The 72,089-nt window shown below is 41.7% G+C and overlaps 1 protein-coding gene across 9 annotated transcripts; it reads left to right on the top strand.

Annotated features, from left to right (window-relative positions):
• Nucleotides 1-12,044: 12,044 nt before the first annotated feature.
• Nucleotides 12,045-63,761, top strand: INTS6L (integrator complex subunit 6 like). 9 transcript variants are annotated; one of them, XM_060087126.1, is made up of 19 exons: nt 12,045-12,218; nt 12,422-12,507; nt 12,648-12,725; nt 34,980-35,129; nt 35,948-36,037; nt 36,255-36,438; nt 36,698-36,826; nt 39,223-39,386; nt 41,865-42,017; nt 45,597-45,729; nt 50,910-51,004; nt 51,970-52,080; nt 54,293-54,511; nt 55,550-55,673; nt 57,024-57,166; nt 58,810-59,044; nt 60,776-61,150; nt 62,023-62,116; nt 62,829-63,658. In XM_060087126.1, exons 2-19 carry the CDS (start codon nt 12,436-12,438, stop codon nt 62,929-62,931), a joined length of 2,652 nt encoding a protein of 883 aa, XP_059943109.1. In that variant the 5' UTR covers nt 12,045-12,218; nt 12,422-12,435; the 3' UTR covers nt 62,932-63,658. The 9 variants fall into 9 exon arrangements, with proteins under 9 accessions (XP_059943109.1, XP_059943116.1, XP_059943115.1 ...); XM_060087133.1 differs by lacking the exon at nt 51,970-52,080 and having other exon boundaries at nt 12,045-12,507; nt 58,810-58,912; nt 62,829-62,865; nt 63,545-63,761; XM_060087132.1 differs by lacking the exon at nt 51,970-52,080 and having other exon boundaries at nt 12,045-12,507; nt 62,829-62,865; nt 63,545-63,761.
• Nucleotides 63,762-72,089: the final 8,328 nt, after the last annotated feature.

Genomic DNA, 72,089 nt, shown 5'->3' with positions numbered 1-72,089 from the left:
GTTCTATGATCCCAGTAAATGCTAGAGAGTGTGTGGAAAAAAGGGAACACTCTTGCACTGCTGGTGGGAATGTGAATTGGTACAGCCACTATGGAGAACAGTATGGAGGTTCCTTAAAAAACTACAAATAGAACTACCATATGACCCAGCAATCCCACTACTGGGCATATACCCTGAGAAAACCATAATTCAGAAAGAGTCATGTACCAAATGTTCATTGCAGCTCTATTTACAACAGCCAGGAGATGGAAGCAACCTAAGTGTCCATCATCGGATGAATGGATAAAGAAGATGTGGCACATATATTCAATGGAATATTACTCAGCCATAAAAAGAAACAAAATTGAGTTATTTGTAGTGAGGTGGATGGACCTAGAGTCTGTCATACAGAGTGAAGTAAGTCAGAAAGAGAAAGACAAATACCATATGCTAACACATATATATGGAATCTAAGAAAAAAAATGTCATGAAGAACCTATGGCTAAGATGGGAATAAAGACACAGATCTACTACAGAATGGCCTTAAGGATATGGGGAGGGGGAAGGGTAAGCTGTGACAAAGTGAGAGAGTGGCATGGACATATACACACTACCAAATGTAAAATAGATAGCTAGTGGGAAGCGGCCACATATCACAGGGAGATCAGCTCAGTACTTTGTGACCACCTAGAGGGGTGGGATAGGGAGGATGGGAGGGAGGGAGATGCAAGAGGGAAGAGATATGGGGACATATGTATATGTATAACTGATTGACCTTGTTATAAAGCAGAAACTAACACACCATTGTAAAGCAATTATACTCCAATAAAGATGTTAAAAAACACACACACACACACACACACAAAACACATATCAACAGGTCAGATTAAATATTTACAACAGAATTAAGAGTTATACTGTATAAAAAGCACATAGAAAGTATTAAGAAATATTGAAAATTCAATAGGAAAATGGATAAAGGATATGAGTCAATTCATAGAAAGGGAAATATAAGTGGCTCATAAAATTCTGAAAAAACTATTCAACTGCGCCAATTAAATAAATACAAATTTAAACAACAATGCAGAAGTACATTTTATTATTAGCTTTTCAAAAATTAAAAATGATTAATAGTAGCCTGTTTTGGCTGGAGTGTGGGAAAATGGGCATCGACACAGTGTTATGAGGGTGAAAATCGACACAACCACATGAGAAGGACAGTTTAGCACTCCCTGTCAATCTGTAATTGTCCACACCTTATGATCCAGCGGCTGCATTTTCTAGGACTCTAATCTACGGAAATGGCACAAGTCCATAAAGATATTTGCACAACAATACTCATTGCAGCACTATTTGATAGCAAAATGTAGAAACAACCAAATGTTTTTCAATAGGGAAATGGTTAAATAAATTATGGTGCAATACTGTGCAACTTTTAAAATGAAGTAGAGCTGCATTGTGCTGTCATGAAAAGATAACCAGGAAGTAATGTTGGGAAAAAACAAAATTGTAGAACGAGATGTGTGCTGTGACCCTATTTTTATAAACAATGTTTTTTAAATGTATCTATCATGTATGTGTATATAACACGTAGCATGTTCTTTCTCTCTCTCTCTCTCACATGCACGCACACACACACACACACATGCCTAGAATACACACAAACACTCACATTTACCTAGAAAAATGTCTGGAATGTAACATAGCAAATGTTAACAGTAATTACCTCTGGTGAGTGAAACATTCACTTTTTTGCACACGTCTGTATGGTAACAAACCTGAATTTGTTACAATGAACAAGCAAAGCATTATTTCTGTAAACATACATATAGAGAGAATATATATATATTTAGAATATATATATGCATACATATATTCCAGATGAAATTATAGAATTCATCTAGAACGTATGTTTTTGTGAAAGTTGACAGTTTTAGAGCAGGGGTATGAAAATGATGAGGGCTGGGCTTTAGTTTAATCTGGAGAGAGACAGTACTGAGGAAAAGGATAGATGGCAGAGACACTGTAGAAAGGAAATCTATAGGACCTGACAACTAATTATATGTAAGTGAGCAGACGAGGGTGAGTTAAAAATAGCTCTGTCACTGAAAGAACTTGGAGATACCATTAACCTGGGTAGGGAAGCTAGAGGAGCTGATTTTGAAGGGAAAATTGTAACTTCAGAGTCTAGAGAGATGTATTAGTTACCTATTTCTCCAAAACTTAGCGGCTTAAAATAACAATAATCATGCATTATCTCTATGGTTACTGTGGGTTGGGATTTCAGGCTAGACACAGTAGGGAAAACTTGTTTCTGTCCCATGATGTCTGCTGGGAGCTGGGATCATCTGATGGCTCTTTCACTCACATGTCTGACGATTGATGCTGGTGTCAGCTGGGGGCGTAGCTGGGACTGTCTGCCAGAATACCAACATGTTGCCTCTTCATGTGGCCTGGCTTCCTCACAACATGGTGGCTGAGTTCCAAGAATAATCATCCTGACAGAGAGAGAGAGAGAGAGAGAGAGAGAGAGAGAATTGATCCAGGTGAAAGCCATTGCCTTTTATGACCTTGCCTTGGACATCTCCCAGCATTTTTTAATATTTATTTATTTATTTATTTGGATGTGTCAGGTCTTAGCTGCAGCACATGGGTTCTTCATTGCTTCATGTGGGATCTTCATTGTGCCATAGGGAATCTTTAGTTGCAGCATGCAGGATCTTTAGTTGTGGCATGTGAGTTCTTAGTTGGGGCATGTGGGATCCAGTTCCCTGACCAGGGATTGAACCCAGGCCCCCTGCATTGGGAGTGTGGAGTCTTAGCCACTGGACCACCAGGGAAGTCCCTGGCCATCTCCGAGCGTTGCTTCCACTGCATGCCATTGGCCAGTGCAGTCACAGCCCCCATCCCCAGATTCAAAGGCAGGAAGCATAGACCCCCACCTCACAGTGGGAAGAATATTAGTAACATTATAAGAGCATGCAGGTGAGATAAATACATAGGTGTGGCCATCTTTGGACGATACAATCTCTCACACTCCATCATATCTTAAGGTGATTTAGACTATTAATGGCTCTAAGTAACAGATTATCACTTTCAGAGAGATTTGTATTTAGCTAAGGACCCCCCAGTAGTCCCCCATGGCTCAACCTAAATGAATAAGTCATTGAAGGTGAGGAGGCTACCTCATTAAAAGTGGGAAGCATGATTCGAGGAAGAGTATTTTATCTTATTTTTTTGAAAGACTTATTCTTTTTTTGTTTGTTTTTGTTTTTTAATATTTATTTATTTGGCTGCACCAAGTCTTAGTTACGGCCCCCGAGATCTTTAGTTGCAGCATGCAGGCTCTTAGTTGTGGCATGTGGGATCTAGTTCCCTGACCAGGGATCGAACCCATGCCCCCTGCATTGAGAGCGCAGAGTCTTAACCACTGGACCACCAGGGAAATCCCCGAGGGGGAGTATTTTAGTCTTTAATATAAAAGGCTTAATATAGAAAGACTTAACATAAAATTAAAAAGTCTCAGAGTCTTTAATATGGCACACAAGGTTGTCTATGATCCGGTTCTTGCCTAATTCTTAGATTTAATCTTCCAATTATTCCTTAACTCACACCTTAAATACAAAGTATGTCAAAATACCAGGTATGCCAAATTTCGAGAAGTTCATCAAACACACTATCCTAGGTCAGGTTCCCTGGAAGCAGAGCCTGGGACAAGGATCCAGGTCCTTGTAACTTACTGAAGGAGAGCTCTCAGGAAGAAGGACAAGAGAGAGAGAAGCAGGGTAGTGCAGGGAATGGAACTAAGCAAGAATGTGGCCTCATTTGGAGTCTAGCTTTGGCCAGATCCCTAAAGCTGTGAAGCACGAATGACACCACAAGGTGATCCCATTCTGAGGCAAGGGGGCTGTGTCATTGGCTGCAGGTTGGGGGAGGGGAGTTGGGCAGGCTGCCCACATGGCATGGAGCCTAACCTCTGGGCCCAGGCAGCTCTCCCTCCTGAGGGGAATTTTCCAGAGCAGGGGGAGCAGCAGTGAGCCTCCAGTAGCTTGTGTTCACAAAAGGGGGCGTGGGCTGGGCACCAGCAGGGGCCACCAGGCACAGTCACCTGTTTCAAGGCCTCAGAGCCTGGCTCATACTAGTCCTTTATCCTGGGATACAACTGCCTCTCCTTTTCTTCACTGATATCACCTCCTCCAGGACGCTTTCCCTGATGACTAGCCGGCTACAGCTTACCCTTCTGGGCTTGAATAAAACCCTGTTACAACTATCCCTCTAGCTCAGCATTTACCACATTGTATTGAAAGTATCTGCTTACATAACCAGCCTCCCTCAGTGGAGGAGAAGCTCAGATGCACAGGAACCACGTCCTGCTCATCTTTTAGCCCCAGGCACTTAGCAGAGTGCCAAGCAGAGCAGGCGGAAGTACATATCTGGGTAACTGAACACCAGGTAAGTGACTTCCTAGGTGATGGTGCAAGGCCCTCCAGCTCTGCTGTCAAGAGTTCTTCCATCCCCACATAGTGTGGGGGTGGGACAGGGAATGGAAAACCTGTCAATATATTTGGGACAGATTAAGTGATTTATGACAAATAAACTAGCTGTAGAGGTTCTTGCTACACCTAAGTACAAATACAGTCCTACCATTGTTACATTTTTAAAGGTATGCACTAACATGGTTTAAATGCTGTCAATTAAAAAAAAATAGCCTTAAGAAGGAGAGGGAAGAATTATGAAATCTATGCCTTAGCAGGAATAGAAAAGTTTCTCTTTTTTATGAGTGGAAATAGCTTGGTGTAAGGGCTGTTGAAGAGTTTTCTGCAACACTAATCCTCCCCAGAAGTTAAAAAAGAAACTAGAGGTATGTCATTGCCATGGGCTAACTAAGATGCAAAGGGCCTAAACCAAGGGAAAAGGAGTGAGATGAATTTGAGTTATACCTACAAGGTGAAAACTCCCCAGTACCTGATAGCCTGGTGGATGGGGGGAGGGGCAGAGGGCCCCAGATGGCTGTGGTTACTCCCCGTGTGTGATGTGGCCCCTGGAGCTCCACGGAAGGAGTGAGGATCCTCTTGCCTTGTGACTGAAGTCCCATACCACAGGGGACATGGGGCAGTGGCCTCAGGACAGTGAGACAGAAGGAGGGGAGCATCACAGAAGATATGAAAGGAAAAAAGGGAGATTCCAAGATCGCCACCCAGAGGCTCCTACCCCCTGACTGGTGACAAGAGGTTATCCAAGTGGCAAAACCCACTGGGGAGCTTGTCTGGGGGCTGCCCTGGGCCAAGTTTCATCATCAGCTCTTTTTATTTTTAGCCTACGCCACCTCTCAGAGTAACCAGGTCTATAAATGTCCATACTACTTGCTGTGCCTGGGCCCAGGGCAGAAGGGAGCAGCTAAAAAGCCTTGTGCTAGGTCTTGTACTGGAAAATTCGCTGCCCTCGGTTGGCAGATGGCTGAATCTCTGGTGCCCCAGGTTACCTCCTGGGCCACTGCCCTCCGTTCTCTGGGCATCCCACCATAGCCATCACCCCTCACCAGCTCTCCTCCAATCAGGCTCTCTGAGCACAGGCAAAATCAATAGGTGTCAGGAGGCAGATCACAGCAAAGCCAGGTCCCACACAATCCCGCAGGATGGGTTATCCAAGGCCAATCTGTCAGGGAATAAGAGGGCACTCTCCCAGGCCTGTGGTGCTGCCTGGAGCTGGTGGACTGCCTCCCACCCTCCTCTCCCTCTTCTGGCCCCTCTGCACCCTGCTGATGAGCTGCTCTCATGCTGGGCTCCTTCAAATGTGTTCAGGCTCTCAGGCACCCCGCACACCCCTCTCATTCTGGTATTGCTCCTGCAGAGTCGGGGAGGGAAGCTTGCGCTCCGGCATTGGGCGGCTGACCACCTGAGCAAGCTCAGTTTCCTCCCCTGGCAAAATGGGAAGAAAAATAATAGCCCTTACCTCGCAGGAAGGCTGCCCTGGTACATAGTGCTTAAGAAATGAAACACTCACGACTCTAGTGTATCGCCCCAAACTCTGTCATAGGGGGGCAGTTTCTCCCCACTCAGAGACTTACTTTTACTTTTTTTTTTTTTTTTTTTTTTGCGGTACGCGGGCCTCTCACTGTTGTGGCCTCTCCTGTTGCGGAGCACAGGTTCCAGACACGCAGGCTCAGCGGCCACGGCTCACGGGCCCAGCCGCTCTGCGGCATATGGGATCCTCCTGGACCGGGCCACAAACCTGTGTACCCTGCATCGGCAGGTGGACTCTCAACCACTGTGCCACCAGGGACCCTACTTTTACTTTTATACTTCACTCAGCCAGCTTGTGCCCTTGCATGCAGGGCACTGGGCTTTTTTTTTTTTTTTTTTTGCCACCGCACGGCATGTGGGATCCTTGTTCCCCAACCAGGGATGGAAGCCGTGTCCCCTGCACTGGAAATGCTGACTCAACCGCTGGATCACCAGGGAAGTCCCATTTGGGTCTATCTTGTTCACGGATGTATATCTGCCTCTTGGAAAAACTCCTGGCACATAGCAGATGTTTAATAAACATTTGTTGAATGAACCACCCGCCCCCGCTCCAAATATGCATCTCTTCCTTTGTCGCCTGTGTCAGCGAGTGGATCCACAGTTTCCACATTGCCGGATAAAATCCCAACTCCTCAGCAGGGCCTAGTAGGCCTTACATGACCTGATTCCTCTCACCCCCACAAGCTCATCTCTAGCCACCTCTCTCCTCATCCTACTCCCCCCCAACCCTGCTCCCCTACACTCTAGCAAAACAGAACTTTCTTTTTTCCATTGGTTTTTTTTCAATGTCTCTCACCATCTGACCACCCCACCATTGCCTGCCTAGAACATTCTCCCTCCTCGCCTGCCCCATTCCTTACCTCCACGAGCCCTCCTTCACCAGTCTACTTCCTACATTTCCTGCAAGTCATATCCTTCAGGAAACCTTCTCTGTATGTCCTCCTGACCTCTCCAGCCCTTCTAGAATATACGTTCTTTCCACTGCTCCCAGAGCACTATGCATTTCCTCTCTCATAACACTTAATAAAACATTGCATCTACACTTTTGATTATTTTCCCCACTAGAATGTAATGTATGAGGCCACAGACTATATTTATTCTTTTATTTAATGCTTACATAGAGATAACTCTGTGCTAAGCACTTCTGTAAACTCTATAAATATTAATTCATTTAATCCTCATAACAATCCTGTGAGGTACTATTGTTATTGCCATTATACAGATGATGAAGCTGAGGCAGAGTTAAGTAACTTGCCCAAGTTCACATAGCTAGTAAACGGCAGAGCTGGGATTTGAACCCCCAAATCCAAGTTCTTAACTGTTATAACGTGTTGTGTCCCTTGTTCACCAATATATTCTCATTGCCTGTCATATAGAAGGTCCACCCAAGGAATGTTTGAATAAAAGAAAGAATGGCTAAATGAATAAAGATTGTGGAAATAACACAGTCCTTTGTGGGACCAGTGGGAGGAAAAGCGGTAGCCACAGACTGAGACAGAGATTAACTTTAGCAGTCAGAGAAGTTGAAAGCAAATAGTCCAAGGGGTAAGGAAGCTTCCAGGACAAGTGGCAGGTGATGAAAGGCAAGGTGGCGGGGGCAGGAGAAGCTCAGAAAGGCAAGTGACAAATGGCTCTACAGTCGACAAAGGAAAATATAGAACAGACCATTGGATTTGGCCAGGAGCTGGCCCCTGGGACCTCAGAGTAGTTTCCAAAGAGTGCTAGGGAGAGAAACCAGATTGCATGGCCTTGAGTAGGGAGTAGATGGTGGAATTTGGAATTTGGGACGGGGTAGAGATCAGGTTAAGTAAGGTCTTTTTGTCAAGATGCGGTGGTTAGGGCCTGCTTAAAGGCAAGAGGTAATGAATCTTTGGCGAGTGAGAAATCAAACCAGCCCTCACCAAAGCAGAGAGTCTGCTGTGTGGTGGTGGACGGCCCCAAGGCCAGCCACATGAAATGGAAACATGCACAAAGCATGCTAACATTTGTTGTGAAGAGAATGAAGGCCAGGAGAGCAGTGCTTGATAGGAATTCTTTCCTGAGAGATGTCTGGTAACCTCAGACATGAGGTACAATAGAAAGGCCTGGAATGAGGGGCTATGGTGAAGTATTAAAGTGAATTGATTTAGAGGCTACGAGTGGAAGAAAAGCAAAAAAAAAAAAAAGAGTAGAGACATGAAGATAAAAGAGGAAACTATTTTCAAAAGTTCAGGAGTTCAAAAAAGCAGGAGAAAACCAAAAAGAAGACAGGGACATTGGTGTAGGTCATAGAGCTGTGGCGAAAAAAGGATTCTGTTAACTGGCCAGAGGTGGCAGCGAACGTGGGCCTGAAAGTTGGAAGCTGTAGGGGTTCTGCCCGGTGGGGGGGGGTCAGCTCCAGGGCTTGGTCTGAAGAGGCCTACTGGGCCCCAAATCCCAAAGACCCTGCATCCACAGGGACAGGGAGCTGCTGGGGTGGGGTGACAGGCAGGGCCGGGCACCCCGGGGAAAGGGGCACCTGGGAAGATGATGAAAGAAGGGCAGCCACAGCACATGCAACTGTTTCTTTTCAACAACCATTGATTGAGCTGGTACTTGGCACCAGGCATTGGTTATAGGCTCAGCCTGCTCTCCAGGAGTTTACGTTCCAACAGCAGCGAAGCCAAAGCACAAGTCAACCTATAACAAGGGGGGCAGCGCTGATATTCTGTAGCAGAGAAAGATGTAGAAAGGGCTCTGGGGGTCTTAGTGTTGGTGTGTGTCAAAGAAACGCAATAAAAATACCCACCCCAGCATAATGCAGGGTTTACTTTCCCCTAGGAAGTGAAGAAGAGAGGCTTCAGGCTAAGGGCTTAGAATTTGGTTTAATCTGAATAAACTCGTAAATCCGCCAGATGGTTATTTTTTTTATTGGGGTATAGTTGATTTACCATGCTGTGTTCGTTTCAGGTGTACAACAAAGTGAATCAGTCATACATATACATATATCTAGTCTTTTTTAGATTCTTTCCCCATATAGGCCATTATAGAGTATTGAGTTCCCTGTGCTATACAGTAGGTTCTTATTAGTTATCTATTTTATATATACTAGTGTGTATATGTCAATCCCAATCTCCCAATTTACCCCTCCCCCCCGGTTATTTTTTGTATATTGTCACTTTTGTAGTTTATAATGAAGACATGGATGTTGTCCCACTGGAGCACTGGGTGACTAAGACTATTTGTGCTTCCTTAGCATTTTTTGGAACACTGTTTCAATGGTATTCACCTTGGAGGGTTTTTTTTTTGGTAAATTTGTAATTTGTATTTGGGATACTTTGTAATTTTTAACATAACCTCTTTCCTGATTATAAAAGCAAAGCACACTCATTGTAAAAAGTTAGGGGAAAATTGTAAAGAAGATTTTTAAATGTCATCTTAAAATACTGTCTGTGAAGACATAGAGAACAGACTTGTGGTTGCCAAAGGGGGGAGGGGGGATGGGAGAGGGATGGACTGGGAGTTTGGGGTTAGTAGATGGAAACTATTACACATAGAATGGATAAACAACAAGGTCCTACTGTATAGCACAGGGAACTATATTCAGTATCCTGGGATAAGCCATTATGGAAAAGAGTAGGAAAATGAACATTTATATGTATAATTGAGTCACTTTGCTGTACAGCAGAAATGAACACAGCATTGTAAATCAACTATACTTCAAAGAAATAAACAAACAAACAAAGAAATAAATAAACACTGTGAACTGGGGCATATCACAGTCCATATACATTTATAATATATCATATACATAATACATAAATATTTATTTATATGTTTATAGTTAAATATCTTGATTATATTTATTATATAAATAAATATATATGTTTGTTTATATATATTTAAGTATATAAATAAGGACTGTGATATGCCCCAGTTCACACATATATGGTTGTGTATATATATAGCTCCTAATAGGAAATCTTGTATTTCTTCACCAAAGAATAGTCTAAACAAGCAATCAACTCCATGCATGTGATCCAGTGGGCTGAAAGTGCTATATTATGACTTGGAGTTGACTTCAACAAAAACTGTGAATGAGGCAAAGTTTGTTTCCAGGTAATAATCTCATCCCCACCTAATGCGAGGCAGAATTCTTAGATGGTCCCCATGATCTCCCCTGCATGATGTTATGTCCTGTGTAATCTTCTCTCCTTGAATGAGTGTGGGTAAGACCTGTGACTTGCTTTTAGTCAATAGAATATGGCGAAGGTGACGGATGGCACTCTCATGATTAAGTTACATCATATAAGGCTCCATCTTAGAAGACTGCAGTGAGTGATTTTCCTGCTGGCCCTGAAGAAGCAAACAATCATACTGTGAACAACCTATGGGAGGGAGGTAAGTGCAGGTGGACCCGAGGGTGGCCTCCACCAAGCAGACAGCCACAAGGAAATGAATTCTGCCAACATCCATTCAGGATTCAGCTTCACCTTGGAATCTGATTCTCTCCCAGTCACACCTCCAGATGAAAACACAGCCTGGCTGACACCTTGATTGCGGTCTTGTGAGACTGAGCAGAGAATCCAGCTACACCATGCCCAGACCCCTGACTCATGGCAACTGTGAGATAACAAATGTGTCTTTTTCATCCTTATTTCCCCATTAATTCCCACCAGCTGTATACCAGATGGGTCTGAATTGTGCTATGCATGTTAGTATCTCTGGCTGAATTTTTGTCCCCATCATTCCTTTCAATCCAGAATCCCTCCCTTCCTGCTAAGTGCCTCATCTAGGAAACCTTCTGAACTTCGAGACCACTGGAGCATGCTTCCACTGAATTTTTTTTTTTTGCCACACCACGCGGCTTGTGGGGTTTTAGTTCCCTGACCAGGGATCGAACCTGGGCCCTCGGCAGTGAGAGCATGGACTCCTAACCACTGGACCGCCAGGAAATTCCCCCATTGCACTTTTTATTTGCATCACTTGTTTGTCCCTGATTCATACATTGCTATATGGCCTCTTCTGAAATCTTATTTTTATGAAAATGTTATTGAATATGGATTTTATATATATTACAAGGAACATATCAAATGAAGTTGTAAACTCACTGAAGTTCAGGATTCCACGCTGTGCACAGCATACTGCTGGGAATACACACTTCCATATTTAAAATTCGAGTTACATGAAGCAGTCAGCCAAGCGTGGTTGGCCACTCATTGAGACTCTCCATAGAGCCAGACCTGAGAACATCCCTCAATGTTGTCATCTCCCTGAGATGCACTTTCCTTTACTGAAAGTTGAACATAATGCCACCTACCACAATTATTTCAAAGCCTAAATGAGACTAACGTGGGTGGCTGACACTTCATAGGTGCTCAATAAATGTGAGATGAATCAGAATCCAGGATGGCAAATGTTCCATGTGTAAAGGCTGCGCAGACACAACAGTCGGTGGAATTATCACAGGCAAGGCAATACTTCAAAGTGCTCAATGAAACTGAAGAAGCTTGTGCACACAAAAGGCCAGTTTAGGTAACTGTGTTTAAGTTTTAGTTTCCTTTCTCAGTAGATATACGCTGAATGCAAGGCCAGTGACCGACTTACAAACACTGATCAAGCGTGGGGAGCGATCTGAAGGAATGCAAGTAGGTCTTGCCAGGAAAGAAGTTTGCTGCTTCTGAAATGTTTTGGCCTTAGCCACTGGCAGGATTGATCGACTGCAGTTAGCAAAGCGTCTTCTGTACAGCCTGTCCAAGCATCTGTTTCTGTACCTCTGCACAACTGTTGCTCAAATTCACTCTTCCTTTCGAATTATCATCTTTGAAGAGCAAGAGAAAAGTCCATCCAAACCACCCTAAGTATCCTAACAGCTTCCAAGCCCTTTACAGGAGGGTCCTTAACATTTCCCCTTACCCCCTGCCTGGGTTCAAACTTCAACTCCCAGGGTTCGCCCAAGTCCCTCCCCTTGCCCTGTCATCTAATGAATATGCAAATAACATATAATTGGCAGCCAATGGCGTGGGTTCTGGTCACATGGTGCCCATGGTAGGTGAGCGGACAGAAGTTGTGTGTCGGTGAACAGAGACAGCTCTCAGTGTGGGGCGAGCGCTTCAGTGAGCTTGGACCGATGCTTGGGCAATAGTCCCTGCGGCGGCAGCGGCGGCGGCGGCAGTAGTGGTGGCAGAAGAGAGGAAGGGGGAGGGCCCCGAGGGCTACACACGCTCACACTTTCAAGTTCCCTTGGAGGGAGAAGAGGTGGGGCTGCAGAAAGAGGAGGCCAGGAGCAGTTCCATCTGTCCCATCCCGTCTCCCCCTCTTACTCTTGCTCCCTGCACCCTGGCTCTGCGAGAGTTGAGGGTTCGGGTGGCAGTACGCGGCAGTGAGGGCAAGAGGGCCAGGAGAGTGGGGACCGGAGCCAGGGGTGCGGGGGAAGATGCCCATCCTGCTGTTCCTCATAGACACGTCCGCCTCTATGAACCAGCGCACTGACCTGGGCACCTCCTATTTGGACATTGCCAAAGGCGCTGTGGAGTTATTCTTGAAGGTAAAGGGAGGGGAGGGGAGAGATGGGGAGAGTTCCCTAGGGATGGGGTGGTGGTGGATTTAGGTGCTTCTGTAACGTTGGTATCGCCCCCTCCTCCCCCCTTCCCTTCGCGGCCCCCTCCGTCATCCCTCGTCCCGCAGCTGCGCGCCCGGGACCCGGCCAGCCGCGGAGACAGGTACATGCTGGTCACCTACGACGAACCCCCGTACTGCATCAAGGTAAAGGGGCCATCCAGGGGGTGGGCCGGGCGGGAAGCGGGAGCCGGTCTGCCTGAGCAGCTGAGCCCCCCTGCCCCCGCCCGAGGCGGTCCTGCGTCGCCCGGCGGGGCGGGCGGGGCGAGGTGGGGGCGAGGGCGGGGGTGAGTGGAGCCTCTGCGGCTTCCGAGGAGCCGCGGCGCTGGGGGTCGGGGAGGGGGCCGGGGGAAGGGCGGCCCCGGGGAGAAAGCGCAGGAGAGCCGGGCCGGTGGCGGCGAAGAGCGCAGCCGCCTCGGAAGATGGCGGACATTTTGCTTTTGTATGAGCCGGAGAGGGAGACCGAGGGCGCTGCTGAGATGGAAAGGAGGGAGGGGAGGGAGGAGAGGGGAAGGAGGGCCCGAGACCCGGAGGGAGGCTGCGGGCGGGCCCGCCCCTTCAGGGCGCACCGCGCGCGGTGGAGGCCGAGGGGCCGGACGGAGCCGGCGACTCCGCCCCGAGGTGCTGCGGGTTCGCGCGCGGGTTTTCCTGGAGCCCTGGCTCCGCCCCCGGCCCCTCCTTACCCACCTCCTCCCTTCCTTCGCCGCTTCTCCTCCCCCTCTTCCTCCCGCTCCCCTCCCCTTCCTGCTGAGAGCGTGGCAGAGCCGGCCGCCGGCCTTCAAAGATTGGACTACTGCTTTTGCGCTTCTGTGGTCTCTAACCCACCCCCCCCCCCAATGGAAAATCAGTCCGCGGAGCCAGCCTCCCAACCCCCAGGCCCGGAGAAACTCTTTTCACTTCTCCGGCATCGGTCCGGTTAAGCCCGGCTCTGTTACCTTAGCTACTGTTAGTGTTTCATTGGCGATTCCACCCAAGCCGCGACAGGGTGGGGCGGGGAGATGCAGAGTCTGAACCCGCGGGGACAGAGCTTTTTAGGGACCTGGCCTACCTATTGACATCATAAATTAGGTTTGTGTTCGTCACGTAGGGATTTGTCCATGGAAAAGAAAGGAAGGAAGGGGAGGACTCTGAGCGCGGTTACAATAGTCAAATGCGATGACTCGATCCACAGGGATCTGACCTACAGGAGAGAAGTAGGGAGCACTTCACCTCCCTACCCTTGTCCTAATGGTGAGGAGATAAAGAACTGCTTTGCCTGCAGTGGCCCGATAAAATAGAACTCAGACTATTAAAACAACCTGCATAAGAGTCCTGCTTGCATATTGAACATTTTTAAATACATCACCATAATCCTTGATGTCTTTCGCTAGATACCCTCTTTTTCTCAGAATTCTCTTAACAGGGTCGGGGAGGCACTGGATGTGTTGTAATCCGTTTTAGCCGAGTGAGGTGTTTGAAAGAATGGAACCTACCAAACTGAATAGTTGGCTATAGAGAGCGTTCCTTCAGAAATAAAACCAGAGAGGCTTTACTTTTGTGACTCGTAGCTTCGGTTAACAGTTTGATTAGTAGGTTCCCCTGAAAACCGGTCTGGTTTTGATGCTTTGTTTTCCGTTTTTGATTTATCTATTTAGAAACATGGAGCAAGTAGACATCTTTAAGAATGCCATAAGCTTTTTAAACATGTCAGTTTCCTACAAGGGTGTGACCATTTTTTCCACATAGAAAAGCAGATGTTTGTCCATCCTAAGTATGAAAGTCTACACCCTTTGAGTACTAATACAGATAAGAACCCACCGTTTGTAGTGTGGCCATTTGAAATCCTCCTTAATTTGAAGTAGTTAAAAGGATAAACTACACGGCAGTGTGCCTTTTTTTGTCTTGAAAGGAATAACTTATTTAACACTTTCCTGAATGCCAAGACTCATAGTTTAAACATGATTTTTGATCTATAAAACTTTTAGGGCAATATTTACAGAATCTTTGGAAAAGAAAAAGTCTGGCCCCCTTCTTAACAACCATCATTACAGCTTTTTACCTAGCATTGTAACCATAGTGTACATATTACTTTGAGTTCTGCCTTTTCCACCTATTTTGTCCTATGAATTATTCCCGGTTGCCACATAGTCTTCATACTTAAAATTTTTAGTGGCTATGTAACGTATCCATGGTATTTTAGAGGCTCCAGATAGTTCTGTGAACAGAGGGGAAAAGTTGAATTTTGTTTTTAGTGGAAATTTCATCTGTCAGCTCTTTTTATCTTGCCATCTTCTACACTACATTTTTTCCTAAAGTAAAAAACTTTCTTCCAGGTTGACTTTGCTCTTTCTCTTCTTATGCAGGGCAGGTATGGGAAGATACTTGGTATGATACTTTCAATTGCTAATCATGAGTTATCTTCTTTAGTCTTTAGGCGTCTCTAAAGTTATTCAGGTTTTTTTCATTTTAATCTTACATGATAACTACATGTGCTAGGGAATGGTTAATGATCTTAACGATGTTCTTGTCATTTTGCTGTCTATACCTGAATTTCTAATGACATGCCATATTTTGGTAGCATTTTCTTTCTGTGAGTCCCTTTCAGTCACTCCCTGATGCCCACCCCCATCCCTCCCCTCAGCATGTGGTAACTATTTGTTCTTTTGCTTTTAGGATCTAGCCATTTTGGAAGGTCTGAAATTTTAGAACATTTGGTGAATTTTTCTTAAAATTTAGTCTAATCTTTCACTTGCTAATAGCTGGGAGCCATAAATGTCTGTTTTCTGTCACACCGATTATCAAATAGGTCTTTATTTGACTGTCAGCAGGCATCTTAGTTGCTACTTAAAACTGCACTCTATGCTAGGAGCCTGAGGTCCTTTCAGCAAAGTGATGTTAGATAGGGTTTTATTTGTTAACTTGTCTTTCTGCAGAATAATGTGAAGTGTATTTTTGAATTTCTCTACAGTTGGAGGGCCATTGTTTATCTCTTGTCAAAGTAACTGCCTACTTATTTCTCAGGTCTTGGTTATATCCAACTCTAAACACTGCAAAAGCGATTTTTTTTTTCCTAGTAGAAGATTCAGTTCTGCTGGTGGTGTAACAGGCGTGAGTTGTGCATTTGGTTGGAAGGTTTTTTTCCTAATAGGCGTGGAACTATTCCCAGTATATCCACTTACAGGCTCTGACAATAAATCTTGTTGTGAAAAGTTACTGTGACTGGAATTCTTCACTAAAGTATACTGTTGAGCATGTGAATATAATATTTCACCCAGGACTTAGTAGCTTCTTACTGCATACCCCTTAGGACATGGCTATGTGCTCTTTTAAAATTAGTCATACCTGTTACTTGCAGTCAGCTGGGCATGGACGGAATTAAGTCTGATTTGGGGAACCATATAAAAAGCACATGAAATGCAAGTATTTTGTGCTACATCTGTTTCAAGTGTTGCTTTGTAGACAGGTTTTATACGTAGTGTCACAAATGTTAACACTACATTTATACAATGGTATCTTTAGTGTACACAGCTGGGATGAAGCCTTTTAATATTTTTAAATTTCCAGTGTATCCTTATAAGACTACTACATGGTTTTAAGAAGTGGGGTGGGTTTTATTTTTTTCTTTTTCTTTTTTTGGTATAATAGTTCTTAATAGTTTTGGCTGAGGTTCTGCTGTCTTGTATGTTTTGTTTTGCTATGAGTCATAATTTCCTTTTATTCAGTGAATAGCAGAGGTAAGCTTGTCGCTACTACTAACTCTGAGCAAATTGAGGGCACCAAGAAGAAAGTGAGCCGTGAGACTGGAGTAGATAATAAGTATTCAAAATGGTTTGATGTTTGAAGCTACTTTCTTAAAGTGATTTCTTTTTTATTGAAGGAAATGCTTTTTTTCTAAACATAAAACTGAGTCATTTTTCTAGAAATAGCTGAAACACATGTATAAATCATGTACAGACTTTTTTTTTAATAAATAGGGAGAGTTGTTTCAAAGAAATATCCCAAGTCTGTAATTTGAAACAGAGAGCATTTGAAAAAGTGCAATTTTCCCTTGAGCGTTGCTTTTTCACATCCTGTAGCCAGCCTTGCTTACTGGTATCTGTGTGCCTTCGTTAAAATGTATCAGCAAAAGGCAGTATTTTGGCTTACAGATCTAAGAAGTAAACCTATGTTCTTTAAATGATCTGTGTTCCAAGCATTTAGTGGTATTTTTAACTAAGGCTTAACTTTTTCATATGCCCATGAGTATATTTTATGGGGCTTATTTGGAAAAGGAGTGACTTTTAGGGGAGCCCTTCATTGTGGTTGGAAGCTAAGGAAGTGGTTGTGGGTGAAACAGTGGCAACGTGGCCGGTGAGAACAACCGGAGGCAATGGAAGGTGCATTGAAAACTCAAAATGCCACAAAAGTGGGGCATTGACTTTTATAATTAGTTGTTCCTCCCCTGATCTTGCTTCCTTTTCATCTTCCTCATTGGCCATTTGAAGCGTGTGATGACAGTTATTTTGAAATGAAAAAGGGGGAAAGAAATCATCAACAAAATGAAAAGGCAACCTGCTGAATGGGAGAAAATCTTGTCAAATTATATACCTGATAAGGTGTTAACATCCAAAATATGTAAAGAACTCATATAACTCAGTAGCAAAAAAACTAAACAATCTGATTAAAAAATGGGCAGAGAATGTGAATAGACATTTTTCAAGGAAGATATACAGATGGACAGCAGGTACATGAAAAGATGCTTAACATCACTAATCATCAGGGAAATGTAAATAAAACCACAATAATATCACCACAGGCCTGTTAGAATAGCTATTAACAAAAACACAGGTAACAAGTGTTGGAAAGGATATGGAGAAAAGGGAACCCTCCTCCACTGTTGGTGGGAATGTAAATTGGTGCAGCCACTATGGAAAACAGTATGGAGGTTCCTCAAAAAATTAAAGATAGAACTAACGTATGATCCAGCAACTCCACTTCTGGGTACTTATCTGAAGAAAATGAAAGCATTAACTTGAAAAGATATATGTACCCCCGTGTTCATTGCAGCTTATTTATAATAACCAATGTATGAAAACAACCTAAATATCCACTGATGTATGAATAAAGAAAATGTGATATATACATACAATGGAATATTATTCAGCCATAAAAAAGGAAGGAAATCTTGCTATTTGTGCCAACACGGATGGACCTTGAGGGCATTATGTCAAGGGAAATAAGTCAGACAGAGAAAGACAAATACCACGTGATCTCACTTAAATGTGGAATCTAAAACAAAACAAAACAAAAACAAAAACAAAACAAGCTCATAGATACAGAGAACAGATTGGTGGTTGCCAGAGGCAGGGGGTGGAGGGTGGGCAAAGTGGGTGAAGGGTGGCAAAAGGTACAAACTTCCAGGTATAAAATAAATAAGTCATGGGATGTAATGTACAGCATGGTGACCATAGTTAACACTGCTGTGTTGTATATTTGAAAGCTGCTAAGAGAGTAGATCTTAAAAGTTCTCATAAGAAAAAAGAAAAAATGTTGTAATTTTGTGTGACAGTGGATATTAACTAGCTTTTCTGTGGTGATCATTTTGCACTATATACAAATATCAAATCATTATGTTGAACACCTGAAACGAATACAATGTTATATATCAATTAAACATACATGCATACATACATAAAAAGTACATGCTTCCAGACTTCTATCCAACCTGTGAATTAAATATAATTTACTGGAAAGAATTTTAAAAATGAGGTACCCTGCCTGATAGCTCTTTTTCTTTATATAAGAGTCGAAGGAGGAATTAGAACTTTAGTGAAAGCTTATACAGAGAACCCTCCATCGGTCATGTGTATACTACTACGTTTATCTGCACTTTGTTTGTTGTTTTGTTTTGCAGCGAATAAAATATTTCTGTTAAAAAAAAAAGAAAGAAAAGGGGAGATTTTGGGGTAGAAGACTAGATGCCTGGTCAAGGGAGTTAGTGCTACTTTCACATTAAGTACCAGCCGGGAGATGACTAGGGAGTGCTGAGACAATTATGGAGTCCTGTCTGTTCTGTATCCTAAACCTGTCTGTATCCATTCATTCTTATTTGCTCCTCCCTTGTTTCAACTTTCATCTGGACCATTGTTTCAGCAGCCACTCAGTTGGTCTCCCTCCTTCTGGTCTTGCTTGCCACTGATTCTTCACCCTCATCGCCACTAGATTGCTGATTCTTAAAGTAAATTCAAAAGTCATTCCCCTATTAAAAATTCTTCAGGGACTCCCCATTATATTTCAGAATAAAATCCAAACTCCTTAAGCTGGTTTTGCCAACAGTGTCTCCCCACACTCTTCAGAGTCACTTCTCCAGACTCACTCTGCCTCTTGCTTCTGTGCCATTGCATATGTTGTTCCCTCTGCCTGGGACACACTGGTTGGCCTAACATGCCTCACCTCTTCATTCAACGTTCTCAAAAGTCATCCTGCCCCTCTGCCCACCCCTACTCCAAATAGTGTAACAACTTCCACTATGATCCCTTAACCCTCTGTCTAGAACTTAACCCAGAAAATGCTTCTTGCTTCTTCCTGTAATCCCTTCCTCCCCTGAAGGCAGCCATTGGTCTGACTTTTACCACCATTGTGGTGATATGACCAAAATGGTGTTTCTGGCAGATAAGTCTGACATTGGATTGCTACTATAGCAATCTAGCCTTTCATATACCATATGTTCATTCAGCACCCTCTGTGGACTGTACTATACTATACTTGGGGCCGAAGGTGACACCAAGAAAGACTTGGCCCAAGGGGAAATAGGAATAGTAAAAGATACGGTCCTAGTCCTTGCAAGAGTCTTGAGAATAGTCATTGGAAAAAGGTGACTGGAGAATGTGGATTAAGATACGGGAGATGTCAAGAACGGTGGACTCTTAACCAACAGATTGCAGGTGAGGGAGGGAGAATTGACAGGACCCAGTGATGATTCAGTTTATCCAGTCAAGATTGCAACTAGTTAAGACTGGATCGCAAAAGGGCTTCGAAGCCTACGAGCTAGAGTTTGTACATTTCTCCTGGAATGAAGAGCTATGAGGTGGATTTGAAGACAAATAGGGTAAGGCTTGTTGTCTGTGTGCTTGCATGGTTATTATGCAGAAGCGTACGTTGAGGTGGGCTGGGGAGATGAGAAAATGAGAGGTGGGGGAGATCTAAAATATGTAGTTGAAATTGCCTAGTTTTGCATTAGTGCTGGCCACTTGAGAGCTTTTGACTTTGAGGTTAGGATGGGGGTAGGAAGGGTGGCAGAAGGGCAGGGCACACATAAGGAAACAGCAAATATTGTCCTTTTCAGTTTGCCTTTGCTTCAGAAATATAACTAGAACTGTTCAGAAGACAGGGTTCTCAGTTTCACGGAGTGTTCCAAAATGGCAGCTGTTCCACATCTCAGGGAGAAATGTGCTTTCCAGAGAAGGGCAGGATTGAAGGACCCTCTGAATGTGGGGAGGAGGGGACAGGGATGAAGAAGGGAAGCAACTAGCTTAATTTAAGTACTTAAATGAAAAACTCTTTGTAAACATGGCTGTCAGATCCCTTTTACCAAGAGTGTAGATGAGAGATCCAGGCAGTCTCTTTGTGTGCCTATTGGAAGGTTGGAACATGCTATCTCCTGGATACAGTGTTCTAAATGGTGATTAGGTTCCCAGACCTTCCTCCCCAGGAAAGCCTATTTAACCCTTAATGCCACTTAGCCATAGAACTATTGTGTTTGCTATTGTTTCTACTGGGAAATGGAGTTGGGTTTCCATGTGTTTTGTTAAAAACACATCCTTTCCCCCCCCTTCTTCCTCACAACTCCAGGTGGACTAGTAGTCCCAGAGAGGGGTGGGGACACTATAAGAGTTCCATCAAAGAGGGTGAAGGGGGGCTTCCCTGGTGGCGCAGTGGTTGAGAGTCCGCCTGCCGATGCAGGGGACGCGGGTTTGTGCCCCGGTCCGGGAAGATCCCACATGCCGCGGAGCGGCTGGACCCGTGAGCCATGGCTACTGAGCCTGCGCATCCGGAGCCTGTGCTCCGCAATGGGAGAGGCCACAGCAGTGAGAGGCCCGTGTACCGCAAAAAAAAAAAAAAAAAAAAAGAGGGTGAAGGGCTGAGGTGTCCGTGAGGGTAGGCATGGCTCTTCAAAATATACCAGTCATTCATGTCAGACTGGCTGTATTTGCGCCGTTCAGTACAGCATCCACTAGCCACGTGTGGTTATTGAGCCCTTGAATAGGTGGCTAGTTTGAATCAAGATGTGCTGTAAGTGTAAACTGAACATGGGATTTTGAAGATTTAGTACCAAAAGTATATAAAATATCTCATTAACAATTTTTATATTGACTACAAGTTTAGACAATACTTTTGATATATTAGATTAAATTAAATATATTATTAATCTCACTTGTTTCTATTTTTTTAATGTGGCTACATGAATATATAAAATTACATATGTGGCTTTCACTATGTTTCTATTGGACAACAGTGTTGGTCTCTATTTTTTCTTAACATACTTATGATGTTCATGTCCTAGAAATTGTTTCTGAAGGGGGATCCTCCCTCTCAAAGTTCTGATCTAAGTGAGCACCTCTATAATGGAGTCATTTGTGCATGAAAGGTTATCATACAGTTCAGAGTTGATGGGTTGATAACCCTTGGCCCTGGGGTAAAAATATGAAAGCATCCCATTCTTGTTTGTATTGAAACCCAGTTTGGTTGCTTAGACTTTTGGATACACTTGGTGATCCAACTGGTTGGGTTAGAAGTTTTTTTCCTGGGCTAAGTAGAAAAGAATATATATGTGAACTCCTAATGTAACTACGGTAATTCAGACTTCTGTTTGTAATATGTGGTCACCAGTGGCACAAAATGTTCCATGCTTTTAGTGCTATTAGAAATATGTAACATATCCCTTATTAGATTTACATAGCTACTTGGCCCAAGAATTCCCAGGAATAGTATTCATCAAGAGAAGGAGGATAAAGGATAAATTCTTTAGCTTGGCATAGTGTAAAACGTAAGAAACAAAGAGGGGTTTGTATCACTGCTCTTGTTGAAGGGTTTCTTGAGGTTCCCTAGCAAGGCCCTTGTCTTATATCATGGGAAGTCATCAGTAGCATTAAAAGAAGGGGGGAGGTCCAAGTGGGGCCATGGGCGGGCTCCCATGATCATTACTTTCTCTAAGCTCAGTCCTCCTAAGGGGGATTACAGGAGTTACAATGTTATTTTTTGTTACTGTAATGGCTCCCATTTAAGGAATAAATACCAATGTCTAATTCTGAGCCTGGGTGAGAGTACAGATATGTTGATGAATAGCATGTATATGATGTGGAACCATTTTGTAGCCCTAGTTTTAGATCCTCCTAAAACCTATCTTATAGTCAAAGGTGTTATCTGGCTTTTACAGATAGGATTCGACTTATATCTACTTCCTTATAATAATGAACAATAATATAATAGCTTTCTAATAATAGCATCTGACATTTATTGAATAATGCTTATGTACAGGGCAATGCGCCAATGAATGTACAGTGCTTATTTCATTTATCTTCCCAACCAGCCTAAATCACAGGTACTATTATTATTATTATTATTATTATTATTTTTATTATTTTTTTTTTTTGCGGTATGCGGGCCTCTCACTGTTGTGGCCTCCCCCGCTGCGGAGCACAGGCTCCGGACGCGCAGGCTCCGGACGCGCAGGCTCAGCGGCCATGGCTCACGGGCCCAGCCGCTCCGCGGCATATGGGATCCTCCCAGACCGGGGCACGAACCCGTATCCCCTGCATCGGCAGGCGGACTCTCAACCACTTGCGCCACCAGGGAGGCCCACAGGTACTATTATTATCCCCACTTAACAGATAAAGAAACTGGGGGCCAGAGAGGTTAAGTAACACAACTGAATAGTAACCCAGGTCTGTCTCTATTACAGTCTTAAGTAATGAGCCACTTCACTTTCCCTATCAATTATGGTAGAATATTCCTTTTAATAACTTCTCAGTGGTATTTTCTCATTATGGTATATGTCCTGGAATCATGTTTTTTAGACAGAATTGTCATGCTTTTATTTATAGTTGCTTTTGATATAACAGTGTTTGATACTAGAGCAAGCACTCGATGAATGAAAATGACTACTGCTAGTGTTACCATTTTTATTATTTCTCTGATTCTTTGTAGGTGAATATCATGGTGCATTTTTTGTGAACCACTGTCGTCTTTGATATCACAGTTATGCCCCTACTCAGGGAAAGAGATGGAGTTGTTGGGACTCTCAGTTGATGGAACTTGAGATAGTTGGGGAGTAGAGGTTGAGCACTGGGGCCTAGGCCGAGTAGGCCCTGTGGGAAGAACGGTAGGCTTGAAAAAGCAACAGGGTGGTTTTTGCCAATCTAATGGCCTCCAGAAACTGATATATCATGTTCACCCTGTCACTCTCCTGATAAATGTTTCTCTTATAGGGAAAAGAAGGGCAGTCAATGTACTCCACAGTAGCCATTTAGTTTCCTTTAATCCACAACCTGTGGGAGAGGCAGAAGCCAGTTTGTAAAAGGCCTGAGTATGCCATACTGCCTTCGCCGAGTTTTATCTCTCAGTCTGTGCCTGATCTAATGTTCCTCTCCTCATTTCAGCCAGATCTCCCATTCTCCTCAAGCCACACCCCTGCCATAGGCAGATAGCTTTTTCCTCCCTTCCTGCTTAGTTAGGTTGGTAAGAGATGAATTTCAGAGGATTGGTGGTGCTGCCAACTTAGCCACTGGGGTCTTAACGGGAGAAAAGTTACACAAAGGCTTTTGTGCCAGATGTTCGCAGAAAAAATAGAATTCTGTATCTTAAACCATATGTGCATGATTATCTTAATATATATGTGCCTGTATCTTCAACCATATGCACCTGCTCTTTCGTTAGTTATATCCTGCCCTGTTAAGTCGAATAGTTCACTAAACTTAGTGCTAAGAGCCAAACTCTGGACTTGAATGTTATTGAACAAGAGGCTCAAAACATTTGTTTGTGTGAGTAGGGAGTAGTGCTACTGAGGAAAGTAAATATAGCTTATTAAGGTCTTAGGATTTACTATATAGCTACTTGGGCTAATTTACTAATTTTATTCTTTTTGTCCTTGCCTATATTTGAAACTGTGAATGCTTCTTCCTTCCAGAAACTTATCACCTCCTCCATTCTGTTTCTCCACCTCTCTCTCTGATAATTCTTTCCCTATCTGCCAAATTCTTTCCCTTGCTGAATGCATCCTACGTCATTCATGATATCAAATATTCCTTCTACTCCCCAACTTCAGCTTCTCACCCAGGCATTGCTAGCTGACGACGGGACATCTCCACTTGCCTGTCTATCCTGCCATCAGCTCATAGTTAGCATGTCAAACAGACCTCCTTATGGCTCTAAAACTATCCCCTCTTCTATATTCCCCATCTTTTAGTCACTCAGGATTGCACGGTGGACATTATTCAGCTTTGATCCTGTCCTTCCATCTTCTTCTGTGGCCTATCCCTTTGCAATGTCCCTTGCATATGTTCCTTCAACTCAATTTCTGCTGCCAACACTTAAGTCCAGGTCCTCACTTCTATGCTTTGGCCACTATAACAACTTCTTATGTAGTCTTCCAAGTGCTTCCCAAATTCCTACTCCCTACCCATACCAACTGCTAACTTTCTAAAAAAGGTGGTTTCATCATATCACTCCCCCCGCTCATAAGCCTTCAGAGACTCCCCAGTGCCTATGGAATCAAGTCAAAATTGCTCAGTCTGCCATTCTGAGCTCTCTAGGACCTGCTCCATGTATCTGTATAAACGTATTTCCCATCATTTCCCCACAGGAGCCCTGCCCTTCAGCCAGACCTCTCTCTTCCATACCTTGAGTTTGTCTCCCCACTCCTGATGCCAACTCTTAGACCATCAGTTAACCAAAGGGAGAAGAGAGAGAGAGCCAGAGGGACCAGAGGCCTGGGGGAGGAGAGAAAATGAACGGAAAGCATGCCAGCAAGGTTGTGACTTGAGGGGGAGGATGTGACAGAAGGTGCTTTAAATGCTGTTATAATGATGAGAAGTTGCAGGAGGAAGGGGGAGAGAGCTGGACTCTGACCTTTAGCGGTTGATTAGCCTGAACCAGACCAAGATGTTTTGATTTAAATTGGCCTCAAGATGCCAGGAAGCCCTGCCGTTTATTTAACCAGTTCCTCTCTGCCTTTGTCTCTGTGGAAGGGAGCCCACGCAGCTAGACAGTGGATAATGGGATTCCAGGGGAAATATCTAGTCTTTAATACAGCCATGACATTGGAAAGTTGGGGGTCCCTCCTGCTGTATGTCTTGAAGGAGAACGTGCAAGATGTTTGGAGCAAAGCGCTCCTTCTTAAAAGTTTACGTGTGTATAGACATTGTAAATTCCATTTCATAGTGAAGTTTTTGAGCTATATGTTAGAAGTCTATTTAAAGTCTTCGTAGGTACTTTCATAAAAATTAGATTTGAAAAACTGGTCATAGGGTAGCCTGTCTGGTAGCTACTGATTAGACACATGACCCTGGGCAAGTCATGTAACCTTTTACGGTGTCAGTTTTCTTATCTGTAAAATGAAGGGATTAGACTAGATTATTTCCACTATTCCTTCTGAAAAACGTCAGGAGAGAATTGTATAACTGAAAGGCAGGAAGTGGAATAATTCTGGCTGGGATGTCAGGGGGACTTCAGAATTGCTTTAATTTTTTTTTTTTTTTTTGGCTGCGCCGCATGCCTTGAGGAATCTTAGTTCCCCGACCAGGGATCGAACCTGCGCCCCTTGAAGTGGAAGCGCGGAGTCTTAACCATTGGACCTGCAGGGAAGTCCCAAAATTGCTTTAAATTTTAGAAAACAGTTTCTATAAGTGGTTAAAGTGCTGTATCACGTACCTACTGGTTAAATTGGTCACTCCATCTTATAGGTAAATGTCACTTCATCTTATTGGAGTCATTTCTGTTTGCTGCCAACAGTTTAATGTTCAGGACAGATTCCTAGAAATGGTTACCTCTGAATAGTGGAACTGACAATTTGGTGAAGAGATAGACTAACTTTGTATTTCTGTTGGGATTTTTAACAATGAATGTGCGTTACTTTTATAATGTAAAAAAAAGCTCATAAAATTTTTTTGAGAGAATTTTTTAAAAAGAATTAGTCTGGTGGAAAGAGATGCCATAAGATCTTTAGAAAGTAAGGAATGGCCATTGTGCTCTCTCCTCTCTTCAACTCTTTCTGTAATGTTTGGGTGGCTTAGTCTCACTCCTGTCCTTGTGTATTTTCCAAGACCACTTTTGTTGATTTTTATCTTGTGTATGTGTTCATAAAAATATCTCCTATCAGAACCCCAAACCTAAGCAATTGAACATGTGCTCAGCACGATAACGTTTTTTTGTTTGTTTGTTTGATTTTTGTTTTTGTTTTTGTTTTTTCTAATAATGAGTATTGGTCAATAGCTGCAGTTGAAATGGACTGGGAGTGAAAGAGGAAACTTAACATTTATATCTGACCGAGTTTGGTAAATTCTTTGCAACTCTATGACATTTTTCTTTCAGTAACAGTTCAGTTGCCTCTTGGACAGAGGAGAAAATTTGGTTTCTACATGTTAGCATCCTCTGGTGAAGATCAAATTTCTTTGGATCTTACACTTTCACATGAACTCTGAGAGGTGTGCTACTTCATAATTTTATCTTAATTCCCTTGGGTAAGAATTGAAAAGTCATAAATGAAGTTTGTAGATATTTTAGACTAATCCTTATGATTGTTCATCCACTAAAAAAAAAAAAAAAAAAACCCTCATCCTAGGTATCTTAGAGACCAGTAACACAAAATGGTGAACTTTGTGAGAGTGGAATCAAACTGAATCATGTCTTTGCCCGGTTTACTTTAAAAAATGTGGTTATGAGAGTCTTTAACCATCTGCTGAAAAAACAATTCAGCAGGCCACAGACTGTCAAATAAGTTTCTGCAATATATTAGGGGGTCAATTTCTAAGAATTTATTTAAAAAGTAGAAGACTCAAGTAAGCTAGATTTCTTTTTTTGTGATCTTGGCTGGTAGTATTTCTTGAAGCTTGTGGATGAAAATTGGTGGACTGAACCACAGAATGGTAACATTCAGAGTTCTCTGGGAGAGAACTGATGTAATCAAATAAAATGGGCTTCGAGTCTCTTAGCAAGTTCAGGACACTAAGAAGTGCCCCTGGAGAAGTAAATTTGACAAAAGGAATCCAAGAGAACCGGGTATTCTGTTGTTGTTTTTTTAACATCTTTATTGGAGTATAATTGCTTTACAATGGTGTGTTAGTTGCTGCTATATAACAAAGTGAATCAGCCATACATATACATATATCCCCCTATCTCCTCCCTCTTGCGTCTCCCTCCCACCCTCCCTATCCCACCCCTCTAGGTGGTCACAAAGCACCGAGCTGATCTCTCTGTGCTATGCGGCTGCTTCCCATTAGCTATCTATTTGACATTTGGTAGTGTATGTATGTCAATGCCATTCTCTCACTTCATCCCAGCTTACCCTTCCCCTTCCCCGTGTCCTCAAGTCCATTCTCTACGTCTGCGTCTTTATTCCTGTCCTGAGAACTGGATAGTCTTAAAACAAGTAATTTTACAAGAGAAAGCTGTATTAGTACATATAAAATACAGAATAATAGAATGTCTCCTTTGAACCTAGAACTGTATCAGTACCTTGAGTCAAGTGAGAAAACCACACACAAAAAAGTGAAATCAGACCAAATTGCTAGAGTATTAAGGGAAAAATATTGCATCATATAGGGTCAGAAAATATAGTGCAAGAAGAGTTTTCAAAGTTGATACAAGAAGCGAGACAATCCTATTCTTTCAATGATATAGCATCTTCCTAATGTGTATTTCACAGTTTTAACAACCTCCTATATAGGTGCTCTAGCTGTAAACACAATTTAAAAAGACATTTTATATGGAGACACACACAAAAAATAAAATAAAATAAAATACTGAAAAACAAGACATTTGAACATATTAAAGTGATTTCAGCTGTTACAGTTTACCTAAGAGGGCAAGTAAACCTCATCTTATATGTATCAGAATTGGAGTCCATTTTAGTTGTGAGAAGAAAATTCTCGAAGTTGAAAACTTTTAACTCGCACAAGTATTCCATATAAAGCTAAGGGCAAAGACCAAGGCAAAAGTCATTTGTCTTCTCAGGAGACAGAGTTGATTGGAAAAGCAGGGCTTCTTATTTTTCATGTCATCCTGTCCCACTGGTCACTTTACCAACACAAGAACAGTTTGTGATGACAAAGATGATAGAATGTTAAATTGGAGAAGAAAGTTAAGTTAGTTGAAAAATGCCATTGAAGTTGATTTATTCAAATTGTCTGGGTTGTTGCAGAGCAAGTTTCTCCCCAACTTCTGGAGAGCAGATGGAAAAAGGAAAATAGTTTATCTTTCAACAAGAGAAATGATGGCCCTGCTAAATTTAGACTCTTTGGCTTTAACTTGCAACATCTGGGAAAATACTTAAATTCGTTAATCATCTTGTTTGTAACCACCTAGAAGAAGAGCCCAAGGTTCGGGATAGCCCTCTATATGAATTTATGAAGGGCAAATATTACCAGGGTGATTTCATTTCCTTTAATAGAAGTTAAAAAGTCTTGTCAGGGAGAGGGAAACAACATGTATTTTCTCTCTGGAATCCAGCGAGGCTTTTTTTTTTTTTTTTTTTTTGCGGTTCGCGGGCCTCTCACTGTTGTGGCCTCTCCCATTGCGGAGCACAGGCTCCGGACGCGCAGGCTCAGCGGCCATGGCTCACGGGCCCAGCTGCTCCGCGGCATGTGGGATCTTCCCAGACAGGGGCACGAACCCCTGTCCCCTGCATCGGCAGGCGGATTCTCAACCACTGCGCCACCAGGGAAGCCCAGCGAGGCTTTTTATTCATTGTGAAGGGCTTGCTAACGAGCTAGGAAGCCTTGGATTGAATTGAACTGCTCTTCAGGGTAGGGTCCAAAGAGGCTTTCGGGTGCATGTGCCCAAAATGGGTTAGTGCAGTGGCTCAGCACCCAGTCAGAGGGACAGAGCAAGTGATGCCCTTCCCGTGAGAGGTCCTCTCGCTGCATGTGACAGTCTGTAATAGAGAAGGATTATTTTTGCTGTTTGAAAAGATTCACTGCCATTGTCTTTCAGGAGCTGTCACCCTAGAGAATTTTAACTATTCAACTGGTTTTCTTTATTTATACATATTCCATTTATCTGGTCTTTTAAGGGGCGCTTCTTCTGTGGAAAGCTAGATGCAGCTGCCCTAAAAAATGTTTTTCGGTTACCTTGGATGGAGAAGTTAATACCGTGTTCGTTAAATCTGCACTATATACTGAGTCTAACACGATCATTTATATTTTGGAAAAGGATTGCAAGTGACCTTCAGAGATAGAGCAGGCGTTTACAGAAAGGGCTCTAACACCACTGCCACATCCTCTTCAAGGGCAGTTGATCTGTTTTTATCTCTTTTACTTGTTTATACTTCCTGGCAAGATTTCCTTGGAGGAAAGGGTTCTTCATTTTAAAAAATTAAAATAAAATAAAAATCAATGAATCAGAGAAATGGTCCTGCCGAAATGGAATGAAGTTCAGGAAGGACAAGTGTTGGGATGCTGAGGTTTGGGGGGCCATTTAATAACACCCCTACCTTTCCCTCCTCCATTGAAACCAGTGGAGAAATAAGACACAGGAACCAGCCAGAATTCTAAATAGCAGCGTTATTCCTGAGAAAAGCTAGACTGGAGGGTATAACTTAGATGTGTGTTCATAAAAAGCTTCCAAATAGTTCACATGTTGACAGACCTCCACTATAGTTCTGTCATAGGGGCAAAACCTACCCTTTAAGCACCATATGGCAGAGAACATACCAGATAAGGACATGGAAATAGGGGTGCAGAGGGTAGTAGAAAATATTTCTTTTAGGCTTTGCCCTTCTGAGGAAAGGAGTACAGACTCTCTCCTTTTTGTGGTGATATGAGTAGGGAATAAAAGGCTAGTGGGCTAGTCCGTAGAGCTGTGGGGAGAACCCAAGTCATTGACAGACTGAAAGGCCCATACTCTTCCTGCTGATATTCAAAGATGTCTTTAGTCGGCTATACAAATTTAAACCAGACCTGAATTAGCATATTTATTAAGATATGAGGCATTTTCTTTCTGTAAGTCAGATTTATATAAAGGATGGATACAAGGTATGGAATGATAGGATATGAAAACTGGAAGGGACCTTAGAGTTGGTTTTCGGTTTTTTCATTGCTTAGGTGAGGAAACAGCCACAGTAACGGGAAACGACTTACTCTGGACCACTCGTTTTGCTAGTTAGTTACAGCCAGGATTAGACCAGGGTCTTCCAAGTCCTAATTCACTGCTCCCCACACCCAACTGGTCTGTGTTCTGACATCAGGGAAAGTAGACTTAAATTAATGAAATTTGGAAATTCCATTCAACTTATGAACCTTTAAGCTAGTATAACAAGACATGTCTATGAGGTGAATATGTAGAATAGGTAGAAGAACCTCTAGTATAGTGGTTTACATTGGTGGTTCTAAAGTTAGGCTACCTGGGTTCAAATCCTGGCTGTGTCATTTATTAGTTGTTTTGACCTGGACAAGTTGTTTATCCTCTCTGAGCCTCAGTGTGCTAATCTATAAAATGGACGTAATAATAGCACCTACTTCATGGGGTGGTTATGAGATGAGAAGGATAGATATAAAATGCTCTGCTTAGCATAAGTGAGTTCCTGACACATAGGCACTGATTAATATTACCTATGATTATTATTTATCATCATCATCATCATTATTCTCATTTTACTTCTGGGAGGCTTTAAAAACTTGACCTGTGAAGACAGTAAACTCATAGTTTAGGATTTCATTCACCCCAGGTTATTCCTTTGTCCTAAACCTCTATTCTTCAGTTGTCTCAGGTTAGAAGTTTTGTAATCATTTGTTACTCTGTCTCATTTAGGCCTATGGTCTGTCTGTCACCAAGTCCTATCCTGGTGGTTCAAAATGTTTCTCAATTAACCCCTTCCTCAGGCCTAGATGCCTATTCTAACCTCCTAGCTTATTTTTTCTGACTACAGCTTCTCCTTCTCCAGTCTATCCTATAATTCACTGCCAGACTGACCTTCCTGAGACACTGTTTGATCCTGTTTCCCCAAGCCTTGGAATCTGTAATGAGTCTATTTTCTGCTGAAGCAAGGCCAAGTTCTCCTGCCTGACCTTCAGTTCCCTCTAGATGATCTCTGTCCAATAGATATATAATGCCAGCCATACACAGCATTTCAAATTTTCTAGTAGCCACAGGTGACACTTTTAGTAATATACTTTATTTACCTAAAGGCATTCAAAACATTATCACTTCAACATGCAATCAATTGAAAAATAAATAATGAGATATCTTCATTCTTTTCTGTTGTTGTTCTAAGTCTTCAACATCCCATGTGTATTTTACATTTATATCACATCTCAAGTCAGACTAGCCATGTTTCAAGTTCTCAGTGGCTGGGGGGCTACTGGATCAGATAGTGTAACTCCAGACTGTGCCTCTCTGACTATCCACTATCCCCCCAACAAACAAGACATACTCAAGTCTTACTTCCTCTTGGTCTGTTAAAACAAAATAGAGATGGTAATGCCATGCCTATTTTATAGTATTGTCTTAGGCAAATGTGAAGTATGAAAATGCTTTGTAAGCTGTAAATCTCCATAAAAATGTATGGAAGTTATTATCAGGAGTAAAGGTTTTACTGACATGAGAGTAGGATATCTTTGGAGTTACTTGAAAGAAAAGACTGTATGAAGAAAGTCAACGGGCTGTCCTGAATTCATTTATGAAAAAATCAACTGCAAGCAATGAATGAAGAATATAAACATACTTTCTCCCACTGGAACTAATAATTATCTTTTTGGAAGAATTTTTCACATTAATAAGGTTCTCTAGATATTTAAATTACTCTGTAGGCCTTTTTTCCCCTTCAGCATTCTGAGGACTGGATTTAGGGGCATCAATTCTTCTCTTGAAGGAGCTAAACTGCTACCAAGAAGTTTATTGCTTTGGGTTGTAAATGTAGCCCATACACTGTGTAGTACTGAGATAGGAATAGCATTCAAATTTCAAGTATTGTCTAATTCATTGCAAAGGATTGGAATTGACCTAAAAATTGAATGCCAGTGATTCAGGTGCAGAAACAATTTTTAAAATGTTTTCAATTCATATTAGAAAGGAAATTTTAAAGAGCAGTCATTCTGACAGATTGATTAGTGACAATTAGGACACATTATTTTAAACACAGATGAGTTATAGGGTGCTTGCTTTGGTGGTACTCAAACCTTATCCCAACCCTTTACCAGATCAAGTAGTTCACTGATTTTTCTTTAGTCATGCCTTGAACTATCTTGTGGCTCTCAGGAGTTCAACACTCGCTGCAGATGTAACTCTGAGTGTACAGTGTAGAAGTTAGATTGCTAAATGAAGCCATTCTAGAAAAAAAAAAAGTAAACTTTGTAAAGTGGCTTCTGGGTGAAAGACCCCACCATTCCCAGACTTGCCCAAGCAAGAGAACTCAACCTAATGTATGACCCTGTTTCTCCCTCACCCATGCCCCTAATTAGCTACTAAATCCTTCTGACTCCACCTCTGAAATACTTCTTTAATCTGCAGCCTCCTCTCCATCCCCGATGCCCTCGCTCAGGCTTTCATCACTTTTCTCATAAGCTATTGCAACATTCTCCAAACCAGTTTCCCTGCCTCAAGCTTCGGCTTCCCCTCCACCCCACAATTTATCCTCCAACTCCCAGCAGAACGATCTTGCTAAAATACAGATCTGATCATGCCACGCCCCTAATTAAAAACCTCAAGTCATTCCCAGGGCCAACAGATAAAATCCAGACTACTGAGCACAATGTACACAGCACGTTATAGTCAGAGCCCAGCTTATCAGCTCTGCCTCCTGCTGCGTACTCAGAGTGATGATAATCAAATTACTTGCGGTTCCCCAGGAAGCCCCGTCCTTTTATAAACTCTGTTCTCTTCCTTTGCCCTGCCCCCTCCACTCCTCACATCAGTGTGGGGATCCCATGATCTTCTCCTCATGACATTAGACTTCTTCAAATGGCCTGTCTTCTGTGACCAGCCTTCCCTAACTCCCTGGTCATTTGTTCTTTCCGTGTCTCCATAACTGCATTCCTTATTCCTTTGCGGCAGGAACTCCTCAAGGGCTAATTCTTCTTGATATCTCCAGCATGTAGCATTCTGCCCAGCATAGCATAGTTGGTCCATAAAAATTTGTTGGATAAATAAAGGAAAGAATTGATGCTATCCCTCTCCCTCACCCACAGCTGTAGACCTTCTCTTCTACCCCAAATAAGAAAGCTAAGTTTTGAATTCAGTGTGATTTATAATCACCTGCTGATATTTCTAAGTATTTGATGAGGACAGTTCAAATCATAATCCTTCCTTTTAACTAAAGTTTAGTTTGTCTAGTTCAGTAAGATTTTCCTTGGGTCACAAGGAATTATTCCCATCCTCTACTTTTCCCAGCTACTATAAGTCATATGTACAATCTGGTCAAAAGAATAATACATGGAAAGGTTCTACCTTTAGATCCTTTGACTTACAGGATATGTTAGGAAACACACACAGACACACAGAGAAAACTCACATTTTTAAAAAATTAATTAATTAATTAATTTTATTTTTGGCTGAGTTGGGTCTTCGTTGCTGCACCTGGGCTTTCTCTAGTTGCACCGAGCGGGGGCTACTCTTCGTTGCGGTGCGTGGGCTTCTCATTGCGGTGGCTTCCCTTGTTGCGGAGCACGGGCTCTAGGCGCTCGGGCTTCAGTAGTTGTGGCTCGCGGGCTTAGTTGCTCCATGGCACATGGGATCTTCCCGGACCAGGGCTTGAACCCGTGTACCCTGCTTTGGCAGGAGGATTCTTAACCACTGCGCCACCAGGGAAGTCCCTAAAAGCACATTTTTAATTTCACAGAATCCAGACTATTGGACTGGAAAGGATCTTAACCAGGATCACCTTCACCTAATATGGTTATGGAGGTTGCGTACTGTCCAAGCCTAGGGGGCGCCATTCTCATGGGTCACAATGTGAATGGCTCTCCAGGGTTGTAACATGCACAGCCTTACACAGTATCCCTGTTTATCTAATCCTCTTCATTTTCAGATAATGAAACTTAGGTCCTAAGAGCCGACAGTTTTGCTCAAGGTCATGCATATACTTCATAGTAGGGTACAGGCAATGGGCCCCTTTTCTGCCTTTCAGTCACTCTGACCCAGATTGCTTTAGGAGGCTATGAAACTAGAAAAGATAGTGTCTGCTATAGTTGTGTGGATAATGGTCTTTAGCTGAACATGAAACTTCAGTCATTTCATTTAGCTCTGAATTATTTGCGCTAGCTTTCCGCCTCCAGCTCTACTGGTCTGGTTGGCATGACTTGAACCTTCAGCATATTACGCTACTGCCCACAGGGCTACCAAGACTCGGGTGCCTGTTTGTCCCACAAAGTTGCCAGGCTGTGCTGTCTACTGTCTCCTTTGCTGGCCTATTCCTCTGTGACCTACTGTTAGCTGCCATCTTCTTTTGGCTTCTCTTCTTAGCGTTTTGTGCTGCTTTGTCTGTATAGCCACATTGCTGACCAGTCAACGTGGTCCTTTCCTTCTGTTCTACAAATGATTCAATCAGAGCATGTTGGCTGTTGACCTTGGGTCTTTGGTTCTTTGCTGCTGTTCATAACTGCTGGGGGTACCTAGGCGATGCTGCTTCTTTGTCAAAACTTTTTGTTTCTTTTCTTTCTCCCGTATTCTAGATTTGCGCCTTTCTGAATGTTTAAAGATGCCAGAAGGATTGTCTCCACATAGTTGTGGCTCCATTCCTATAATTCCACCTATACTCTTGTTTAAAGTGAAAATATTGTTTGGGAGAAAAAAATCTTAGTTAGAAAAGTTCATGTAAATCAGACACTCAATAGCTAATTGTCTCTATCAAGGACGATGCATTTAAAAAATTACTCCTTCCTCTGCCCCGTGCTCTGTGCTCATCCTCAGTGTCAAACTAAGGTAAATACTGAGGTGTTTCTAGGTAGGTTTGATTGAGCCTGAATAGCAAACTAGACTTCTTGAGCCAAAGCCCTCCAGCCATAATGGACTGAATGCATTGTTTGCGTCTTTGCTCTTGATCATTAAGGCTGGCAGATCTTTCTGAAACTAATGGCCTGCTTTTGTTCCACTTGATCAGTTGAGATATAGAATAGAATTAGATTAAGGAATTATTAACTTGTTAGAGGTTTAATACTTGCTATTTGGTGGTTGTTTGCACTTTATATATTGTTCATTGTATAATTGGGAATTTCTTTGTAAATGTTTGGTTTTCAGGCTGGTTGGAAGGAAAATCATGCAACATTCATGAGTGAACTAAAAAATCTTCAGGCTTCTGGACTGACTACTCTTGGTCAGGCTCTAAGATCCTCATTTGATTTGTTAAATCTCAATAGATTAATATCTGGAATAGACAATTATGGACAGGTAAAAAAATTTTGAGTGAGTACAGCTAATTTATTTTGGTGACTTGGGGTAAGAATTTAAAATTGGGCATGGCTACCAAGTTTTCTGCTCCTTTTTATAACGTCCAAAAGGAGGTCCATGTATCTTTTAAATACATACTTTAACAAAAATCCTTTTAGGGGAGTCTTTTATGTGGCTTGACCATAAAATAGTTAAAATTGCCTACGCATCAGATCATCAGCTATCATGGGATGAATAAATTGCTGAGAATATTGGAGCAAGACAATTGAAGAGAAACTTTCAGAGTCCTTAAGTCCCTCAATTTAACAAAAAAGCTCTAGTATAAGAGGAAGGCAGAATAACATTTGCTGATGTTATCATTACACTTTCCCACTGAAAAAACTCTCCTCACAATAATCAGTCACTGGCCAGGTTGCAGAGCATAAGTCACTAATGTCCCCCTCACTGTGCCAGGATTCTGAATGATACACGGGTGTGGAGGATGCTGCCATTATAATCCCTTTAATATCTTTCTTTTATGATTACTTGGAAAGCAGAGGGAGAGGGGGATTTGGATGTTATAGTTTGGGGGGTTCCTGAATTATAAGAATTCCTCAGTTTATTCTGAATGTTACCTCTGCAGGGATTGTTATTTTGATTCCCACCCACTTCAGTCCCTAACCTTTTCCTTCTTATTTATCCAGGCAAATTTTATCACACACTTGAAAGATCACAGGCAAGGCAAATGTAAAAGTTGAAATACAATGGAGGCAAATGTAAAAGTTGAAATACAATGTTATTACTTTACACAGCTCTAATACTTTTTAAATGTATTTTAGGGGAGAAATCCATTTTTTTTAGAACCATCTATTTTAATTACCATCACAGATGGAAACAAGTTAACAAGTACTGCTGGTGTTCAAGAAGAGGTGAGATTTCATTTTCTCAAATTTCGTTTAAATGGCAGAGAACATGCAGCTATTTCAGTTAAGAATAAGTTTGATCAAACGTTCCATCTTGGTAATCCTTGAAAGATTGCCTCATTTGACTGAGGACATCAAAGAAAAGTGAACTCTATAACTCTTGAACTGTCTTCATTTTTGTATGGGTTGTTATGATGAAACTTTTCCAATTTTGCCTTATCAGCTTCATCTGCCTTTGAATTCTCCTCTGCCTGGAAGTGAACTAACCAAAGAACCTTTTCGTTGGGATCAAAGGTTATTTGCCCTGGTGTTGCGTTTGCCTGGATTGGCTTCTACTGAACCAGAGCAGCTAGGGAGTGTACCAACTGATGAATCTGCCATCACACAGATGTGTGAAGTCACAGGAGGTATTGGCAATATTTACTATTTCTAAAGGAAAAATTCAGGGCAGCAGAGTACCATTTTTCTTAAATGCCACATCCAGTGTTTACTTCTTTTCCTTCCGAATCTTTCAACTCTGCTGCTTAAGCTCACCATTAGTGTGATGTTTGCTGCCAGTGTAGTTTTGATTATTTCAAGTTGTATTTTAGGATTTCAGATGCTTGTATTGTTAAGTAGTGTTTTATTTGATCAAACGTGTACTATTTGTTTTTCCTTCTGGTACAGGTCGCTCCTACTGTGTTAGAACACAGAGAATGTTGAATCAATGTTTAGAATCTTTAGTTCAAAAAGTTCAGAGTGGTGTAGTTATTAACTTTGAAAAAACGGGACCAGATCCACTTCCTATTGGAGAAGGTACGGTAGATAACCTTTTTTTTTTTTTTTTTAACCTTAAAGTGTTATATAGGAGAGTGATCTGAAATTGAGAAAACATTGAACTAATCTCAGTAGACGCAGTCTTCACTAGCCACACACAATCAAGTGGTTACAAACATCCATCCAAACAACTACCATTCATTCATTGCCTGTGGATACATTTCAGCTAGCCAAATTCTAGCTTTAATTCAATGTCAAATCTTCCTCAGAAAATTCTCCCTTTGCCCTACTCATTTCATATTCCTGGTCCCAGTCTTGGGATGACACTGAATTCTTCACTTCTCTATTCATGAAATATCTGGAGATTGACTACAGAGTGCTATTTAACCAGCCATCTGCTTTTGGTCTTGTGAGCGCCAAACGTGCCAAGCTATCTTGATGAAATCTGTGGATGTTTAGCCAGGAACTGCTAATATTCTATAAGATCCTACACCAGTATTTTCCTGGCCACTTTTTAACTGCAGAACCTTTTCTCTTCAAATGAGATTTTATGGAAACTTCAACATCTCAAAATATGAAAGCAGAGCTACTTTTGTATTGGGAAAGTGAATCATACCCCATTGCATGGCTTCCTCAGAGCTCTGTTCCAGGCCATCGCTTCTCCTCATTCCTGTTGGTTCACACACACACATACATACATATGTGTACCTAGACTCCATCATCACCACAGTGCTTGTCTGATCTGATCCATACATTTTAATCACTGTGGCCACAATTAGTGGTAGCTGCCTGGAGAAGCAAAGGGAGTAAGTGCAAAGGGGCAGAAAGACCCACATTTCTTGCTGAAGCAGTGGATCCTGTGGTTCCTGACCTTTTTGCTATTTAGTCCCCAGAACCCTTTGAGAAGCTATTAGAAAAAATAGAGACCCCTCTCCCCAGGAAAATGGACATGGGCAACACATACACACATAATTTTGCATTTCATTTCAGGGGTTCTTGGACTCCAATTTAAAAACATCTGCTGTAGGGAATTCCCTGACAGTCCAGTGGTTAAGACTCCAGGCTTTCACTGCCGAGGGCTCAGGTTCTATCCCTGGTCAGGGAACTAAGATCCCACATGCCACGTGGCCAAATAAAAAAAAAAACACAAAAAAAACCCAAAACAACAGCAACAACAAAAACCACCTGCTGTAGAAGACTGAGGCTTCACAGCCCATTTTAAAGTAATTAAATTAGTTGTAAAGGAAGGACATGTTATATTGGTAACGATTGACCACTCAGGTCTATAATTTTGTGTTCATTACCTTCATGTGAACGGGGAACTTTCCTACTGAAAACCAATTAGAAGGTGTCACGTAAATAGCTCAGACATTCTTTCTAGCTCCATTTCCCCTTTGTCCAGAGTTCTTAACCTTTGAGATTCTGATGAAAGCTAAGAAATTTCTCCTCAGAAAAATGCACATCCCCAGAATTCTGAGCTCAACTTTAGAGGGGGTGTCTTGGTCCCCTGAAGCACTACATGTATTTTCTAGAGCTCCATGGGCCACAGTAAATCCCCTGCTCTAAAGTAATTACTTGTTTAAAGTAATGCTTAAGTAAATCAAATGATATTGGAGAAAAAAATGAGACTCAAATCACTAACACATATCTTTTAAAAATCTAATTTAGACTAATGAATCATCCCATTAAAGGTTATGTAACTCTGCCTTGCCCTGTTTTCCGGGGGCAAATGAAATATGCTAGTTCAAATAATTAAAATTCATTCAGGATATATTATTCAGCATTATACAATGCCCAGTTTCCATGGGATTTTAATGATGGGATGGGCAAACTATAATGAATTAGTCCACATAAACGTGATGCATTTGCTTTGTGTTCCCTCCCCAACTATATACATAGATTGTGTTGTCAGCATTCCTTCTACCTTTTGGTGAATTTGCCTTTGTGGTCATTGGGTCTAACTGTTTAGTAAAGAATACTTTTTTTCATCTAGTTGGAAATAGAAAATCTAAATAGAATTTATGACCTATTTTGTCAGATTCAAAAATGTAAAACTATACCAGGGAATGAACAATTTCATTTGCCTAATTTGGAAAAATATCTGTTGTGGTTTAGTGTGTTTAATTTATGTGTCCAAATCTCAGAAAATTTAAAACTAACTTTGTAACAGTTTTCCATATAACTACATATTTTGGTTGTAATTAAGGAATTGGGGGGGCAGGATGTTGGATTAGAGGGGATGGATTAGATGATGAAAAGAGTTGCTAGAGAGAACATTCAGAAATCCTAGTAGAGTCACTTTTTACTTCCATCTTTCATGAATCACTGTTTTGGCTTTGTTTTGTACTTTGCTTTTAACTGAAAAATCTGTACAAGAAGATCAGAGGCTGTGAAAGGAAATTCATGCCTTAGTCTGTCTTTTGTTTAACTTTTAGATGGACTTATGGATTCATCCAGGCCAAGCAATTCATTTGCTGCTCAACCATGGCATAGCTGTCATAAGCTCATTTATGTGCGACCTAACTCTAAGACTGGTGTTCCTGTTGGACATTGGCCAATTCCAGAATCTTTTTGGCCAGATCAGAATTTACCTTCACTAGTAAGTGTCATAAAACAAAAAGGTAAACATCATTCTGGATTTTCAATTAGTTGATTGCAGAGAACCTTTTAAAATAGCTTGGAAGCTTTTAAGTTGTGCCTTCTATTTCTTACTGGAAAGTCTAGCTTGTACCTAAAAGCAAGAGAGGACCTCCTTTCTGTTCTGGCATTCTTTCTTTTAGTTGCCTTTGCCACTTGACCTGCCCTCTTCAGATGTTAAAATAGTGTTATTTTTGATGCTGTTGCAATCTGTGACTTGGTTTTTATTTCAGGGCCAGAGCCGCTGACTTGATTTACTTGGTAAACACGATCTCTAAAAAGGGCAGGCATTGATTTTCATGTACATCCCCTGGAAATTAGAACTTAGTTTGCACCTTGTATAGGTTCTAGAAACATATTCAAAGCAGAGGTCATTCTACTTCCTCCGAGGGAGCCATTAGACATGTAGTGGGACTTTGTGGGCCTACTTCTCATGTTTTTGTAATCAGTGGACTTGAGCTCCTTGGCAATGCACCTTTCAACAATGTGTAATTAAGCAATATTTAAAAAATGATCTCTAAGCAAGGGTTTATCTTTTTATTCACTGTATTTGGTGGAAGAGGGTTTGATATTGTAGTGGCTCCTAGCACCACATGAATTGGCTTGGGACGGGGGAAGGTGCAGAATCTAGTAATAAGGGAAACCATATGAAACCCACTCTCCCTTTCATCTTCCTCCCTCCCCGCAGCCAATATAAAAAGGCCAGAGTAATCCTTGAGTGACGGAGGGGGCACAAAATGGTCACTGCTCTTCCAGTACCTTCTTGGTTCAGCTAATCTATAGTCTATCTAGGTTTTAGACATTTCTGACATGAACTGCATTTTCTCCTGGATTGCTATTTTGAGGCTCCTTCATTTTTTTCAGAGGTGGCCATGAAAGGCCTGAATGTACGACTGAAGAGCCATCTTCAGCCCCTGCCGGGGGTGAGGCTCTGTCTCCTAATCCCATCCCTTGGGGCACCAAGGTGGCACGCTTGTCAGACCTCAGGGCCCAGTTACTCTCAGCCCCTTCAAACCCCAGACTGAATGTTTTCGTTACAAATTTGCTTCATTATTCCTGGTGACAGGGTTTCACTCATGTCTTTGTTTTTATGAAGTTCTATTTTTTTAATTAATTTATTTTATTTTTGGCTGCGTTGGGTCTTCGTTGCTGCGTGCGGGCTTTCTCTAGTTGCAGCGAGCGGGGGCTACACTTCATTGCGGTGCGTGGCCTTCTCGTTGCGGTGGCTTCTCTTGTTGCAGAGCACGGGCTCTAGGTGTGCAGGCTCAGTAGTTGTGGCACGTGGGCTCAGTAGCTGTGGCTCGCGGGCGGCTCTAGAGTGCAGGCTCAGTAGTTGTGGTGCACGGGCTTAGTTGCTCCGCGGCATGTGGGATCTTCCTGGACCAGGGCTCGAACCCATGTTGCCTGCACTGGCAGGCGGATTCTTAACCACTGCACCACCAGGGAAGTCCCCACTCATGTCTTTGTATAGATTTAAATCGAATAAGCCAGAAATATTTTGAAAGTTTGATTAAAATAAAAATTTTTTAAAAAAACGGAATAGAAGGAATTTCAGGAAACTCACATATAGCGCGTAGCTTCAGCTTTAAAAGCACATTGGAAGGCTATTTTTCTCAGCTTCCAAAACATCTTGTAGGTTTGTAAATCATAAAGCCAAATGAGCATGTTTTTCCCCTTTATGAAGGAAACAGGTGTTTTGTCGTATTCACATCAGCCTTACAGATCTCTCAGCAAGAGCAGGTAGAGCTACATCTCACTCTTGACCCTGGAACTTGTCCTGTCTCTTTTTCTCTCCATTTGCCCTTGCTGACGCCATTTCTCTCTCTGGTACTCTCCACCCCCACAAGCTAAAGCCATTAATAAAATGGCTGCTCCATCAATCTGCTCTGGTACCCCAGGTACACAGGCCTTTCAGCCCAGCCAAAAGCATCCCCAGCTCTAGCTGTTCAAGGAAGTGTGTGGGTGTGAGAAATGCTGTAAAAATTCAGCTGCAAAGAAAATTTCAACCAGGCTGTGGAGTTGTGACGGGCTCCTTTTCAGTCTCTATCTTGCCTTTTCCATGCCTTTACAGTTGTTCACCTTGCTTGTTAGTGGCTCCAGCTCTGTCATTACCTCATTAGAAAGCTTCATGGATTTCTTCTGCCCTAGCAGTGTCTGGCCTGTCTGAAACCTCATGGTACAAAGGAGTGAAGGGCAGGTAGTCCTTGGAGGTTGCAAAGTGGATCTGAATTTCAGAGTTCTTAATATTCAAAACAGTTTTATTTTTTACTTCCCTGAAACCGGAGTTATGAGTGTTATAATTTACCTTTCTCAATTCATCTTTCTCAAAACAGTAGTCTGTATCTCAGCGATGGTTTAACAAAACATAAAAGGGTGGCAGAATTGTCACAAACGTAAACTCTCTTGATAACGGATTATATTTTCCCCTCTTGTTTTTTAGCCTCCACGAACATCTCATCCTGTTGTGAGGTTCTCCTGTGTAGATTGTGAGCCAATGGTAATAGACAAACTTCCCTTTGACAAATATGAACTTGAACCTTCACCCTTAACTCAGTACATCCTGGAACGAAAGTCTCCCCATACCTGCTGGCAGGTACTTATCCTTTGTTGTCAGCCAAATGTCTGGAACCACTCTGAGATCTTTAAATTGTTTTAAGAAGTTTCAAAGGTTAATCTGGGAATAGTCGAGCTGAGTCTGTTGATAATGTTTCTCACAAATGCTATCAAATAAGCAACAAGGCCAAGCAAATAATTTCAGACTGATATGAATCACTAGCCTACCATACACTGCCATTTAAGGAAGTATGATCTGATGAAACCTATGTATTTGAGGATTTGGAGGACTCCCCTAAAGCCTATCCAGGGACCCCAGGTTAAGAATCCCTAACCTAGGGGTTTCCCTGGTGGTCCAGTGGTAAAGAATCCGCCTTCCAATGCAGGGGACGCGGGTTCAATCCCTGGTCGGGGAACTAAGATCCCACATGCTGTGGGGCAGCTAAGCCTGTGAGCCACAGCTACTGAGCTCGTGTGCCTCAATGAGAGAGCCCGCGTGCCGCAAACTACAGAACCCATGTGCCCTGGAGCCTGTATGCCACATCTAGAGAGAAGCCTGTGCACCGTAACAAAAAGATCCCTCATGCCTCAACAAAGATCCCGTGTGCCACAACTAAGACCCAACACAGCCAAAAACATAAGGGAAATAAATAAATTTTAAAAAAAAGAATCCCTAACCTAAAGGATGTAATTCTATTCAGCTATGGATTCTTCAGCTGAAGCAATGTTCTCAGTCCTTACTGGGAACTTGACAGATTGGAAGCACAAGGTTTTTTTCTTAATTAAAAAAATATGTTTAAAATTTTAATTTTTAAAATTGGGATGCAGGATCTTAGTTTCCTGACCAGGGATCAAACCCGTGCCCCCTGCAGTGGAAGTGGGGAGTCCTAGCCACTGGACCGCCAGGGAATTCCCGGTACAAGATATTTTTGACCAAAAAAATAAGTAAATAAGTAAGCCTGAAACTACTTTATGTATTTGTGTCATGTAATCAAACCCTTCTTCCTGTAGTACAAAGCACATTGGTGAGTGTAGTGTGGATTTTCCTTGGATGAAGCAAATGCACAGGCAAATGCACATACACTGGCTCTTCCAAGGGTTATACTTCAGCCAGAAGGGCTTGCTGATTTGTTAGTAGACTCACCTTTGGATTTTAATTTGTGAAAATCCGGACGTGGCAGTCACAGCCTTTTTATTTGAATATAATAAGGAAGCCCTACACTGTAAGGATGTTTGTTCTATTTCTAAACTACAGCACCGTATAGCAATCAGTAATTGTTAGGTTCTACTTATGCAAGGAACACTTGCAGACTGCCATCTGGTTCACCCTAAAATGCGAAATCATTGCTACTAGTTGCCTTTAAGCTACTTGAATTCTCCAAAGATGCTAAAACTGGGTAGAAAAAAAAAGGAACAAGCATAAAGCAAGGATGTAAAAGTGCAAGAAACAGAATGATCTCATAAATATAATATTGAGCAAAAGAAGCCAGACATAAAAGATCACATATCATATGATTCGACTTTATATAGTTCAAAAAGAGGTAAGACTGCCTGACTCTGTTAAAAGTCGGGACAGTGATTTCTCTTGGGATTACAGAGTAGTGACCAGAAAAAGACACGAGGGGGTTTCTGGTTAGGTTCTATTTCTTGATCTGGGTGCTGATGACACACATGCATTCATTTTTGAACATTCATTGAACTGTATACTTATAATTCATGCACTTTTTTTGAACGTATGTTTATATTTCAATAAAATACACCAAAAATGTGCTGGAAATACAGAGATAGGGATGATAGAATACTAAGTTAAAATCAAGACAGAGGCTTGAATTTATGAATTGAAAAACATTTTAGAATAAAAGCAAATAAAATTATAAATTATACTTCTTTCCTAAATGAAACCCTCTTTTCTATATGGCACCTTCCTTGTAAATCTTCTCCAAAGGAACTTAAGAAATCCTTAAGATCCCTGCAGCACCCCTCAAATATGCCATATGTCTTTCTCTAGCATCTTACGTTACTTTGGTTTAGAGTAGTTTAATGCGATGAATTAGTGGGAGTGAAAAAGAATAAGATGAACCAGGAGCTGGGAAATTTGGCAAAATCATAATGGAGACTGGATTCTAACCCTAGCTCTGCCACCAGCTATGTGGTCTTGGATCAGACACTTTCTCTAGACTAGATGGTCTCTAATGATCCCTTTGAACCCCCAAATTCTATGAATTTGCAGCGGATAAGAAATTTGGAAAAACTCAGTGGGCTTATGGGAAGGAAGGAAAGTATGAAGGTGGGAAGGGAGGGAGTAAAGACAGAAAGGGAGTGAGAAAGGAACAAAAAACAGTGCTTTTCCTTTCAGGGGAATTACAGGTCTGATCCTTGCTGGCCGTAACTTTTTTATCCATTATGATGATTTTCCCCCTTTTCTATTATACACACTTAGGAAACTGGAGGAAATCCAACATGTTTTATTACAATTATCTGTTTCTATTAACGTTCAGATTAAGACATGAAATCTAGTAGGTGAGTCATGTTTTAGCACAACCCATTTTTTTGTGGAGGCATCCATTACATAGGAAGGGTTTATTCTTAGCTACAGCTAAGCATAGCAAGAATTTAGTGAACTGGTAGGTGATTTGGCTGGTACCAAGAATTAGCAAAGTAAGTGGGTTCTGTTCACCATCAGGGTCTGACTTTTGTCTTAAATAATCCCGCTGAAAGGCTTTGGAAAAGGTAAAGGTCTAGGTCCCTAAAAGTACATACTGATGCCCTGGTTTGGGCCAAAGAGTGAACATGGAACACAAAGAAAACATAATAGCCAGAGGATTCCAGTATAGCACATCAGGTCTATGGGACCTGACAATATAATACATATCAAATCAGGAATATCAATAAGGAATAAGATGCTAGTCATATGGAATAAAGATTAATGTTTTCATTTTTATTGAATGTTTGCTCCACCAGGAACATTTACAAGAGAAAGTGCCTTCCAGATTGAACCAAAGCATCTCCTTGCTCAATATAATTGCCTCAAAATAATTATCACCAGTGCCTGGCTTGTAACAGACTCCTCAATAAATATTTATTGGATGAAAAATGAATAAATGGGTAGGGGAATGGGGCATAAAAGGGAAGTAGAGCAAAACTTAATAGTAGTACACATGAGGAGTGTTAGCATAATCCTATAAATGGGCTTTGTTTTTGTAATTGCTTGCTTTAGGCATAGGGGCGTGTTCCATTTTCCTAAGTCTCCACTCTGGTCACCACTTGTTCTTTTGAGAAGTCACTTTGTTTTAATGGCTGGTATCACTTAGTGGTATTTCAGCCTTATTTTCCATCGTGCTAACCAAGTAAATATTTGGGTATTGTTGATGCAGCCTGTTGTCTCTGAATCGTTATTGCATAGTACGATTTCATTTCTTAACACAATTTGCAGAAGAATTGCAATCTGAACATTCTTCTTTAGTATGATATACTTTGACATAAATATAGTGAAAGAACTATTCCCATTTTTAAATTACAATTAAATTGTGCCAGAGATGTCGGTATGGAATGTTGCTGTGTTTAGTTTTACATAAAATCCTTATTGTCATAACTGTACATTACTTCACCATCTTCTCAGGTATTTGTTACTAGCAGTGGAAAATACAATGAACTTGGATATCCATTTGGTTATTTAAAAGCCAGTACGACTTTAACTTGTGTAAACCTCTTTGTGATGCCGTACAACTACCCAGTTTTACTCCCTCTTTTAGGTAAGTCAAGTATGTGCCATTTAGTCATCTTTGAAATACAACAAAGAAGAAAAATCGATGATGAACTAAGCATTTTAAATGTAGTCAAAGAGTAATGGATATCAGGATATATAAAAGTCTAAAAACTGATTTGGAAGGATAGAATTTTCATCCTGTTTTCTGTTTTGTTCATTTTCCTTTCGTTGTTTTTACATCAAACAGAAGAGACTCTTCACCTCGGGGGGCGTGATTCTTATGCTGCTCTTTGGGTTGCAAGCTCCAATGCTGTCACCCCTCTTCTCTCCAGTTTTAAGTGCACTTGGCTTTTGGTAAACTAGTTTGGGCCCCCCAAAGTTGATTGGGGTTAACACTTCAAGAATCTGATGGTTTTCTTCAGAAAATAGGGCTTCCATGGGGCTGTTGGCTTGCACTAATTTCCTCCACAAAAGAATATTGAATGCTCTTGAGGCATGTATTTTAGGCAGAGTAGCAAGTTAAGGAACTAGATACAAGAGTGAATTCTGCAATAACTGCAGTTGTAGAAGCTGTGGTTTCCATGGCAAGATTCTAAAAGGAACAACTCCAGAAGCTGTTACTCAGACATCACTAAAAATGTGTGTGATTTTTTTTTCTCATTTAAAGAGCCACATCTGTTTAGAGTAATACAGTACCTACAGTACCACACGGTATCTTTCTCTTTGTAAAGTTGTGAACATTTTTAGTTGCTGAGGCTTCTTAATTTTTGCAAAAAGGATCAAACCTTTACTAAGTTTTAATATAGTCATTGAAAGCATAAGATTTTTATTGCTATCAATATTATATGTATTAAATGTCCTGAAAAAGCAATTCTTTGGATGTTGCAAGTTAAGAAGGTTAAGAGTGGGTCATCATAAATGATTGTTTTAGATGGCCTATCTACTTTATTTCTTAGTCATATCTAAAAATATCTTCTAACAGGTGATTTTCACTTATATAGAATATATGTTATGTCTTTGAGATTAATAAGACTGCCAATAAAAAAAGTACCTGTATTTTGTGGATTTATTTACCCTGTTTTCTTAAATATACCTTTATGATCTCAAGTTTTCACAACTAAAAAGTGAAGGATCAAGCTAGCTAATCTTCACTTAGACTGTTAATAGTATTATTTTTCTATTTTTAAGTACACTTTTTATTTTGAGATAATTGTAGATTCACATGCGACTGTAAGAAATAATAAGAGAGAGATGATACCAAAATCGCAGACAACAGAGGCAAAAATAAACACATGGGACTACATCCAACTTAAAGATATTTGTGCATCAAAGGATACAATAGAGAGCAAAAGGCAACGTATGAAATGGGGAAAAGTTTGCAAATCTTATATCTGGTCATTTTGGGTAGGGGCTCTATCCACCCCTGCCTAGAGCATCATTATCCCTTTGCAAACATCCCAAACCAGAAACCCCAGAGGCATCTTTGATTCCTCCCCCTTCTCTGACCCCACACATCCACTTCAGGGCCACCCCATCCTTGACTCAGTTCCCATTCTTCCCTTTGGCTTCGAATATCCATTTCTAGGCTTCTCTATAATCTGTATCTTCCAAGGAGCATAGGGTTTTCACACCCTTTGAGGCTGAGGTTCTTGTGCCCCTGAATCCCAAACTTGGGTTTCATGTCGAGGTTCTGAAATAGCTTCCACCAATACTTCCACCATTACTTCAATTTCTGGATTGTGTAGCCTCCATGGTGATTAGCAGTCTGAACTGTAGGGCATAGCTGCCCTGATAATGAATCCTGGCTCTGCTGTTTGCTAGCTTTGTGACCCTGGATAAGATACTTAACCTCTCTGTGCCTCAGCTATTTCATCTGTAAAGTGGGAATAATAATAGTACCTACCTCAAAAGGATTTAGTTGGGATTAAATGAATTAATAGAATTAAATTGCATCAAACTCACCTGGCAAACAGTAAGTGCTATTGTCTGATTAATAATACTATTGTCATTATTAATATCTATGTTATCTCAGTAGCTCTTGAAGGCACTGTTATTCCATACTAAGGATATAATATAAAGATATAGGACAGTTTTGCAGTTTTAGTAGGCAGGGCATTTAGTAAAAAGTCATCAAGTTAAGTCACACACACTTTATGATGTCTGGAACATCACTATAGTACTGCACAGTACAATAACTGTCCATAAAAGTGACCCCTGTTTCCTCTTTATTAATTCAAGATTTCCATGAAAAGTAGTCAAGAAAAGTTTATTTAAGCATTACAATTTACCTGGGATAGATAAGTGAGGCTTAATTAGATCAATGAGCTACCATAAGAATCATGTTAGTAGGGTGGTAGGTAACCAGATTATCACAGTTGGCAAGATTATCTCTCAATCAGGAAATTAGGAAAAAAAATTTTATATTTATATATCTGTAATTACAGAAATTAAGGCATTTGTAGCAACTTGTCTTTTTTTTGTCTTTTCTTAAGTATGCCACATTCAGTCACCTTTTTTGAAAAAAAAATTAAGAACTGGGGACTTGTGTAAAAAATAAAGTTCATCTCCATATTAAGACCAGTTATTATCAGGAGGAGGAAAAGAGAATAACCAAAAGAGAATAATCTGATGTTTATTCATCACTATATATCCGGTGCTTCACAGTTTACGCTATTTATAAATCTTTTTTTTTTTTTTTTTTGCGGTACGCGGGACTCTCACTGTTGTGGCCTCTTCTGTTGCGGAGCACAGGCTCCGGACGTGCAGGCCCAGCGGCCATGGCTCACGGGCCTAGCCGCTCCGCGGCATGTGGGATCTTCCCGAACCGGGGCACGAACCCGTGTCCCCTGCATCGGCAGGCGGACTCCCAACCACTGTGCCACCAGGGAAGCCCCCTATAAATTTTATGTAGTGTTTTCACGTACACGATCTAGTTCCTCAGAACAGTCCTGTGGGAAAAGGCAGTTATCATTAAACTCATTTTATGGCTAAAATGGAGGCACAGAAAGGTGAAGTGATTTCTCAAAGCTCACTGAGCTAAGTACATAGTATGTGTCTGAGCTTGAACTCAAACCCCTGCCTTTTTGAAGCAGGAAATGGGGAGAAAGGAACCGGAAGAGAAAATATCTGTAATTTTTGAGGTGTCGGCAGTGTCATTTTACTCTCGTTCCACACTCTCATCTCATCTTTCAAATGTGGATGAGCTGATTGTTTATGATATTTTTACTGTACCATCCTGGAGACTGCATGTGAATGGAAATCTAATACCATGGAATCATTTTCTGAGCTACAAAGATAGTGACTAAAGCCATGTCACCCTAACTGCTCTCTACCCTTGATGTAGTCTGTGGAAGATTTTCTTTTTTCCTCTCGCCCCCATTAAAAAATAAATCCGACAAGAAGTAATTAGACTAAATTGGCTCCTGGGTTGAATCATTGCAATTGGCATTGTTAGAAATATTAAGACTACTGTTGACTCTCATTGTCTAATCTATTTATATCTAAATGTCTCTTCAGTCTTGTGGTATTTACATTTGTCAGTTAGTTTCCAAAATCTGCCTAATTCCCTACAGACTTCACACAAAGACATGGTATAACAGGATATTTCCACAGTCTCCCGTTCCTTTCTGTCAAGGTATGAATGGTCTTTAAAGGACTTGCATGCCTAAATGAGCCAGAAATCTCTTCAGATCTTTTTTCCTTTGTTCTTTCTACCCTGTACCAAAAGAACAAAAGACCTACATTTTATGACTTTGTAAATTCATTTAAATTAGTTTCAGCAGGAGTGAATAATTTATTATAGTAATAAAAGGAAGAAAACCAAATAAATTCAGAATTTCAAAGAATAGCCCTATTTGTAGAGAAATTGTGCATTTGTAGAGAAATTGTGCATATGGCATAGGGATGGTTTTGTTCCTGGAAGGAAAGCATTTATTTTTTGGATAAAAGCCAGTAAAACATGAAGAAACAATATAGAGAGTGAATTTATAATGTCTTTGATATTTATAGTAAGTGTGGCAGGTTCATGTTGGTTGATGTCTGGGGATATCAATTTTGAATTATTACATTAAAAAATTTATCCTTGGAAGGAAATAATGAGGTATTTTGGGAATTTTCCATGTAGTGTATACAATGCATTTCGATTATTTAAATAATTAAATTTGAGTGTAAAAATATACGGGATATCTGCTTTTTTAAGGAAAATATCTTTAGTTGTGTTAATAATACACCATATTCAAGAACCATACTTAGTTGTACAGAATTTTCAACTTCAACATACATCTCTACTTGCTTTTACTAGTGCCATCAGCCAATTGTTAACTAATGTTTGAGAGACCGAAAGTTTGGCTCAAAATGCCTGACCACTGAAATCAAGGAAATGAAGAGGGGGGAAATATGTATAAACAAAATATACACTGATTAAGGAGAATCCAAAACGTAATTTAGAGCATGCCATCATTGCCCAGAAATTATTGAGGTGTAATTGACATATTCTATTAGTTTCAGGTGTGCAACATAATGATTCGTTATTTGTATATAATGCAAAATGATTACCACAATAAATCTAGTTAACATCCATCACCGCACATAGTTCCAATTCTTTCCTTGTGATGAGAAATATTAAGATCTACTCTCTTCGCAGCTTTCAAATATGCACTACAGTGTAGTTAACTATAATCATCACGTTGTACATTACATCCCCATAACTTATTTATCTTATAACTGGAAGTCTGTACCATTTGACCCCCTTCACCCATTTCACACCACCCCCACCCCTGGCAACCACCAATCTATTCTCTGTATCTATGAGTTCATTTTGTTGTTGTTGTTTTAACATTTTCTATTTAAATAAAAGAAATATTCCATCCACCAGTGACCATGGATTCCTTCTCAGGTGAAAATTACTACACTAGAGTTACCAATATGTAAGATAATATTTCACATAGATCAGAGTCAGTGTTTTAATATTATATTTTATGTAGCTTCACAGATGGAAGATGAATATGTAACCTGAGAATTTATTTCATTTTCTAGAAAACTGCTATATATAATTTTGGTACATAGTACCAAAAAAAGATAATCAAATAAACTCCAATGAAATGTTCATCTAATGTAATTGAAACTGAAAATTTCTAGGAAATGATATAATAGATGTGGGTTGCTTGATTTAGATCTTGGAATTTAGGACTGGAATAGTATAATATTTTCTTGGATTTTCTCTTGCAGATGACTTGTTTAAAGTTCACAAGCTTAAGCCAAATGTGAAGTGGCGACAGGCTTTCGACAGCTACTTAAAAACTCTGCCTCCATACTACTTATTAGTATGTATTAACTCTATCCAATCAATCAAAAACTTCACCCCTGAAATAAGATAGTTTTTTTTTTAATTTGTAAATTTGGGTCGCCATTGTCTTCTCAAATTATGTGTAAGAGCTTGGAGATGTCATGGCGGCACAAAAGAGAACTGCTTATTTTATTTCCTTTAACTGCCATGGTTATTGTTATAAAACACATCTATGTTTCTCTTATAAAAACTAACCTTGTGAAATTATAATTTTGGAATTTAAGAAAAATATGACTGGATTTATGTATTATATCAACTTCCCTTTTTAACTCTAGAAATTCGCACTATTGGGTTTTCCTCTGAAAAAAAAACAAACAACCTGAAGACATTATATTTACTTATGGCTTGTTAAATGTGTCCTAGACACAGCATGAAGTAGGGGCACTGGTTAGAGGGAATCCAAAAAGAGTAAAAAATCACTTGGTGTCATTTGGATTTTTACAATTTGAGAAAAAATATTCATAATTATTTTGAACTAGTCATATAATCTAAATCAAGATTATCAAAATCATTTCAGAGGTGGATGTGGTAAACTTTAAGCCAAGTTTCTAGAGGTGAAAAGGCAGAACCTTAAGTGGTACCATTGGTGTCACTGGGAGGAGAAATTGGGGTGTGTTAGTATTTACCATGGCAGGAATGGGGTGCACAATAAAATGCAATGTGAAATGATTTTATGACTTGGGAATTAAGACTGAAAGCAATTTACCTGTTTGAATTTGCTGTTACTTGCTCTTCTTATCCCACTCTCTTCTGATTTTTTTACTTTCTGCTCCTTACTTTTCTGCTATTTTCATTGCCACTTTTTAATGTTCCATGTTTGGTTTTATGTGCAGCACCTTGACTTCTAAGAAATGAATCATGTCCCTTTGCCCCTTATAACTGAAGTTTGAGTATTTTAAGATTTATTCTATTCTTACTGTTGTGTATTTTGTTTCCTTATAGCCATTAAAGAAAGCACTAAGGATGATGGGAGCTCCAAATCTGATATCAGATAATTTAGATTGTGGACTTAGTTACAGTGTTATCTCTTACCTTAAAAAACTCAGCCAACAGGTAGTATTGGTAAAAACAAACAAACAAAAATCCTTTGCCCTCAGAAGTGCATTTCCTTATTCTTTAGTATAACTGTAATTTTCAAATTAAATGTGTATATATTTCTACACTTTATGGATTAGTAATAATGTGATTCTCTATGGCTTCTAGCTTCACCATTAAACTGCAGTTAAGGGTCTGTCAGTATCATTTGATGCTGTGCCATTTCTCCTTTCGCTTGCCAGTTTGTTCTACCCACAAGCTGGTTGATATTTTGTGGCCTAGGAGGGGCAGAGGCTTAATAGAATTATCCATGGGTCACATTTTGTCTATCCTCAACCTAGTTTCTCCTCAAATCACGTTGGGCTAGAGCATCCCCCTTTTTAGGTCAGCACACTGAGGCATGGTGTGATTAATGACTTGCCTGAAATGCGTTTTTAGGCAACAAATATCAGTATGCTTTCTCTTGGAGAGGGGGAGATGAGACCAGTGTTCCTCACACTGGAGGGTGACAGGCCCTCCATCTGTTCCCCCACCTCATTTGCCATTATTCACCTTGTCCCTTGCCTGCCCCTCTCTATTAGTACCTCATCCTCCACTCACCCCTACTTATCATACTTCTCACCTCTACCTAGCCCATTCTTGCAGGGTGGAAATGTTTGAGAACTACTGAGTTAGAGCTTTACTGCCATACAAATGTGTTATGTTGTATGACAAATTAACGCAGCAGCTTTACTTTCTTCTTGTGCACAAATGTATTCCCAGGTAGGGAATAGTAGTAGCATTTGCAGTGACAATAATGCTTCAAGTTGGATATGTTTCAAAGTTGGGCCTTTAGAAAACAGATCAAATAAGTGTCAGAGCAAATAAGTGTCAGATTTCTGACACCAAAGAACTAAAATGACTCCACAATTTGGGATGCTGACACACCTTGCTAGGAACTGGCAAAAACTTAAGTATAGTCTGGAGTTTACCAGCTCCTACCAGACCAGTGTGCTCATAAATGCAAAAGAAAGTAAAGGCAAACCCAGATTTCTGATCTATCAAGTGTCCCCTTAACCCCTTTCCCTCTCTGCTAAAAGATTTTTGTTGTTGTTAAATGTTTTGTTTTGGTTATTTATTTATTTATTGATCTATTGATTTATATTTTTTTATTTGATGTTTACCTTAGGCCTTTAAGGCTGTGTCAGCAGGGTATGGCCAGAAGGAAGAATAGTGAACAGAGTTGAAACTCATGCAAGTTCTGGGGCTTTCTGGGACACGTTGCTTGTATAGTTTTATCAATGACCTTTCAGGACCAATTTGTGGAAACAGACCCTTCATTTGCTCTTATCCCTTATTTCATGACTAAATTTTTAAAAAGATAATAAACATACTTAATTCCAATAATTAGGGAAAATTTATGAATATCTCTGACCAAACCACAAGAAATTCAAAATTAATTTGGGCTTACTGGACATTGGTGGAATTCCACCTTTTAGAGAAAAAGAAAAGACCATTACTAATTTATACTAGCTCTAATTACTAATTTAATTACTAATTTAATAACTCTATGTCACCAGTGTTCTTTGAACCATCTCAGATGTATGTAAATCACGAAATATGCACAAATATATTGCTACAGTACATTCTCAAGCAATATTTATCAATATGGTATAATAGTGTCTATTAAGAGGATTTTTTTGTTGTGAGTTAGTAAGAAGCTTACTGAGTACATATTACAAATTATTTACTTGGTAATATTTGTTAAGTATTACTTTTTGGGGGGTGGTCTGATATTAGAAATAAACACTATAAGTTTTTTTCAGATATAATGCAATCTATGTAATCTGAATTTTAGCACTAGTGTACTTTTATAAGTACAGAGTTTTACCCTTTATGTCTGGGTCCGAAATGAATATGTTGACTTAGACTAGATTTTACAGTAACAAAATGTGACTTTACATGTCTATGAATGTAATTCTTACCCATGGTTTTCATTCTCTCCATGATTCAATCATAATTTTGACACTAGACAAGAGAAAAAAAGTGTATTATTTGTCTTTCTAGCCCCCTCTCTCTGTTTGCTGTGGTAGTACAGAGAAGCACAGGAAAATGTTTAATTATCCGTTTTTCTGTGATTTGCGATTGAAATTTGTTCAATGGGGTTCTTAAAGTATTATCTTTCTTAAGTAGTAAAAACAATAGTGATAGTATAGATCTTTTCATAACGTACCATGTACTTTCATTTTAGACCAAACTAGAGTCAGAACGAATACTAGCATCAGTGGGGAAGAAACCTCCCCAGGAAATTGGAATCAAAGTGAAAAATCATTCTGGAGGTGGAGTGTCCTTGACTCACAATAAAAATTTTAGAAAACTATTGAAAGAAATCATAGGAGAAACAGCACCGAGACTGGCAGAATTGAATACCAAAGAATTTGCCGGCTTCCAAATAGGGCTCTTAAACAAGGTAAACTGTGACATAAATAGCTTGTTTGGGGTAGGGGGGTGGTAAGGTCTGTGAAAGATAAAGGGGAGAAGGAACAAGAGTAAGCAGAGAGAGCTTTCAGATCCCTTGCAGAACATTTGGTCCTATACAGAATGTCCATAAGACATTTGGTCCACACCAAAAGGTCCTTGAAATCTGGTTCGATCCAAAACATATCCATGCACATATTTGGTTCATGTCAAATGGTTTGGGACAGAACCAAATATCAAGGACCCTTTGGTGTGGACCACATGTCTCCTTGGACATTTTGGACAGGACCAAGTGTGACCAATTATCAAGGACCTCTGGCGTGGACCAAATGTTGTACAGACATTTTGGACAGGACCAAATGTCTGCTAACCACCAGATTACACTGCTGAACTAACACTTGTGAGAGGATGGGGGAAGGAAGGAGGAATGGGTATGAAGAGCCTCAGACATCAGTATAGCTTGTAGAAAATCTTAACCAGCCCAGAAGGGAAGCCTGGCGCCACGATTTCCCATAAAGGAGGTCCACGTTGGGCAGAACTGGCCAGGCCCTAACATCCCCCATCATTCTCCATCACTGGCTGGGGGCAGCCTGGGGAAGAGCACAGCCTGGGCTCCAATGCTGCCCCAGATCCCAAAGGTACTGGGGCTGGAGGTGCTCAGATCACTGCAGCCCTTGTAGGATCAGCCACTGCTTCCCGGATGGACATCCCAGCAGCTCACCTCCGTGGCTGCCGGCGGACTACATCTAGATTACAAACAGTGGGCCTGCAAGGCTGCCCGCGGCACAAATCTCAGGATTTGATGTTTTAAATGACATATTGAAAAAGGATATTCCCAGTGGCTTTAATGCTCTGCGGGTGTATTAGAATTCAGAACAGAGCCAGCGAAGGCAAATTTTCCACTGGCAAAATTCTACTGTAGTTAGCTGTAAGGAATATCCCTCTCTTCACTAAGATTTTAAGAGGATTAGGAATTATATTTCTATATTAAAAGCCTCAGGAGTAACTGAAATTATTTCATTTCAAATAGGATTTGAAACCTCAGACATATAGAAATGCTTATGATATTCCACGTAGAGGTCTTTTAGACCAGTTAACCAGAATGCGATCCAATCTGCTGAAAACACACAAGTTTATTGTTGGTCAAGATGAAGGTAAGTGAACAAAGAAGTACTTTTTGTTGATTAGGAAAATGTCAAGTCTGACTCTCACGAAGATGTTTATTGCATAACAAGTAAGTTATTTTGTAATACTTTAATATCTATAATGCCTCTTTTCCCTGAATCCCTTCAGCTACCCAGGCACAAGTTTACTGTTCTTGGGTTTAAGGGGAAGTGTGCATTAATCGGTGCATATATTACACTACACGTTTTAGCTCTTGTAAGTCTCAAAACAACCCCATGAGACAGATGCTGTTTTTATGACCATTTTTATGGACATTGGAACTGAGAGTGAGCATTTTAGTAGTTTGCCCAGGTTTAGTGAGTTGGAAAGTGGCAGAACCTAGGTCTATCAGATTCCGGAAATTGCATGCCCCGACGCTATACCGCCCAGCCTACTGTGATGAATCCAAGTTCCTCATTTACAGGAAAAGAATGAACCTGATATTGTCTAGGATAATTGGTGACGGTGTGTAATTCCCCTTTACTCCATTTTGCTCGTTTTAAGCAGGGTCATTTGTCCATTAAAATGTGCAAATCTTAGCCTGACCAACCTCCTGAAATTATACATCATTTTGTTTTTGTTTTTGTTGTTTTGTCAGGGGGGACTTTTCTAGGAAGAGAGCCTGTAGATCTAATCAAATTTTCCGAGAGGGTGAGGCCCACTAACCAAGATTCTCTGGATGATAAGAGAAAACCATGGAGCCTAGGCTCCTTTTTTAAAAATAAATTTATTTTTTAATTTAATTTAATTTTTGGCTGCGTTGGGTCTTCGTTGCTGCGTGCGGGCTTTCTCTAGTTGCGGCGAGCAGGGGCTACTCTTCGTTGCAGTGCGCAGGCTTCTCATTGCGGCGGCTTCTCTTGTTGCAGAGCACGGGCTCTAGAGTGCAGGCTTCAGTAGTTGTGGCGCGCAGGCTTAGCTGCTCCATGGCATGTGGGATCTTCCCGAACCAGGGCTTGAACCCATGTCCCCTGCATTGGCAGGTGGATTCTTAACCACTGCGCCACCAGGGAAGCCCTGAGCCTAGGCTCTTTAAAACACAAAATATGGGGTTTTGAGTTGGGATGATGGTATAGGGAATGTCAGCCCATTCTCAAACCTGGTATGAAGAGTGAGGGAGCTGTTCTTGCCCTAGGGATTTGAGCTTATAGGCCGTAGTGATGGTAGACTGAGTGATAATGGGATGAAGAGAGATGATTTTAGATCCTAGGCTGCTAGATTCAAGATTTTAGACTATCGGTTGCCAAGATACACAATGCTAAATCAGACTATGATCATGTCCTCTCAAAAGGACCACACACTTCTGCTGTATAGTATCTGTTGCTTTTCCGGTGATTTTGCAGATTCCCTTCATAGTGTTCCAGTCGCACAAATGGGTAACTATCAGGAATATCTAAAGACACTGGCTTCTCCACTTCGAGAGATTGATCCAGATCAACCAAAAAGACTACATACTTTTGGCAATCCATTTAAACAAGATAAGAAGGTGGGATATCTATTTCTATGTCTGCCTAAATCGTGATATTCTTGCAATAATTCCTTTCTTCTTGGCAACATGTACGTAAATCAGAGGTTCTCCTTCTGTTTGTTTAAGAGATAAAATATGCCTCCAGGGCTCTTTGTGAATGGAAAGTGGGAGCCTCCTTATGCAAGGGTGTGTTGGTTAAAAAAAAGTGATAGTTGGCATTTATTGCGTACGTAGTAGGAGCTGATATTTTAAGTGATAACATTGAGTGCTCACAACTGCAGATGAGTACTACTATCTGCCCTATAATATGAAATCACAGCTCATAGTGGTCAAATGGTTCACCCCGAGTGACACAACTGACAAGAGCCAGGATTTGAACCCCCGTCTTTCCAGCTCCAGAGTCTGTATTTGTTCCCACCTCCACACACTAATTCCTTTAATATTCAGATCACCATTTATTTCCTCTGTTTACATTATTCAGATCTCTAGTGCTGTATCTAGACAGTTATAAAGTATTCCTCTTGAAATATGAAGTACTAAGTGGTGTTGCCTTGTTGGCTTGTTCTACATGTGAGATGTGTGCCTGAGATATACATGTGAGATGTGTGTGTGTGCACGTGTGTGTGTGTGTGTGTGTATCTCTGTGTGTATCAGTGAGAGATATACTGACTTGACCATATAAGCATGAAGACAAATGGAGATTATATCTGCATTCATGGAGGAGACCATTGTTATAAAGGTGCAGACCATGCAATAATGTCTTCTGTAACAAAAGTAGACTGAAAGGTATTCTGCTTCACCTGAATCTTCAATTAACTGGAGTTTTTCTTAATCTTTCTGTGTCTTGGTTTCCTCATTTGTAGCACTGGAGATAACTATGACACCTAACTAATAGAGCTCTGGAGTATTGAGTTAGTACCCGTACACCATTTAGAACATTACCTGACACGTGGTACATGCTCAGTGACTATGTTTTCCCCTTTATGTACTGTTTTGCTTTGGGAAATGCTTTGGAAAAGTCATTTATCATGATTTTATTCAAATAATGGGAGCGCACATTCTTGGGTTCTCATCCTTGGATGAGAACAGCTTTTAGTTAAACTTCTATACCGCTGGCTCTCATCTTTTATCTATTCCCAAGGGTGAAAAGCCCCCTCCCTCATTTCTGTCCAGCACCAAGGTGGACATATTTGAATCTCTGTGAGATTGCTGTTGGGGGAATGACATTTTCCATCTACCTGCCCCTCACCATTTTCATGCAGCATTCTGTACAGTAACTATCAATATTTCTTAAGGATGTGTTTAAAGCACACAAAAGGGAATGACTTCCCTTACCAAGGGTTGATGCAAAATGGTTTGTATCTTCAGAAAGGTCACTGGGTTCATTCCCACTTTGGAACTCTCATCGAGTTGCTCATTCCCCAAGCTTTCTGGTTAATCATGATTGTGTTATGTTTGACCTTACAACAAGTTTCCTCCTCGTTCCACTTAAACTAGATTGAAATTGAGTAGCGTTTTCTGAGAACAGTCTCTGTGGGGTATGGCAAATCTTTGGCCCATGATTAAGATCTATATTGCTGATGCAGCGTATGATTGTATATGCATGTGAAGAGTTCTTGCAGTGTTGTCTTTAATGGAATATGTTCATTGATGTTTTCTAGGGAATGATGATTGATGAAGCAGATGAGTTTGTAACAGGGCCACAAAACAAAGTGAAACGTCCTGGAGAACCCAGCAGTCCTCTGACATCTAAGAGAAGGCGGAGTATGTCCCTGCTGTTGAGGAAACCACAAACACCACCTACTGTAACTAACCACGTGGGCGGAAAGGGACCACCCTCAGCCTCGTGGTTCCCATCTTATCCAAACCTCATAAAACCCACCCTTGTACATACAGGTATAGAGTAGTGGTTGTGATTTCCTTATGGCCCCTAGAGGACTAAGACACTAAACAATTTTCTTTTCCTTTGTATTCATTTCTTTTGTATTCAGATTTAGTTCATTAAGTAAACCATTATTAAGCCATCTATGTGGTAGGTACAAAGGGCCCCATGGGGAGTGGAGACCATGTTTCAAGGATCTCAATATATATGAGGGGAGGAAGATCCGTACTTACATAGTAATTAACACAAGTTGGAGAAATGGCAAGAGATACGCCTGTTTGCTTTGCCAGGGCAAGGCGGAAGGAAGTGCAGCCATTTGGAGTTGCTGAGTCAGTAGGAGCAAATGGGCTCAATAACGGATGGGTCTGCATGTGTGCTCTGTGTCCTCAATTCCTCTCTATGCTCCAACCCAGTGCAGTCTGACCCAGCCTCCTCCATTCCACTGGATGATGCCCAATATGAATCCCGCATCCCACTTTGTCACCATTCCTCTGATCTGTGCTGCCCTCATGACACCAAGCTACTCCAATAGCTTCTTATCTGATTTCACTACTTCCCATCTTCTCCACATCTAAGTCACTTCCTGCCCTGCAGACAAAGTGATCATGCCAACACAGAAATGAGATCATGCCACTTCCATCCTGAAGACCCATCATCACCTTTCCCAGGCACTCAGAACACAATCTGAACTCCCGACTGTGGTCTACCAGCTGTGCACGACCTGGCCCCGCCAACCTCTCCTAACACGTGGCCTGTCGTCTCCTCCTTGCTCTCTCTGCCTCTGTCTTTTGCTCTGTGCTCCCTGGCCAGTCCCCTCCCCGGGGCTCTGCACGTGCCCTTGCCGCAGCCTGGAGCTCTTCCTCTGCATGTGCACAGGCCGGCTCTCTCTCCTCCTCCAGGCTCTGCCCAAAGGACGCCTCCTCAGGAGGGACTTCCCAAACACGTGGTGCACTGGGGCTCCCCCTCCTGCTCTCTGTCCCATCCCTGCTTACTTCTTCCCTAACACAAATTCAAACTGTAATAATTTTGTTGGATCATTGTACACTTACTGCCTGGCCTCCCCATGAGCATGGAAGCTCCATAAGGGCGGGTATTGGTGGCATCTGTCCTGTTGGCTGCCGCTCCCCAGCTCCTGGCACGGCCCCCAGCACAGAGCAGGACGAGTCAATGGAGAAGAGGTGTCAGACCCGGAGTAAAAAGAAACTCACGCTTCTGAGAGAGAAGAGGTGGATGAGGAGGATCATATACTGACAGGGATTTGGGGTGGGGTGATGGGGGCCATACAGAACCTTCAGATCTAATGGCCACCCCCTGTGTTTCCTCAGAACTTTTGAGGGAGAGAGGCGGGAGTTTGGCGGGGGGGGGGCATATAATCTGATGTCAAGCTCGGTAGAGCATGGCATTTCATAGGTAAAGGACAGAAATCATGACACCAAGTGAGACGTGCTGCTTTTCAGCTTGTAAAGCACAAGCTGCAGCTAAACCCTCAGCACCAGGGACCTGAGCCTCTTTATTAGTTGTACTGTCTTACTTGGTTTCCATATGCATTCATGGTGCCATGAAGAGAAGAAAGTGTGTTTGTCGTATTACTTTCCTGAGCTCAATTTGAGGGGTCTCAGGCTCCATCTGGTACGTCCTCTTGCTTTATGAAACAATTTCCTCAACACTGAGGAGCACCGGGCTGTCCCTGAGGGGTTGCCATAATGCACCTACATCACAGCTCCACTTGTTAATTTGGTTTCCAGATGTTACTGCCACTCACGATGCTGATGAGGTGAAGATGGAATATGGTCCAATCCCACCCGATGGCTGCTTGTCAAAGTCTGCTGCCCCAGAGCTTGTGAACGTGGCAGGAGATAGTATCCTGCCCGACCAAGTGGATTCTCTGTCTGATGATTTCACTAGTCTCAGGAAAGATGACCTGATGCACAATCCTGGTAGTAATGCACTCGTAGGAGGAACCAAGATCTGCAATGTCTCTGTAGATGATCGAAAAGTCTCGGCAACATCTGCTTTGGAAACTGGGCCAAATACATCGCAAATAACTCCTGCTATGGCACAAGGAATCAATGCTGATATAAAACACCAGTTAATGAAGGAAGTTCGAAAATTTGGGCGAAGTAAGTAGTGAAAGAGCATCTGTTAATAATATAATGGCGGTCCCTTTCCTGTTAGGATTCAGAATAGATTCAAGGTATCTCTTGAGGTGCATTTTTGGGAAGTATTGGGTTTTCACATAATTTAAAATGATTCCTCCCGCCTTACCTAAAAAAAGACCCAAATACACCTTTCTCTTTTTCCCCTTACTTGCTGTAATAGTTTCCTTTTGCTGCTGTAACCAGTTATCGCAAACTTCGTGGCTCAAAACTGTATTATCTTAGAGTTGTGGAAGTCAGGTCTGAAATTATTTTCATTGGGCTAGCATGAAGGTGTTGGCAGGCCAGGGTTCCTTCTGCAGGCTCAAGGGAGAATCTGTTTCCTTGCCTCTTCCAGCTTCTACAGGCTGCCTGTGTTCCTTCGCTCGTGGGCCCTCCCTCCATCTTCAAGCCAGCAACTTAGCCCCTTCTCTCCTCTCTAACCTCTGCTCCCACCCTTACATCTTTTCTTTCTGACCAGCTCTACTGCCTCCCTTTTATAAAGTTATTTGTGGTTACGTTGGGCAACATGTATAAAGATGGATAATCTCCCCATCTCAAGAGCCATAACTTAATCACATCTGCAAAGTAAAGTCTCTTTTGCCATATAAGGTAACATGTTCACAGGTTCTCAGAATTAGGACATGGACAACTTGGGGGACCATTATTCAGCAGATCACATTTAATTATCGTTTAGAGTTTCCCTAGCAGATATGTTCAGATGTCTTGATTTGAGTGTTTCAAATAAACTATACCTAACTTTCCACACTCAAGGAATGATTACTGATGATGTGTAAAGATTGAATTTTATGTTTCATCCATATTTTTCAAAATAGTAATTTTTTTATTATCTTCAGAGTATGAAAGAATTTTCATTTTGCTTGAAGGAGTGCAAGGACCTCTTGCAGTGAGGAAACAATTTATTGAATTTACCATCAAGGAAGCTGCAAGGTGGGTGTAAAGAGGAACTCTTCATTGTGTTTTTTTTAAGCAGGAGGGCCCAGTGCAAGATAGGCGGAGGGATTGGTGCTGCCTTGCTTTTTTTTTCTTTTCTTAAAATTAATTATTTAATTAATTTTTGGCTGCGTTGGGTCTTCGTTGCTGTGCACGGGCTTTCTCAACTTGCAGCGAGCGCGGTCTACTCTTTGTTGCTTCTCATTGTAGTGGCTTCTCTCGTTGCGGAGCACGGGCTCTAGGCACGTGGGCTTCAGTAGTTGTGGCATGCGGACTCAGTAGTTGTGGCTCACGGGCTTAGTTGCTCCGCGGCATGGGGGATCTTCCCAGACCAGGGCTCGAACCCATGTCCCCTGCATTGGCAGGCGGATTCTTAACCACTGTGCCACCAGGGAAGTCCTGCCTTGCTCTCCTAAGCCCTGGCCCTCAGTCATAGTTACGGCTGTCTGCAGAGGCGTCTAGATCAATACTACCTGAGGCCAACTCATTCATCCAGGTCTGTGGAGCCTTCTGCACTCCTCACAGTCTGAGGTGGGCTTCGGCTCTCAGCTGGTAATCTCGGTATTAGCTAAGCCCTATGTTTACACGGACATATATTATCTATTTCCCATGTGAATGGCCAGTCCCACTTTGTACCCTGCACGGTGCCTCGTGCTTCATAAATGCTTTAAGGACCTTTTGATTAATAAAATTTCTTTTTCTTTTTTAGGTTCAAAAGACGAGTCTTAATTCAGTACCTTGAGAAGGTACTAGAAAAAATAGAATCCCATCACCTTCTCAAGAACGTTAATCACATCAACAGGAGATTATGATGTTAACGCAAAGACCAAGGAGGAAAAAAGAATAAGTGTTCTGTGTTGTAGGATGGAATGGGATATTGTTGACTATCCTATGATGTTTTAGTCAAGGGAACTGCCTTCCAGAGGCTAAGAAATAGCAGTGGAGCTTTTTGTTTTCAGATTCTCTGGCAGTAAAAGCTGGCTTTTGCCCTATGAGTTTTCTTTGAAAGTATTAGTTGGTTGTTTTGTTGTTACTTTTCCCAATTGAGGAAGGTGATGTTATTAAGCCAGCAGGTTAAAATCAGTCAACCCTGTCGCCCCTACCACATGTGATAAGGGTTCACTCTTGAACTTGGCCGTCCTGGGCATTTCCAGAGTGACTAGGGGCCACGTGCAGGTGGGGCACTACTTGGTGCTCTTACTATGTCCTTTAGAAAGAATAGGTGTTCAGAGGCCAACTGGTAATCTTGTGTGTGCTGAACAAAGTTTTCAACCATTCCTAGTTGTGCCTTTAAAACCATGCAATATTGAGGACAGTTTGGATCAAAGAGTAAGTAAGCTGCTATTTGGGTAACTTATTTCTCCGTGGGAGGGTCAGGGGGAGTCACCAAACAATCTACCTCCAACTCTGTTCTATTTTGTCTAGAGACATTACAAAGTGCACCTGAGGCTGCCTCAACCCCTGACATTTGTTCTGGCATGTGACGACAGAACGTCTTCAGGTGGACTTGTGCATTCTGTGCTTCAGAAGCACTAAAAGGAAAAATAATGGATATATTTCCTTTAATGTTTATACAAAGGTTTATATGGAGCAGTATTGTTATCTTTGTATTAGTTTGCAAAATTTAAGTGTACAAAGAGATTTTGACCTGCATATATAAAATAAATCATTTTATTGATTTTTCACAAGGTTCCTGATGCTAGAGAATTTTCTAGCTTTCTGTTTCTTCTGATTTGTTATTCCTTTCAGAAAAAAAGTGCACACTGTTGTTGTTTTTAATAGATTTATTTTATTTCTTTACTTCTTTATTTTTTGGCTGCGTTGGGTCCTCCGTTGCTGCACGCGGGCTTTCTGTAGTTGCCACGAACAGGGGCTACTCTTTGTTGCGTTGCACAGGCTTTCATTGCAGTGCCTTCTCTTGTTGTGGAGCACGGGCTTTAGGCACGCGGGCTTCAGTAGTTGTGGCTTAGGGGCTCTAGAGTGCAGGCTTAGTAGTTGTGGCACATGGGCTTAGTTGCTCTGTGGCATGTGGGATCTTTCTGGGCCAGGGCTCGAATCCATGTCCCCTGCCTTGGCAGGTGGCTTCCCAACCACTGCGCCACCAGGGAAGCCGCCACACTGTTAAATTAAGATGTTAGCAGAAGGATGTAAACTTCAAAACGTCACTCACGGAACTGAGTGATATTGGTGAACATGGTGGTGTAGGGCACTCTGAGTAGGGTACTCCAGAAACACTGGAAACACTGGGAAAACAATGATCGGAATCAAGTTTATTGGAACTCTGGAAGATCATCAGCAGTTTACAGCAACCATGCGAATGTTAAGTCTGAAGAAGAGCCATGAAATGTGACAGGAGAATTTGCTGGCATTTTAAGTTATTCTTGCCCCAGCCCTTCCCTAGTAGAGCAGTGGTCTTGAAGATGTCAGCCTGCATCCCAAGTGAGGGTTCGTGGCTCAGGAGGGAGGAGAGTAGACCTTACTCCCAAGGAATTGTGTTTGTTTAAAGCTGTCTAGAAGGCTCCCTGAAGGACTGACGCAAGGGGATTTTTTGCTTTTCTGTTGTCTTAACTCTAAGCTCTTTTAGAGTGGAGAAGCAGCTATGTGAAGGATGTTCCTCAGAAACATTGAAAGGCAAGTGAGTAAGCTGCTGATGCTTACGGCAAACAACAGACATGCCAGAATCCTGGAAAGAAAAACTGAGGAGTGAGATACTTTGGAGAAGAAGGGCTTTGAAATGCTTCCATGTGTATGTGGCTATGTAGAAAGCCATGTGCATGCCCAGGGCAGGACTCAATCAGAAAAGACCAGAGAAGACCTTAAGATTTCACCTCTGGCTAACCTTTAGGGTCAGGAAAATAAATGACAAGAACAACTAGTTAGAAGATCAGTAAGGAGGGACTTCCCTGGTGGCACAGTGGTTAAGAATCCGCCTGCCAATGCAAGGACATGGGTCCAAGCCCTGGTCCGGGATGATCCCACATGCTGAGGAGCAACTAAGCCCGTGTGCCACAGCTACTGAACCTGTGCTCTAGAGCCCACGAGCCACAATTATGGAGCCCACGTGCCACAACTACTGAAGCCCGTGCGCCTAGAGCCCGTGCTCCGCAACAAGAGAAGCCACCACAAGAGACGCCCACTCACCGCAACGAAGAGTAGGCCCCACTCACCACAAGTAGAGAAAGCCCACGCGCAGCCAAAAATAAATCCATAAATAAAATTATATTTAATAAAAAAGGAGATCAGTAAGGAAATAGAGGACTTGAACAGCACTATAAACCAATTAGGTCTAATAGACACCTATACAACACCCCACACCACAACAGCAAAGTACATATTCTTCTCAGGTACTCATGGAGTATTCTCCAGGGTTGACCATATATTAAGCCTCAAAACAAGTCTCAATAAATTTTATAACATTGAAATCATACAACAAATCTTCTTTGCCATAACGGAGTCAAACCAGAAATCAGTAACAGAAGTCGGACCCTCACCTCATACCATATACCAAAATTAATTAAAATGAATCAGTACCTACCTATAAGAGTTAAAACCATAAAATTCTAAGAAGGAAACTTTGGAGTAGTAGTTTATGACCTTGGATTTGGCAATGGTTTCTTAAATAAGACACCAAACACACAAGCAACAAAAGAAAAATATAATTTGACTTCATTAAAATTCAAAGCTCTTGTGCGTCAAAGGACTCAATCAAGAGAGTGTGACAGGGCAGCCCATAGGATAAGGGGAAATATTTGCAAAGCACATATCTGATAAGGGTCTAGTGTCCATTATATAAATAGAATTATTTCAACTCAACAACATAAAGATAATCTAAGGAAGAAATAGGCAAAGAACTTGAAAAGACATATCTCCAAAGAACATATACACATGGCCAACAAGCACATGAAAAGAAGCTCCGCATCATTCATCATTGGGGAAATGCAAATCAAAAGCACAATGAGATACCATTTCACACCTACTAGGATGGTAATAATCAAAAAGAGAAAGAACAGGTGCAGAGGATGCAGAGAAATTGGAATGGAGTACTGATACATGGTACAGCATGGTTGAACTTTGAAAGCAGTATGCTGTGAAAGAAGCCAGAGGAAACAGCGCACATATTGTATGATTCCATTTATATGAAGTATCAAGAACTGGCAAATCCATAGAGATTGAAAGTAGATAACTGGTTGTGAGGGGCTGGGGAAGGGGGAAATGGGGATGACTGCTGATGGCGTTTCCTTTTAGGATAGTAGAACACTTTTAGAACCAGATAGTTCTGTGATGGCTGCACAACGTTGTGTGAAGGTACTTTATGCCATTGAGCTGTACATTTTAAAATGGTAAATTTTATGGAATTCCCTGGCAGTCCAGTGGTTAGGATTCTGCGCTTCCACTGCCAGGGGCCTGGGTTCAATCCCTGGTCAGGGAACTATGATCCCACAAGCCACGTGGCGTGGCCAGAAAAATAAAATGGTGAATTTATGTACAATTTACAGCAACAAAATGCTCCAGAGCAGCCCAGCTGCCATCTGACACCACTTGATGCCATATGGGGCAGAATGATTGCCAATCTCAGCCATGCTCAAATTCCTGACACACAAAATTATAAGATGTAAGAGTGGGGTTTTTTGGTTTGTTTTTTTTAAATCACTGACTTCTGGTTTCTGGTTCCTCATGTAAAGAGCTTGGAAGCCACCACTCTGTCCCAACAAGTAAAAGACTGAACAGACTGGATCTGTAAGAGTGGGAGGACATCGGGCAAACCTCCAATATTGGTGAGACAGACAGGCAAATAACAGGGAGTCATGGCTTACTGGAGCAGAGATTCATGACTGAAAACCACTGTGAGAACCAGTGCTGGGGTAGGAAAACCTGAAGTATAACTGACAAATTGCTAGGTGCTCAGTGTGGACAAGTCTGAGAATTAAAAACTCCAACTTTTGGTTGTCAGGATGTCAGTTCTTCCCAACTTGATCTATAGATTCACTGCAATCCCCATCCATATCCCAGCAAGTCCTCTTGTGGATATAGATAAACTGATTCTAACGTTTATATGGTGAAGCAAACAATATTGAAGGGAAAGAACAAAGTTGGAGGACTGATGCTACCTGAGTTCGAGACTTGCTGTAAAGCTACAGTGCAACCTAAATGTCCATTGACAGAGGAATGGATAAAGAAGATGTGGTACATGTATACAATGGGATATTACTCAGCCATAAAATGAATGGAATAATGCCATTTGCAGCAACATGGATGTACTTACATATTGTCACACTGAGTGAAGTAAGTCAGACAGAGAAAGACAAATATCATATGATACTGTTTATATGTGGAATCTAAAATAAGGTACAAATGAACCTATTTACAAAACAGAAATAGAGTCACAGATGTAGAAAACAAACTTATGGTTACCAGGGGAAAAGGGGGGGGTGGGATAAATTGGGAGATTGGGATTGACATACACACACGACTATATATAAAATAGGTAAGTAATAAGGACCTACTGTATAGCACAGGGAGCTCTACTCAATACTCTGTAATGACGTATATGGGAATAGAATCTAAACAAGAGTGGATATATGCATATGTATAACTGATTCACTTTGCTGTACAGCAGAAACTAACACAACATTGTAAATCAACTATACTCCAATAAAAATTAATCAAAAGAATAAATAAAGCTACAGAGGTGCACAATGAGAGGGGATTCAGAGCACCGCTTAAAGGAGCTCCAGAGACGGGTGCGAGCCGCGGCTATCAGCGCGGAGCCCAGAGACGGGCGTGGGACGCTACGGCTGCTGCTGCCGCCACCAAGAAGCCTGTGTGCGAGCACAGGTCACTATCCACACCTCCCCTCCCGGGAGCCTGTGCAGCCCGCCACTGCCAGGGTCCCGGGATCCAGGGACAGCTTCCCCCGGAGAACGCATGGCGCGCCTCAGGCTGGTGCAATGTCACGCCGGCCTCTACCGCTGCAGGCTCGCCCCGCATCCGTACCCCACCCTCCCCCCGGCCTGAGTGAGCCAGAGCCCCCAAATCAGCGGCTCCTTTAACCCCGTCCTGTCTGAGAGAAGAACAGACACCCTCAGGTGACCTACATGCAGAGGCGGGGCCAAATCCAAAGCTGAAACACAGGAGCTGTGCGAACAAAGAAGAGAAAGGGAAATCTCTCCCAGCAGACTCAGGAGCAGCGGATTAAAGCTCCACAATCAACTTGATGTACCTGCATCGGTGGAATACCTGAATAGACAACGAATCATCCCAAATTGAGGAGCCGTGTGGATGAAAGGCTCTTGGTGCTGCAGCCAGGAGTCAGTGCTGTGCCTCTGAGGTGGGAGAGCCAACTTCAGGACACTGGTCCACAAGAGACCTCCCAGCTCCACATAATATCAAATGGCAAAAATCTCCCAGAGATCTCCATCTCAACACCAACACCCAGCTTCACTCAACAACCAGCAAGCTACAGTGCTGGACACCCTCTGCCAGACAACTACCAAGACAGGAACACAGCCCCATCCATTAGCAGAGAGGCTGCCTAAAATCATAATAAGGCCACAGACACCCCAAAACACACCACGAGATGACCTGCCCACCAGAAACACAAGATCCAGCCTCATCCACCAGAACACAGGCACTAGTCCCCTCCACCAGGAAGCCTACACAACCCACTGAACCAACCTTAGCCACTGGGGGCAGACACCAAAAACAACAGGAACTACGAACCTGCAGCCTGCAAAAAGGAGACCCCAAACACAGTAAGGTAAGCAAAATGAGAAGACAGAAAAACACACAGCAGGAGAAGGAGCAAGGTAGACCTAACAAATGAAGAGGAAATAGGCAGTCAACCTGAAAAAGAATTCACAGTAATGATAGTAAAGTTGATCCAAAATCTTGGAAATAGAATGGAGAAAATAGAAGAAACGTTTAAAAAGGACCTTGAAGAACTAAAGAGCAAACAAACAATGATGAACAACACAATAAATGAAATAAAACATTCTGTAGAAGGGATCAATAGCAGAATAACTGAGGCAGAAGAACGGATAAGTGACCTGGAAGATGAAATAGTGGAAATAACTACCGGAGAGCAGAATAAAGAAAAAAGAATGAAAAGAATTGAGGACAGTCTCAGAGACCTCTGGGACAACATTAAATGCACCAACTTTTTTAAAAAATAAATTTATTATTTATTTGTTTATTTTTGTCTGTGTTGGGTCTTCGTTGCCATGCGTGGGCTTTCTCTAGTTGCAGGAACTGGGGTCTACTCTTCATTGTGGTGCACGGGCTTCTCATTGTGGTGGCTTCTCTTGCTGTGGAGCACAGACTCTAGGCGCATGGGCTTCAGTAGTTGTGGCACGTGGGCTCAGTAGTTGTGGCTTGCGGGCTCTAGAGAGCAGGCTCAGTAGTTGTGGTGCACAGGCTTAGTTGCTCTGCGGCATGTGGGATCTTCCCGGACCAGGGCTTGAACCCATGTCCTCTGCATTGACAGGCGGATTCTTAACTGCCACACCACCAGGGAAGCCCCTAAATGCACCAACATTTGAATTATAGGGGTCCCAGAAGAAGAAGAGAAAAAAAAAGACTGAGAAAATATTTGAAGAGATTATAGTTGAAAACTTCCCTAATATGGGAAAGGAAATAGTCAATCAAGTCCAGTAAATGTAGAGAGTCCCATACAGGACAAATTCAAGGAGAAACACACCAAGACACATGTTAATCAAACTATCAAAAATTAAACACAAAGAAAACATATTAAAAGCAGCGAGGGAATACAACAAATAATATACAAGGGAATCCCCATAAGGTTAATAGCTGATCTTTCAGCAGAAACTCTGCAAGCCAGAAGGGAGTGGCAGGACATATTTAAAGTGATGAAAGGGAAAAACCTGCAACCAAGATTACTCTACCCAGCAAGGATCTCGTTCAGATTCGACGGATAAATTAAAACCTTTACAGACAAGCAAAAGCTAAAAGAATTCAGCACCACCAAACCAGCTTTACAACAAATGCTAAAGGGACTTCTCTAGGCAGGAAACACAAGAGAAGGAAAAGACCATACTTAATCTCTAAATAGAGGCAATAACAAAATCATGATTCTGTCTAACCTGATGCATCTCTCCCACAACCAAGAAAACACTAACCTTTCTCTGAAAGAAGGCACAAAGTCCTATCATAAGTCTTGTTCATTCTTCTACCTGATTCACACCCCAGTTTAATATCCTGTATCTTAAATACTGAAAAATAAAATTAACTAATAATACACCTTGTGTTAGAAGATAAGGAGATGAGAGGCTATCAAAGTCAAAATTATTTGGTTAATATATATGTGAATCAATTCATACAAAAACAAAGAAGTAATACTCATAATCATTACAGTCCTTGTTTATGCATGTGGTTATGTGGTTACTTCTACTACACATCCCACATTTTTTTACCCTCACAAGCCCTTTCCCTGGTGATTGTCCTTTTCCTGATGGGGTGACCCAGCGTTTCACTCCTGAGATTCATGGCCATTAGGAGTCCTGAATGAATTAGGATGGTGTAGTTTCCGTTGACTTTAATCAGTGGGCATGAGAGCACTGAGAGGTCTCCTACAGGAGCTGCTACAGTGTTGAATAGAAGGGGTGATGGCTGGCATCCTTGTCTTGTTTTTGATCTTACATGGAATACTTCCACTTTTTCATATAGGAATAACGTATGCTATAGATTTCTGGTGTGTAACCTTCTTAACATACTTTCAAATTTTTCTTTATGAATAGTTGTTGCATTTCATCCCATGTGTTGTCCGCCTTCATTGGGATAATTGTATTACTTTCCTCTTTTAATCTGTCAATAAAATGCGATGGTTCTATTGCCGGTAAACTCCAAATTCACCTTTTTGTCCTGCTTCCATGAAAATGTTCTGGGTCCTTTCCATTTTTTTCTTGTGGCAGTTGTTACTGAAGTTTACCACTAGAGGGAGCCAGAGACAGTGAAAAGCTAGAGTTTTGCTTCCTGGTCCTGGGTTGCTGGCACAGCTGGCTTCCGCTGGACACCAGGCTTCTCCAGCGCCAGCCTCTGCACCTCACGTGGCTTCTCCAGGGCCCCGGCTGATGCAGGGCAGTGTGGCCAGCACCACTCCATAGCCAGCAGTTTCCTTTAGACCTCCCTGGGGCAGTAATATATCAGAGTGTTTCTGGTGAGACACCTCCCCATGTACAACATTGCCAGTAACCTCAGGAAGATTTCCAGCAACTTCCAGAGGGCAGATTTCCAGAAAGTTCCACTGGTGTGGCTCTACTACAACTTTGTTGACATTCTGTGAGTTTCTGCCAGGCTCCTCCAGCCAGGTGAGAATTTCAACACTGGGAGAGGGGATCATTTTCCTTGGGTGGAAAAGTATCTCCTGTGTGGGTTAGTTGAGTACTTTATTTCAGCCCTGTAGTGAGGTGCTGTCTCCAGGGCACTCCTAGCTCAGCCATGTTCCGGGAGGGACTTTTCCTTGGGTGACCTATCTCAGCCCTGGGACAAGGGATTTTGCCTTGGGTGCTTCATCTCTAATTTCAGAGGGTGGCACCACAAAAATTCTCTGCCACACATTGAGTCAGAGCTGGGCCTCTCCAGCAAGATCTAGACTTCCGCCCTTGAGGGGGTGGTTCCTTGTATCCTCCCTCTAAGCGTGGTGAGGGCTTTTGCTGGTCCTCCATCTCAGCCTGAGGGTGGTTACTCTTCCTGGGAGAGGGCTCTTACATGAATGCGCTATCCCAACCCCAGGGGTGGACGGTTGGTTCCTCGTGGTCTCTGTCTCAATCTCTGTGGGGTGGGGCTATTTCTGAGGTGCTCTTATCTCAGCCCTAGAAGGGAACTTTCCATAAGTGCTCTCTCTGTCAGTCCTGAGGGATGACATTTCTTGGGGGCTCGATCTCACCCTTGGGGAGGGATACTTGTCCTTGGATGCTTTATATCAGCTTTATGAAACAATTTCCTCAACACTGAG

The sequence above is a fragment of the Mesoplodon densirostris genome, chromosome X (genome assembly GCF_025265405.1).
Source record: "Mesoplodon densirostris isolate mMesDen1 chromosome X, mMesDen1 primary haplotype, whole genome shotgun sequence".
NCBI classification, from domain to species: Eukaryota; Metazoa; Chordata; class Mammalia; order Artiodactyla; family Ziphiidae; genus Mesoplodon; species Mesoplodon densirostris.
The sequence above is the reverse complement of the archived record's forward strand: the minus strand, read 5'-3'. Positions and strand labels throughout refer to the sequence as shown.

Bases quoted from the DNA above. Each gene is read 5' to 3' on its own strand.
- INTS6L (XM_060087125.1), top strand. From the start codon at position 12,397: ATGCCCATCCTGCTGTTCCTCATAGACACGTCCGCCTCTATGAACCAG. The intron at 36,038-36,254 runs GTGAGATTTCAT...TTGCCTTATCAG, and splicing joins CTGCTGGTGTTCAAGAAGAG to CTTCATCTGCCTTTGAATTC. The intron at 51,005-51,969 runs GTATGTATTAAC...GTTTCCTTATAG, and splicing joins TGCCTCCATACTACTTATTA to CCATTAAAGAAAGCACTAAG.